This window comes from Cannabis sativa, chromosome X (assembly GCF_029168945.1).
Source record: "Cannabis sativa cultivar Pink pepper isolate KNU-18-1 chromosome X, ASM2916894v1, whole genome shotgun sequence".
Classification (NCBI taxonomy): Eukaryota; Viridiplantae; Streptophyta; class Magnoliopsida; order Rosales; family Cannabaceae; genus Cannabis; species Cannabis sativa.
In genome coordinates this window covers 13,850,978-13,922,020 of record NC_083610.1, presented here as the reverse complement: position 1 = coordinate 13,922,020, position 71,043 = coordinate 13,850,978, and the positions used below count along the sequence as shown (strand labels likewise).

At 34.4% G+C, this 71,043-nt stretch overlaps 8 protein-coding genes and 1 long non-coding RNA gene across 10 annotated transcripts in view; 5 read left to right on the top strand and 4 right to left on the bottom strand.

Annotated features, from left to right (window-relative positions):
- LOC133032716 (protein translocase subunit SECA1, chloroplastic-like) overlaps positions 1-817 on the bottom strand; it is a 7,002-nt gene extending 6,185 nt beyond the window's left edge. The window contains exons 1-2 of the mRNA XM_061106934.1: positions 133-817; positions 1-48 (exon numbers count right to left, since the gene is read on the bottom strand). The exon at positions 1-48 is cut by the window's left edge and continues 25 nt beyond it. Coding sequence (XP_060962917.1) covers positions 1-48; positions 133-549 — 465 coding nt within the window. The 5' untranslated portion in view covers positions 550-817. The remainder of the gene's footprint in view (positions 49-132) is intronic.
- A 273-nt stretch (positions 818-1,090) lies between these two features.
- Positions 1,091-5,429, bottom strand: LOC133032717 (protein transport protein SEC23 A-like). Its single transcript, XM_061106935.1, has 7 exons — positions 5,208-5,429; positions 5,050-5,126; positions 4,359-4,885; positions 2,417-4,237; positions 1,893-2,009; positions 1,727-1,798; positions 1,091-1,579 (listed from the first exon to the last, which is right to left on the bottom strand). The coding sequence occupies exons 3-7, from the start codon at positions 4,821-4,823 to the stop codon at positions 1,442-1,444; spliced, it is 2,613 nt and encodes an 870-aa protein (XP_060962918.1). The 5' UTR covers positions 4,824-4,885; positions 5,050-5,126; positions 5,208-5,429; the 3' UTR covers positions 1,091-1,441.
- An 800-nt stretch (positions 5,430-6,229) lies between these two features.
- On the top strand, positions 6,230-8,646 carry LOC133032718 (L-cysteine desulfhydrase-like). The gene is made up of 2 exons (XM_061106936.1): positions 6,230-7,627; positions 8,206-8,646. The coding sequence occupies exon 1, from the start codon at positions 6,308-6,310 to the stop codon at positions 7,601-7,603; it is 1,296 nt and encodes a 431-aa protein (XP_060962919.1). The 5' UTR covers positions 6,230-6,307; the 3' UTR covers positions 7,604-7,627; positions 8,206-8,646.
- Positions 8,647-12,657: 4,011 nt separating this feature from the next.
- On the top strand, positions 12,658-13,260 carry LOC133032044 (uncharacterized). Its single transcript, XM_061105864.1, has one exon. It carries the CDS (start codon positions 12,658-12,660, stop codon positions 13,258-13,260), a length of 603 nt encoding a protein of 200 aa, XP_060961847.1.
- Positions 13,261-14,670: 1,410 nt separating this feature from the next.
- On the top strand, positions 14,671-16,567 carry LOC133032658 (uncharacterized). The gene is made up of 3 exons (XR_009685250.1): positions 14,671-15,160; positions 15,265-15,337; positions 16,058-16,567. It is a non-coding gene; the product is annotated as an uncharacterized LOC133032658 (long non-coding RNA).
- Positions 16,568-29,207: 12,640 nt separating this feature from the next.
- Positions 29,208-31,543, top strand: LOC133032778 (uncharacterized). Its single transcript, XM_061107215.1, has 7 exons — positions 29,208-29,546; positions 29,635-29,709; positions 29,810-29,867; positions 29,971-30,026; positions 30,221-30,283; positions 30,907-30,975; positions 31,221-31,543. Exons 1-7 carry the CDS (start codon positions 29,490-29,492, stop codon positions 31,476-31,478), a joined length of 636 nt encoding a protein of 211 aa, XP_060963198.1. The 5' UTR covers positions 29,208-29,489; the 3' UTR covers positions 31,479-31,543.
- A 1,427-nt stretch (positions 31,544-32,970) lies between these two features.
- LOC115713475 (ABC transporter B family member 11) lies at positions 32,971-39,083 on the bottom strand. Of its 2 annotated transcripts, XM_030641972.2 has the most exons (13): positions 38,976-39,083; positions 38,047-38,416; positions 37,904-37,958; positions 37,614-37,789; positions 37,299-37,520; positions 36,975-37,213; positions 36,362-36,887; positions 35,813-36,086; positions 34,858-35,729; positions 34,498-34,764; positions 34,115-34,378; positions 33,727-34,020; positions 32,971-33,627 (listed from the first exon to the last, which is right to left on the bottom strand). In XM_030641972.2, the coding sequence occupies exons 2-13, from the start codon at positions 38,383-38,385 to the stop codon at positions 33,271-33,273; spliced, it is 3,885 nt and encodes a 1,294-aa protein (XP_030497832.1). In that variant the 5' UTR covers positions 38,386-38,416; positions 38,976-39,083; the 3' UTR covers positions 32,971-33,270. The 2 variants fall into 2 exon arrangements, with proteins under 2 accessions (XP_030497832.1, XP_060963197.1); XM_061107214.1 differs by lacking the exon at positions 38,976-39,083 and having other exon boundaries at positions 38,047-38,901.
- Positions 39,084-47,093: 8,010 nt separating this feature from the next.
- On the bottom strand, positions 47,094-49,058 carry LOC133032453 (acyl transferase 4-like). Its single transcript, XM_061106394.1, has 2 exons — positions 48,484-49,058; positions 47,094-48,199 (listed from the first exon to the last, which is right to left on the bottom strand). The coding sequence occupies exons 1-2, from the start codon at positions 48,913-48,915 to the stop codon at positions 47,291-47,293; spliced, it is 1,341 nt and encodes a 446-aa protein (XP_060962377.1). The 5' UTR covers positions 48,916-49,058; the 3' UTR covers positions 47,094-47,290.
- Positions 49,059-65,078: 16,020 nt separating this feature from the next.
- Positions 65,079-67,050, top strand: LOC133032507 (uncharacterized). The gene is made up of 4 exons (XM_061106479.1): positions 65,079-65,530; positions 65,628-65,804; positions 65,926-66,618; positions 66,713-67,050. Exons 1-4 carry the CDS (start codon positions 65,276-65,278, stop codon positions 66,914-66,916), a joined length of 1,329 nt encoding a protein of 442 aa, XP_060962462.1. The 5' UTR covers positions 65,079-65,275; the 3' UTR covers positions 66,917-67,050.
- The last annotated feature ends 3,993 nt before the right edge of the window (positions 67,051-71,043 follow it).

Genomic DNA, 71,043 nt, shown 5'->3' with positions numbered 1-71,043 from the left:
AAGGCCTAAAACTCGTTTGGAAGCCTCTCTTACAACAGCAAATGCTTCCTGCAATTCAACTCAAATTATAAAATAAAAGCATATTACCATGAGATTTGTAGTCATATCACTATTGAAAAAGGCTAAGCTTACAGGCAAAAGAGAATCCAAAGATTCGCCCCGCTGAGCTCGCTCTTTGAACGCCGAAGTCTTCTCCCTCAGCTCCGAATCAGACAGAGCAGACACCTCAGTTTCGAACCTGTTAGTTGCAGTGACAATAGAAGCGTACTGCTGCCTGGTGGACTCCCCAGTGTCAGTCCCTTTGAAAATCCCTCCTAAAAGTCCTCCCAACGAAGCAAATGCTCGCATTTGATGATGCCTTTTACCACTCCCGAGTTTCGACGTTTTGGGAGGAAAGAGGAAAACTTGACTAAATTTCGGAGCGAAAATGGACTGACCCATTTGAGGTTTACGACAGAAGTCGTTGAGAATATGAGAACAGTCGGTGCAGAGAGGTGAAACAGACGGGTACTGATTGGCCAGAGGCGGCTTATACAAGGGTGTCACCATTGTTGAGCTAAAAATAGAAGAGAAGAAGAATGAATTGTACAGCAGAAGTTTGAATGAGAAAGAAGTAAGGGGCGAAAGGTAGCGTTGTACTATGTGTTGTTTCTGGGTTTTGTGAAGAAAGCGAAGAACAGAGCAGTGTGTGTGGGGGAGATAAGGTGTGTGCGTGTAAGCCAATATGTGACTGACTCTGACTCTTTCTCTAGTTGAAACTTTAAAGTTAAAAACTTTCCAAGCTGGAAAAGATAAACAAAAACGGCTTCGGATGTAATCCAAACTTGAGTTTCTTTCCGATTTTCAAGGACCTTAAATAGAAAGCACTTTTAATTTTATAAAAGTATTATTATTTGGATAATTTATAAATTTATAAACATTAAGCCTCTGATCCGACGGTCACCATTGCATGTTTGCAACTTTTAATAATTCAATAGCAGCCATTTATTTACTTGTTATGCTCATGTTTTAATAATATCAAATTATCAATAGCTAACTTTGAAAGAGAAAAAATGAAACTGGAGTAAGCAAAATTCAAATGTATCCACTCTGTTCAAAAATGAAATTTGTAATTGATCAATAAATATTAAGATTACCATTTACCAACACTCCTCGAGTCTAGAAAAAGAGAGAAAAAAAATGTGGTCAAGTCACTATTCTCGGTTCCCTACTTCCCAATATTGTGTATAACTTGGCTACTCTTTCACTTAACATGACCAACTGGGGAACAGTTTCCCCCTTTTATATATAAAGGGAAAAAAAATAAAAAGCATTGGAAACACAAAGAAGGGTCTTAAGACTCCAGCAGTGATTGTAAGAAGCAACTGTGGAGACTCCCTCCTCATCAACTATCAAGCTCTGTTGTATCAAAAAAAGACCATCTTTTGAGGCATCTTGCTAGCTAGCTAGGCTCTGGCGGCACTACCTTCAGGCTGCGCAACCACTCGCACAAGCTGGGATCATCAAAATGAATAAAGCTGCTTTTCAGCTTTGTCCGCTGCTCTATTGTTAAGGATCGTAACTGCGGGAATCTTGCCTCCTGCAATGTATAACAACACTCATTTCAGTTGAATGTTTTTTTTTGAAAGAGATTTCAGTTGAATGTGTTAAAGGGAAAACCGTGCACTTTATTTAGGGGATCAAGACATAAGAATTAACACTATTTCCTTTCTCTCACTCTTCTCACCTGTTCATATGGAGGATCCCTGTGTGCCGGTATGAGACGAGAAACAAAATATCTGGCCTGAGAGCTTCCCTCCTGTACAACGTCCATAAAGAAGAGCTTATCTTAATTTCCATACACTAGTCTAGAACAATAACTAACAAACACTATTAAGGTTTAGAAGAAAAACCTTGAATGCAAGGATGCGAGGGGCAGGAAACCGCTGTTCAGTTAGTTCTTCGGCTAATGTCCTGCAAGCTGCCAAAGCAGCTGCACTTTTCCCTTCATCAGCTGCAAGTTCAGCACCCTGAATTTCACAAAAAATGTGGAACAATGTTGAAAAGGAGTTATAAGGGGCAAAAAAAGATGCAATGGAAAAATTAGTAAATAACAGTACTCTCTCCAATTGGTTATAATAAAAACAATTAACAAATAAGTGATATGGCATATGCCATCTAGTAGTCTCTCTTGTTTTTCCTTATCCCTAGATTTCTTATCACACTTATAACAAGGAAAATGGGGGCAGTCAAACCTAAACATTAAATACTTAGACTGCAAGTAAATTTCATTCAATCACTACTTAATTTATTTTATTTTTTTTTTCTTTCCATAACTCAGATCTTGTAAGTCCTAACAAACATAAGAAGAAAAAAGAGACAGGCAAGATAAATAGATCCATCACAGAGAAGAAAAAACATGAGCCAAGTTACATACCAACCAAATAAAGACATCTGTACCATGGTCAAGAACTACTGCTGCATCAGACTGCATAGCAAGGTCATAAGCTGGTAGTTCCTCAAAAGTTCCTCCTTCTCGGTGCATTAGACATCGAGGTGCAATCATACGAAGTGAAAGATCAAAGGATGCATTCAAAAATAAGTTGCGCAGTACAGACCTCTCATCTTCGTGCCCAACAATACTTCCTAAAAGGGGTCCTCGTCTAAGATGAAATAGGAGCTCTGGTAATAAAGAGATCTCCTTGGAGAAACGATAGAGTTTTGATTTTGGTACTTGAGACCCAAATTTCAGGGCAATGTCTTTAATTCTTTCATCTATTGTTTTTCGCATGTCAATTGCATCAGAATAGTTTTTTGCTCTAAGAAGGGTCCTCTTGGCAATAAGGACTGCCGCTACTTCATCTTGAACACTCTGGAGATATGCGGAAACACTTGTAACAACTGGCAATCTAACAGTAATTACTCTTGATATGTCAGCTTGATACACATTTGAATACTGAATTGCAAACTGAAAAAACACATAATCACTCTTAATATCTCCTTTGGTTTCCATAGAGAGTGAAAAGCTCTGTGTTTCTTCAACACTAAGCATTTGTATACAAAGAGAAGTATCATTCTTGAAGGTTTCATGAGTGTCAACATGTGCCTCTTCACCAGGACCCACAACCTGAGTTATAAGAATATCATCAGAACAGCGAATTTCCAGCAAACCATGAGAACCTGCAGCCCTGGTAGCCGCTCTTTGCAAATTAACACCAAAGGCCTCTCCAAAGTCATCATGAAGAACCAAAACACCTCCAGACGCTTTTGCTAGCGGCTGTAAAACAGGAATCCTAACAGGACACGTACCAGCACATAGAATGTCCACAACTGTATTGTGCCTATGAGCCTCTTGACCTAAATTTTCCATCCATTTCAAAGCCAACTTCTCCATATGAGGATAATTTGGGTGACTGAAGGAATGAGGAACAGATCCAGGGCCATATGTATTAGGTCCACCAGCACAGACAATAATCCTACTATTACCTCCAGACCTTTTTATTACCCCCCGAGATATTTCTGCAGATGGTCCCTGAATTATAGCAAGAGCAACCTCCACAGCTGTTCCCAGACAACGGTCTCTAGAGGCCTCAGGAACGTTCAGTTTATAAGGCCTAAGTGATGAGAATATAGCATGTGCAACAGGCAATGAAGCATGCATTGGTGATAAATAAATTCCTGTGCCATAAATCAACCCCTTCAATGATTCCTGGCTTGGTGATTTTTCACCAGGAAGCACATCAGCAGATGCAACTAATTCTTCTGAAAAGTCATAAACTGATACTGTTCGACCATACAACACTATCCCGATTCTTGTTGTTGGGGGAAGTGAATCAACAAACGCATGCAAAGAACTCTGTAGATGTTGTAGGTGTGGTTCATCTAAGCATTCATCTATGACAAGAACAATAGGTGCTGAGGTTCTTGAATCAGAAACCGGAACAAAACCAGGTCTTTTGTTCCCAGTTTGAACATAATCAACCATAGTAGAAGCCAATTCAGGAAAATTAAGTAGATCTTCTTTGCTAGGAGCTATGTATTCACCCTCACTTCCATTCAGTTTCCTGCATATTATACACTGCCACTGGCCTGAACCAAGTAGTACACTGCAATAGATATTTGCATAAGCTCCACAACTCTGGCAGCGATGTGGATCACGTTGTATTATTTGAGGACCAGGTGAAATCTCCTTTCCAGGAGATATCAATGCCCCAAAACCCAAACTTGGAACATTTGCTTGTTTCTTTTGTTTCAATACCTAAATAACAGATCAGCGGGAAAGGAATTTAACTAATTATAATTAATAAAGGGAAAGAAACATGTATAATTTCACATATAGATCATAGTCTTGGTTTTGCATCAAAGAAAGAAGTAAGTACCTTATGTGCTGAGAATAAGACAAATGGGGCTTCCCCAACATGAGCTGAGTCTTCTGGAACACCTTGGTGCTGGAAATCAACCAATCCATTTGAGAACTGGGGAGGAGAGGATGTTGGGATAGATGATCCGGAAGAGAAAGCAAGCGGCTGAGGAGTTACCGGCGATGCCCGAAAAGGCACAGCAGCAGGGCGTACAGGTGAAGTAAAAACAGGAGGTCCAGGAGGAGTGCTCAGGTGAGAAATTGGGCTGCCGGATTTCACCCCATTGGAAGAGGATAGTACATTTGGTGGTGATCTAATTGAAGGTGAAATAGCAGTTTGATCTTGTTGGAATGTAGGCGGAGGAAACTTGGGAGAAATTAAAGGAGGAGGAATGGGGGTTTTCTCAGACAGAGACGTCGATGACTCGGAGGAGTAAGAGGGGTTGTTAGAGTATCCAACATTAGGCTGTGGTGGATTAGCCATGGGAATTCGAATATTCGCTATAACAAAGAATTCTTCAAGAACCCAGAACCAAAAGTATCAAACTTTACAGAAAACAAAAGCAAATCTATATCAGATGAGTTTGAATTGGCAGGCAAAATCATTGAATTGTTGCACAGAACACATAGAAAAGTAAATTAACAAAATGAAAGAGAGAAAAAATAAAAAACAATGAAAACCCAGTTCAAGATAGGCAGAAAGATTGTACCTTGGAACTAAAACTCGAATGATGGAGGAAACCCAATGAGTTGTGTGGCCGCCATAAGTGAATCAGATTGAAGAAATCTACAATTAATTAGCAAAGGTTAGGATGACATGAAATTGAGTTTAAATGGATCAGATCGTGTAAGAAGAAAATTGAGAAACCTGATAGAAGGATATGATGATTCAGAAGATGGAATCAAAATGAAGAATTGACTCATTTCGTTCTCATTTCTTTCTCTTCAATTCAACACCGTTTCTTCTCCTTCTTCTTCTCTGGGTAACTTACCCAATATTCTTGTATTATATTCTGCGGCCCCAAAAACCCAAACATGAATCTTGTAACTTACCCAATATTTTTTCTTGCAAAAAAATAAATAAATAAACACCCAATATTTTCTTTTCTTTTTTTTTTACAAATGTAACTTACCCAATATTAATTCAGCAAATAAAAAAAAGGTATTTTTTATTTTTGTGTTCATCAAATCGCTCAAACCGTCCGCACCACACCGCACCACAAAAAAAAATGCGCTTTAAAATTCTTTGCGGTGCGGTTGCGGTTTGAATTTTTCTTAAATCGCGCGGTGCGGTGCAGTTTGCAGTTTTAAATTGTTAGTATGCGGTTCAAACCGCACCGCACCGCACATTATAAAAATATAAATTTTTATATTTATTTAGGTCCAATATGTGAATATCCAACCAAAACCTATTAATTATTGTATTGTTGAAACTTATTTTTTTTTCATTTTTATTTTCAAGCCTTATAGTATTATTGACAAGTGTTGCTCAAACTTTGTTGTATTTGTGATAGTTTAATTATTTGGTGATAGTGCAAACTGCAAAAACCGTACCACACCATTTTTTGCGGTGCGATTTTTGCTATTTTTTAGTTTTGCAGGGTGCGGTTTAAAAAATTGAAAAAATCACATGTGCATGTAGGTTGGTTTGAAAAAATAGTTAAAAATTGCACCACCCGAGCACCCCTAATTTTTAAACTTCTAAATATTTTTTTTTTTGTATTTTTACGAAATTCTATATAGAAAGGTGCTACAACCTAAATTGCAACAAAAAATATATAAAAATTCCTATTGTAACTAGTGCTTGCAACTATTTAAAAAAACTAAAACCGTAAATTTTTTTTTAAAAAAAACACAATATATAAAGTAATTCCACTTAAAAAAAAAAATTTAATTATGCCTAAGAAACATCAAGCATCCCTCCCCCCAAAATCAATAAACGGAAACTAGTAACCAACCACCGTTACCATGACCAATATGGATAAAGCTATGGACGAAGGAGAGGAAGACCATGACTATCTCAATGGCAATGGCCACTCCCATCATCACAACTCCAACACCGCTTCCCAAATCCAACAACACTTCTCCCACCATCTCCAAGGCATCGCCCGCATCAACAACGGCAGCTTTGGTTGTTGCCCTCACTCCGTCTTGGCTGCCCACCGCCAATGGCATCTTCGCTTCCTCTGCCAACCCGACAAGTTCTACTCCGACGTCCTCCCCGACGCCCTCCTCCACTCCCGCTCCCTCCTCAAGTCCCTCATCAACGCTGACCACCTCCATCAGGTTTCCCTCATCGACAACGCCACCACTGCTGCCGCTATCGTCCTCCGCCACATCTCCACCTCCCTCTCCCGCAATGACACCGTCGTCATGTTCAACTGCGCCTTCCAGGCTGTCAAGAAATCCATCCAAGCCTACGTCGCCACCGCCGGCGCCTCCGTCGTTGAGATCCCGCTTCCCTTTCCTGTTCGTTCCCCCCAAGAAATCGTTGCCCGGTTCAGGAAGGGTTTACAGAGAGGAAAAGCCAACGGTAGCAAGATTAGGTTAGCCATAATTGATCATATTACTTCCATGCCCTCTGTCCTTATTCCCGTTGGGGAATTAGTTCGCATATGCAGGGAGGAGGGTGTCGACCAGGTCTTTGTCGATGCAGCTCACGCCTTGGGTACTGTCCCCGTCGATGTAAAAGAGATTGGGGCCGATTTCTATGTGACAAACTTACATAAATGGTTCTTTTGTCCACCTTCTGTTGCCGTGTTTTATAGCCGGAATGAGTTGCCCATTGAGACTTCTTGGATTGGGACTCGGGACTATAGCTCACAGCTCCTTGTGCCTTCGGTTATGGAGTTTGTGAGCACCTTCGAAGGTGGGTTAGAGGGGATTATGAAGAGGAACCATGAGAGGGTTGTTCAAATGGGACAGATGTTGGTAGAGTCATGGGGCACCATTCTTGGCTCGCCGCCTCATATGTGTGCCAGTATGATTATGGTTGGCTTGCCTTCCCAATTGGGTATTTCCAGTGAGGACAATGGGTCGAAGTTGAGGTCGCATTTGCGGACCTGTTATGGTGTAGAAGTTCCTATTCATTACCAGGCTCCAGAAGATGATGCTGCAACTGAAACTAGGGATAATAAGAATGGGCTAATCAGTGGTTATGCTCGGATATCTCACCAAGTTTATAACACGGTTGAGGATTATCACAAGTTCAGAGACGCCATCAATCAACTTGTTCAGGACGGAAAAGTTTGCAAAATGCTATGATGGAAATGGAATAAAAAAGAAAAGGTATGGTTGTTAGCCTTTCGTTCAACTTTGATATTGCTTGTAGTTTGTGTTACTAAGCTTAAGCAGTACAACGAGTAGCATATCCGTATGTGTTAGTAATGTAGTTGCCAAATTACCGTATGTGTTAGTAATGTGTTAGTAATGTAGTTGCCAAATTACCAATTGAATGTTTTATCTATTTTTGGAAGTTGTGAAGGGTACACATGAATTGACTATGGAACTCTTAAGGCGGCCTTCTAATTTGATATGAGATACTAACATGGCTTTAACTGGTGAGGGAGAGTAGAACCAGTAGTCTAATAAGAATTTAATGGTTGAAAAGATTGTACTATGGCTCAAATATGAAGACTAACTTAGAAGAAGGGAAGCTTCTTTTTAAGGTTTTGATTTCACAATCAAGTGAACCACTTGAGGCTAGCTCAAGTGAAAAAAAAATCACAATCAAGTGTCCTTTTGGGGCAGCATGCTAAGTTTGGTGTTCGTTTTGACACTCTTAGGCTAATCAAGAGCTCTGAGCTCGCTCTGACTAAAGTAGAAACTCACTCTTAACTTCTTTTTTGTTTTTCTTTTCTTTACAGGCACAACCATTTGACAGAGTAGTTAAATGAAGGAAATCTACTTTGATTGATCATTGCATGGTCATACTCTGCTGAAACGCTAAAGAAACCGATTTGTTTTTAAATTAGTTAACATCTGGAGAGAGAAACGAGTCAAATCGAGACCTTGATGTGTTCTGCTGTAGTTGGTTATTTATACAATTTGTGTGAAGAGAATGAGTAGCTTATTACCATGGTCTCTAGTGGGAAATCCTTATGGGAAAAGAACGTGTCAACAAAAGTAGAGTAGGAGAGTAGGATAGGATGGTAGTAAGTTGATGTAATTGAAAGGCTTGATGGGCTGATAGTTGCTAGAAAAGCGTTGTTAAGTATAAATTTATTTGTATATAATTCACATTCTGTAAATGTAATCAAGTGCTCCAATGCCTGCTTACTTTTAGCAGCTTAGTCACTTAGCACAAACTAAACTTCATTTTTGATACTAATGTTCTTTTAAAAAGGCAATACTTTATGAGCAAACGCGGTAGTTTGCTACTACAAAATATGATATTCGAATTCAAGTCTCCTTGATAAGTTTGAGACAAAGAGCAATGTAATATGGATAATTGGACATATTAGAGTAGTATCAATATTTTTTTGATTCAAGCGTTTATATATTACACAATACATATAACCTGACTCGAACCCAGGACTTCTAACACACTCTCCTATGGCCGCTTGAGGCTAGGAGTATCAATATTTATATATGTTAAAAAATAATTTATATAATTAACAATTAATAAATAAAAATTAAATTGTATAATTTGTTTTATAAAACAAAACTAAAATTAATAAATTAAAACATTAATGTTTGTTTTAAAAGAAATTAAGCAGAAAGCTTATATATTATAAATAAAATTATTTTTTTTTATAAAGAAATATATAAAGTTAAGAAAAAAAAGGAAATTAATGTCTAATTTTATTATAAAAAATATTAATAGTAAAGGGTGACTACTGAATGGTTACATTTTTATTGTAACTATCATGTTTGTATTTTTTTCTTACCTATAATAGCAGTTTACTACTAAGTAAAATTTTATTTTTAAAATCAATTAATTATAATTAATTTTTTTAAAAAAATAATTAATTCAATATTTTGCAATACCTCTTTTAGCAATTAATAATTATAAATAATTTTTTATATAAATCCTTACTATAATTATTTTAACAGTTAAACCATTTAATTATAATATTTACAATGAAACTTTATTTATTTATTTTTTACAAAAATTAGATTTCTTTTTACACAAATTAAAATTCTCTTCTTGTATAATAAATTTTTAAATAATTAATTAGTTTTAAATAATATTAAATTATTTTTTTTATAACTAGAAGAACTAAGTATGAGTTTTTCTATTCGAGTTTGAGGTTGCTTCTTTTTCTTGGGGAGCTTGACTTTATTTTTTGACTCTGGTTTGATTTTTTGAGTAAATGTCTCCTTATAAAAAAGATAAAGGAGTTTAGCCATTTCTTTAGAAAATACATTCAACCTATTTCACTTTTTTACTTTTTAAATGTTTAAATAAAAAAAAAACTAAATAATTAAGTGTAATAATTTTAAATTAAAGTTATAATGGTGGAGAGAATTTCGGGTCAATCTGGTAGAGAGATAGCGAGATCAAAGGAAGCTAATGGGATTCCTATTTATGTGGAGGAAAAAATGCTAACAGATAAAAATCAAGATCTATTAAATAATAATATTAATAAAGAGGCTTGTTTGTTGGTGGTTGATTCGAAAAGAAGAATGACTGATTTGGAAGGTGATGATGGGCTCCACATTAGGGATGATGTGACAATGGGTAAAAAAAATTGGATTTGGTGGGTACTGGTATCCAGGCCCACCGTTCATTATGAAAATTTTATCTTGAAATTGCCACGGACTTGGGAACCCATGGACTTTACAATTCCTTAAGGATCTTGTGATCCAAAAGATACAGAGTATTGTGTTTCTCTGTGAGACTCTTTCTAGTCGTTCGCAGATGGAGAGAGTGCGGGTTATGTTGGGCTTTGAGGGAATGATGGCTGTGGATGTGGATGGTAGAAGTAGAGGTATTGCTTTGTTATGGAAAGCTAAAGAAGAGGTGTATTTGCTTGGTTTTTCAAATGCCTATATTGATGTGCGAGTTTCTATTGAAGGGATGAATGAGTGGCGGTTTATTGGTATGTATGGCGAACCGAACAAACGTTGTCGTTCTTCTACTTGGAATCTCTTGCGTACCCTGGCTGCTAACTCTACTTTGCCATGGTCTGTGATGGGTGATCTAAATAATGTTCTCTCACATGATGATAAAAAAGCGGGTAATAGATATCCTGAATTTTTAATTCAAGGTTTTCAGCAAGCTTTGGCGGATAGTGGTCTTCAAGATATGGAGTTATGTGGCTATCCTTTTACTTGGGAGCGAGGAAGGGGTATCAATCATTGGAATGAAGTCCGATTGGATAGGGGGTTAGCTAATCTAGCTTGGTTGAATATGTTCTCATTGTTGGGTTTTATGCCCTAAATAAAACTCATTTCAATATAATCAGATTTACTTATTAATATAGATCAGAAATAACATTTAATGTTGCATGGTTCACATGATTTATTTCATGATTATATGTACATAATGTATAAATTTATCTGAAACCCTTTTCACATACTTGATCCTGTTTATTGTGCCGTCAACACATTGGAAAGTAAACATGACCATGTGAATAAAGTTTTCCTAGATTTATCAGACATGGGGTTTTACTGATATGATAATCTACAACAGAGTTTACTTGCATTTGGAGAAGTGCTATGTTCTTTCCAGAGCATTGGTTAAAGTAAAGCTCAGGTTGGTTGCATGGAGTATGCATCGGAAGGGACCGATATTGAACTTTGACTTAGATTTAATTAAACTTACCGTAAAATCTATTCAAGTCAATATCGCCTAGTTGATCCTAGATCAAATGATCTTAATCCTGTTATGATTAGGCTCAATCTTGAAAGGCTATTCGTGTTCCTTGAATTGTTAGTTAAGCCTACTTTTAAGTCAGGGTGATACGTACTTTTTGGGAACACGGTAGTGCAATTGAGTGGGAGCGCTAGCATAAACATGGAATCTATAGCTTCTATCTGGCGAATAGTAAGCAAAGGATGATCACCTTCGAGCTTGACCAAACGAAAATAAATGGTGGAGATCTCATTTCACATAAGCTGAAATATCATTTATACGGGGTCAAGTGTTTTAAGGATAAAATACATAGTAGGGTGTTACGGTAATTTAATCCCTTTACTGTGTAGATCATTCATATAGAGGATAATTGATCAAATTAGGATTATAACAATGGATAACTAATGATGTGTCTATATGGTGGAACATATAGAGCATTCTATATACTGAGAGTGCAATTCTAAGTTCTATGCGTGGATTCAACGAAGAATTAATAAGTTAGTGAATTTTAGTGCTAAATTCTTGATCTACTTATTGGAAGCTCGGTTATATAGACCCATGGTCCCCCCACTAGTTGAGATAATATTGCTTGTAAGACTCATGTAATTGGTTTTGATTAATCAATTATAATTCTCAAATTAGACTATGTCTATTTGTGAAATTTTCACTAAGTAAGGGCGAAATTGTAAAGAAAGAGTTTATAGGGGCATATTTGTTAATTATGATACTTTGTATGGTTCAATTAATAAATATGATAAATGACAATATTATTTAATAATTATTTATAGTTATTAAATAGTTAGAATTGACATTTAAATGATTGAATTAAGAAATTGGCATTTTTGAGAAAATCAGATACAAAAGGTGTTAAAATTGCAAAATTGCAAAAAGCAAGGCCCAATCCATTAGTGTATGGCCAGCCACCTATTGTAGTATTTTAAGTTGTTTTTTTTCATTATTTTAATGCCATATAATTCAAATCTAACCCTAGTGGAATGCTATAAATAGATAGTGAAGGCTTCAGAAAAATTAGACTTTTTCCTGACACTTTCTGATTCAGAAAAACTGAGCCTCTCTCTCTCCCTATCTTTAGCTACCACTTCTTCTTTCTTCTTCCTTTGAATTTCGAAATCCTTAGTGATTAGAGTAGTGCCCACACACATCAAGCAATACCTCAATCATAGTGAGGAAGATCGTGAAGAAAGATCATCAGCAAAGGAGATTCATCATCAAGGATTCAGAGAAAGAGATCCAGGTTCCGATATTGATAATGCTCTGCTACAGAAAGGAATCAAGGGCTAGATATCTGAACGGAAGGAGTCATTATATTCCGCTGCACCCAATGTAAGGTTTCCTTAACTTTATATGTGTTTATTTCATCGTTTTAGAAAGTTCTTATTTAGGATGTTAATAAACATACTTGTGAGTAGATCTAAGATCCTGGTAAAATAATTTCCAACACTCATCTGCTAAACTTCACAATCTTGAAATATCTACTTCGGGTCATGCCCTGATTCTTATGGAGTTGGTTCCTATTGTTGGCTACCATTTTGCTAAACGGTATCGGTTTGAGAATGCGTGGTTAAGGGAGCCTCTTTGCTTTCAACTTATTAAGGACAGCTGGGAGCTTTGTGGGAATGATGAGGTTACGAATAAAGTGAGTTTTTGTGGACAACAGTTACGTGTGTGGGGAAAGGAGTTCACGAGCAACTTCAAAGATAGAATTAAAAAGTGTCGAGATGAGGTGCAAAGATGGAAGTTGGGTCGAGATGATGTCTCAGTTGCAAATTATAAACAAGCGAAGAAGAACTTATCCGAAGCTTATATTCAACGGGAGGTATTTTGGCGTCAAAGATCAAAGCAATTATGGTTGCAAGAAGGGGACAATAATAGCAAGTTTTTTAATGCTTCAGCTACTAATAGAAGACGGAATAATTTTGTTACAAAGCTTAAGGATCAATCTGGTGTTTGGGTGGATTGGAATAGTGGCCTAGATCTGCTTATGGTTAATTATTTCAATGACCTTTTTTCTTTTTCTCAAACCGATTCGAGAGAGGTTACTAGCAGTGTGAAAACCGTGTTTCTTTTGAACAAAATGATGAGATGTTGCTGCCAATTTTAGAGGAGGAAGTTCGCAAAGCATTGTTTCAAATGCATCCGGACAAATCTCCAAGACCCGATGGAATGACCCCGGGTTTTTTTTAGAAGAGTTGGCCGATTGTTAAAGGTGATATTATCCATATGGTAAGGCAGTTTTTTCACCATGGGTTATTTCCTTCAGATCTGAATAAAACTATTTTGGTTTTAATCCCTAAAAAGAAGCATCCTATGGATATGGGGGATTTGATAACCATTGTTTTATGCAATGTGTTATATAAGATTGTGTCCAAGGTGGTGGCTAATAGACTTAAGAACGTTATGCCAACTATCATATTGTTGTGATAAATCCAACACGCAAGTATACGTATCGTTTTAACAAGTAATACTCAGGTAAGTGAGATCGTTCCCACGAGGACTGTAGCTAAGTACCAATCAATTGAACTCTTATTTCTATTTGGCAGAATCAATAATAAGGTTGAATAATTAAATAACTAAAAATTAAAAAGCAGGATAATAATAATAAAAAATGTAATTAATTATGGATGAATATTTAGGGAAAAGAATCCTGTTGATTTAATTACCCAATTGTTAATGCTAATTACTATTTTCTTTCTCAATGTGAATGACAGATTATAAAAATTAACCTAACTCTTTGTAATAACTAAAATATTTGGTTATTATTTTTCTATTATGCTAGTCTAAAAATCTCGATGTGGAAATAGTGATTGCATAGAATAAGTTAGCTTCTTAAATAGAGAATTATTTTTATGTAAGATTTGTGTTAGTCTCCAAAATAATAAGATTATTATCATTATAATTATTATTATTATCTTATTTTTAAAATAAATATAGTTATATGTTGGTAAAATTAGACTATAGTGTTTTGAGTGTTTAAAATATATATTAGTAAGTGGCATAATGACCTAAGTCTTGGGCCATGTAGATTTGGCCAAGACTATATATATAAATGATAAATTTTATTTGATTAGAATAAATGAAATTAATAGAGATTATTAATATGTGTGACACTTTGTGAGGAGTAATGATCATAATGATAATAAAATATAAGAGGTATTAATTAAAAGTTGATTAGTGAAACAAGTGCATGAGAAGCTAGTGGGAGAATAATTCAAAATATGTAATATTGTTAGACCAGAATCATTTAGGTTGGTATTAGAAATGATTTTTTTTATTATGGTCATTAGTTAGTGTGTAGTAGCTTAAAAAGAATAAATAAAAGGAAGTTAAGGATAGTTACACGTGTGTGCATGCATGGTTTGGAGTGTTGAATTAGTCTTCACATGTGGTTTGGTTATGAGTAATGCATGGGATGTAGGCTTATGAAACAAAATAAGGTTACAATTCAAAATTTGAAGCTTTAAATAATAGTAACGTGGCAGCTATAGAGAGGCAATTTCTCATTTATCATCAATGGAATATTTTGAAATAGTCTTACTTGGTTATTATTGTTATTTTCAACCGTACGTATTGACCGAATTTGATGCTAGACTTAAGGAGTTATGATTTTGAATGGAATTTCAGCTTATTAGTCTATTATTCCCAAAGAGCTTAACTATGGTTGTGTGGTAATAACGTGACTTAGGTTAGCTAAGGGCCTATAAATAGAGAACTTTAGCTCACTTCTTCATTTCACTAGAAGCCAAATAGCTATCCATCATACTCTCTCTTGCCTCCCTTCTATTTATTTTTCTATACTAAATCTTTTATAGCTAATCACTTGTTTTCTCAACCATACACACCATCATAATAACTATAAGCTCTAAACATCGACATCCTCTCTTAACCATCACCATCATCCTTCCATAAATATATATATACATCTTCTTCATCATTTTGATATCACCATCATCATTTTCACATTCAAGATTTCTTGCTCTGCTAGTTTTTCTTTGGAAACTAAGGTAATTTTTATACTTTTAGATTTTTAAATTCAAAGTTAAGATTTCATATATATATATATTTTATACCCCTATAATATTTTCTAATTAATAAGTGTAAAATTTAGGTTTGACATAAGAAAATTATTATTTCTCAAGGATTACTCTTATTCCAATCAAGGCTAGGACTCCACATTCGAGGTAAGGAAATTAAGTAGAAAAAACATAAGTTTTCTGTATGTAATAACATTCATAGAAGGAGTGGGAATAGTAAAAGAGAAGTTAACTAAGGTCTTCTGCCTGACTCTTTATTGTTTGTTATTTAATGTACTGTATAATATATATTTAAATAATATGTTTATAAGATTCATGTTATTTATGTATGTTTACAGTATTAGAGCATGGCCATTGCTAAGGTATATATTTAAATAATATGTTTATAAGATTCATGTTATTTAAGTATGTATGTAAATAGTGTGTTTATAAGATTCACATTATTTTATTGTTATGTTATTTAAATAATGTATAGTAGTTTGGCATTATTTAAATTAGGTAGATTATAATTTATGTGACATGATTTGACCGAAAAGATAATGGTTAAATACTTGACTGTTGGGTCTATATGGTAGATAGGGGGCCATTTAGTAGTGGGTACGATTTTACTGAACCCAGCCCTCCGCCATTTAGTCCAATAGCTCGAGTTTTTTTGCCAAAATTGGACTCGGGCGTAATCATTATTATGTGATTTAGCTTAGGACCTAATTATTAGTGACTAGTGATATGATTAAGTTTATGTTTTGCTATCTGCCTAAATATTTGCATGTGCATTTTAATTAAGTTTTGTTTTTATTTATGTGACTACCTGACACACATTTCCTTACTGAGTTTAGTAGCTCACCCTTATCAAATTACCATGTGCAGACCAAGGTAACTGAAAGTTTAGAAAGCCGGTGGCGAGTGGAACTTTGGATGCTTGTGTGTGTGAACTCGCTGAGGGCCATATAACTGCGGGCGGTCTAGGGCGCTCTGTTTATTTATTTATGTTATTAAACTTATGTCGCAATTATTTTAGTTATTAATTATTATGTTTTTTTTTTACGAAAACTGGCCAGTTGTGAACATTTTCAAGTATTAAATAAAAATGCGACATTACGATTTTTCCGCGTTTAACGCTTGTAAATAAAATTAATATTTTTATAAAAGTACGGGCGTTACAGTTTGGTATCAGAGCTACAGTTATATCGGTCCAGAACGTTCTCACGAGTTACACACATCGGCTAAAAAGTCTTCGCTTGCTACCATGTAAGTCTCATATTATATGTTTGCATTATTATTTGTACTTGTGTAATTTTAAAATTGCATTTACTACAGAGACCTTAGTACCAATAACCAAATTTAAGTACTACCCATGCATATGAAATCAAATATTTTTTTTAATATGTATGTATAAATATATTTCTAGATATTTTATTTTTTTAAAAAAAAAAATATTACTAGAAAGCCTAGAAATTTTCTTTTCTTTAAGAAAAAAAATATTAAAAAAAATGTTTTATTATTTTATTTTATGTATTTATTTATTGTTATTTAGTTATTTATCTTAGAATAAATAGAAATTATTTTGTGAACTGTTATGCTAATATGGAGAATTTTCCTATTATAGAGAATAGTTATGCTAGTTTCTTAGAAATTTAATCTACTAAATATATATATATTATAGAGAAATAGTTAGGTCCGTTTCTTTATTGTAGAAGAATTAGAACTAAATATTATGAGATAGTGTTGCTTAGACGATCAAGTTAGCTAAATAGAAACAAACAAGAAGGAGGAGCTTCAACGCCTACAAGAAGTTTAAGAAGGAGACGAGCTACAAGGCTAATGAGTTGTACTATTATGGAAGAGGCACCCGTGTAAGCTGAGCTGAGAGGACACTTGTTTTTGCGAGTAGTTGGTGAAAGAGAATGTCAAGCTTAAGGAACGACTCCAAGCTCAGGATGAAAAGTTGCATTGCAATAAGCGGTAAAAGCACGAGGAATTCAATTCAATAGCCAACACACTGCTTTGAGCCACCATATGAAAGTATTAAAAAAAAACATTATTGACATTTGAAGGAGGCTCTAACCCATTGGAGGGGAAGGAACGACAAAGTATTGTAGATCCCATATTGGATATATGAAACTCAATAATAGACAACTGACAAATGACTTGATAGAGCTAGAAATGAAGGATCATGACATCGCACACGATATGGATTGGCTATCCATTCATCAATTGCTAAAAGTATTTGGTCGCTTTTGGCAACAAAGGCCAGAGACAAGTATACATTCATAGGAGTTAAGATAGCCTTATGAACTTCTTTAATCTCATCCTTAAAGACTACCCAGATAAGAAAGGCATGGTGTCAAGCATTGTTGGCCAATCTAATGAACCAAGTAGTGGAGACACGGTTAACAAACATCCACGCAGTCTGATAATCCCAAAGGTCTTTCTAAAAGATCTACCAGGGATACCCTCAGACAGTGATGTGGAGTTCATAATCAAGTTAGCTCTAAGAGTACTTAAATTTTGAAGGCTCCAGAGGAACATGAGGAACACTTGAGGATGACTCTAAACTGACTTAAGGAGAACCAACTATATGCCAAATTCAAGAAATGTGAATTTTGGTTAGAGAAGGTGGCGTTCCTAGGCCATATAGTTTCCAAAGATGGAGTCGAGGTGGATCCTACAAAGATCGAAGCGGTCAAGAGCTGGCCAACACCTAAGACTGCAAGTGAAGTAAGAAGCTTCTTGGGTTTAGTTGGTTACTATAGACGCTTCGTTGAAGGATTTTCCAAGATCACAACTCCTCTGACCAATTTGACTTGAAAGACCCAAAAGTTTGTCTGGTCAGAAAAGTGTGAGGGTAGCTTCTAAACACTTAAGGACAAACTAATAACAGTCCCTGTATTATGTGTTCCCAATGACAAGGATAAGTTTGTGCTGTACTATGATGCATCAAAACAAGGGTTGGGATGCGTGCTGATGCAAAATGACAAAGTAGTAGCCTATGCCTCAAGACAACTTAAGGAGTATGAATAGAGGTACCCAACACACGATCTGGAGTTGGCGGCAGTAGTTTTTGCGCTAAAAATATGGAGGCACTATCTCTACGAGGAGAAATGTGAAATTTTTATACCGACCACGAGAGCCTGAAATACTTCTTTATGCAAAAGAAACTCAACATGAGGCAGAGGCGATGGCTAGAGCTTGTTAAGGACTATGATTGTGAAATCCACTACCATCCGGGGAAGGCCAGCGTAGTAGCAGACGCGCTAAGTAGATGCAGTTATGCCAGCTTGGCAATACTAGCACAGATGGAAATGCCACTACAACAAGAACTCCGAAGAAGTCGTATAGAGATCATTACTCAAAAACTAGCTAACCTAACTATTGTCTCGACATTGCTACAAGAACTTAAAGATGCACATATTGTTGATGAGTTCTTGCAGAAGAAAAGAGCAGGCTTGCCAGAGAAGGAGGCAGAAGATTTCTCTGAAGGTACAGACAACATGTTGAGGTATAAGGGAAGAGTGTGTGTAGCCAACGACATAGAGCTTAGAAGAAAGATCATGATGGAAGCACACACTACACCCTACTCAATGCATCCAGGGTCAACCAAAATGTACAATGACTTAAAAACCTTGTATTGGTGGCCGGGGATGAAGAAGGATGTAGCTGAATTTGTAGCTAGATGTCTCACATGTCAACAAGTTAAGGCTGAACATCAGAGACCAGCAGGGATGTTGCAACCCTTGGAAATCCCGGAGTGGAAGTGGGAAGATATAGCCATGAATTTTGTGACAAGACTACCTCGAACAACCAAGCAACACGACTCAATTTGGGTAAGTATAGACAGACTCACAAAGTAAGCACACTTTGTTCCAGTAAAGTCTACTTACAGCACAGAGTAGTACGCTGACTTGTTCGTACAAGAGATATTGATGTTCCATGGAGTTCCAAAGACAATAGTCTCTGATAGAGGTTCAGTGTTCACCTCCAAGTTCTGGGAGAGTCTACATAAGGTAATGGGGACGCGATTGAAATTAAGTATTTCATACCCAAACAGATGGACAATCTGAACGCACCATCCAAATACTCGAGAATATGCTTCGAGCGTGTCCACTAGACTTCACTGGCTTGTGGAGTAAGTATTTACCTCTAATGGAGTTCTCCTACAAAAATAGTTATCAAGCCACAATCAAAATGGCACCATATGAGATTGTTGTATGGACGAAAATGTAGATCAATACTTCATTGGGATAAAGTTGGAGAAATATGATATTTAGGTCTAGAAGCAGTAAGAGAAGCTTCAGAAGCAGTTGAAAAGATATGGCAAAGGATGCTCACCGCCAAAGTAGACAGAAAAGTTATGCAGATCTGTAAAGACAGGAGGTTGAGTTTTTTTGTAGGGGACTTAATGTTCTTGAAGGTACCACCTATGAAGGGGATTATGCGTTTCGAAAAAAAAAAGGAAAGTTAAGCCCAAGATTTATAGGTACTTTAGAGATATTGGACAGAGTTGGTCAGGTAGCTTACCGTTTGGCTCTACCGCCAACATTAGCAGAAACGCATAATGTTTTCCACATTTTCATGTTACGTAAGTATGTACCTGATGTGACACATGTGCTTAAGTACGAGAACTTGAACTTGCAGCATGACATGAGCTTTATGGCACGCCCTGTGCGCGTGATAGAAAAAGGAATAAATGTCTTACGAAATAAGACTATACCCTTAGTTAAAATCCTGTGGAGTGATAGTTCTAATAGAGAAGCGACATGGGAGTTGGAGAAAGACATGCAGAATCAGTACCGCAAGTTATTTTCAAGTAAGTAAATTTCGAGGACGAAATTCCTTTAAGGAGGGTAGATTGTAATAACTAAAATATTTGGTTATTATTTTTCTATTATGCTAGTCTAAAAATCTCGATGTGGAAATAGTGATTGCATAGAATAAGTTAGCTTCTTAAATAGAGAATTATTTTTATGTAAGATTTGTGTTAGTCTCCAAAATAATAAGATTATTATCATTATAATTATTATTATTATCTTATTTTTAAAATAAATATAGTTATATGTTGGTAAAATTAGACTATAGTGTTTTGAGTGTTTAAAATATATATTAGTAAGTGGCATAATGACCTAAGTCTTGGGCCATGTAGATTTGGCCAAGACTATATATATAAATGATAAATTTTATTTGATTAGAATAAATGAAATTAATAGAGATTATTAATATGTGTGACACTTTGTGAGGAGTAATGATCATAATGATAATAAAATATAAGAGGTATTAATTAAAAGTTGATTAGTGAAACAAGTGCATGAGAAGCTAGTGGGAGAATAATTCAAAATATGTAATATTGTTAGACCAGAATCATTTAGGTTGGTATTAGAAATGATTTTTTTTATTATGGTCATTAGTTAGTGTGTAGTAGCTTAAAAAGAATAAATAAAAGGAAGTTAAGGATAGTTACACGTGTGTGCATGCATGGTTTGGAGTGTTGAATTAGTCTTCACATGTGGTTTGGTTATGAGTAATGCATGGGATGTAGGCTTATGAAACAAAATAAGGTTACAATTCAAAATTTGAAGCTTTAAATAATAGTAACGTGGCAGCTATAGAGAGGCAATTTCTCATTTATCATCAATGGAATATTTTGAAATAGTCTTACTTGGTTATTATTGTTATTTTCAACCGTACGTATTGACCGAATTTGATGCTAGACTTAAGGAGTTATGATTTTGAATGGAATTTCAGCTTATTAGTCTATTATTCCCAAAGAGCTTAACTATGGTTGTGTGGTAATAACGTGACTTAGGTTAGCTAAGGGCCTATAAATAGAGAACTTTAGCTCACTTCTTCATTTCACTAGAAGCCAAATAGCTATCCATCATACTCTCTCTTGCCTCCCTTCTATTTATTTTTCTATACTAAATCTTTTATAGCTAATCATTTGTTTTCTCAACCATACACACCATCATAATAACTATAAGCTCTAAACATCGACATCCTCTCTTAACCATCACCATCATCCTTCCATAAATATATATATACATCTTCTTCATCATTTTGATATCACCATCATCATTTTCACATTCAAGATTTCTTGCTCTGCTAGTTTTTCTTTGGAAACTAAGGTAATTTTTATACTTTTAGATTTTTAAATTCAAAGTTAAGATTTCATATATATATATATTTTATACCCCTATAATATTTTCTAATTAATAAGTGTAAAATTTAGGTTTGACATAAGAAAATTATTATTTCTCAAGGATTACTCTTATTCCAATCAAGGCTAGGACTCCACATTCGAGGTAAGGAAATTAAGTAGAAAAAACATAAGTTTTCTGTATGTAATAACATTCATAGAAGGAGTGGGAATAGTAAAAGAGAAGTTAACTAAGGTCTTCTCGCCCGACTCTTTATTGTTTGTTATTTAATGTATCGTATAATATATATTTAAATAATATGTTTATAAGATTCATGTTATTTATGTATGTTTACAGTATTAGAGCATGGCCATTGCTAAGGTATATATTTAAATAATATGTTTATAAGATTCATGTTATTTAAGTATGTATGTAAATAGTGTGTTTATAAGATTCACATTATTTTATTGTTATGTTATTTAAATAATGTATAGTAGTTTGGCATTATTTAAATTAGGTAGATTATAATTTATGTGACATGATTTGACCGAAAAGATAATGGTTAAATACTTGACTGTTGGGTCTATATGGTAGATAGGGGGCCATTTAGTAGTGGGTACGATTTTACTGAACCCAGCCCTCCGCCATTTAGTCCAATAGCTCGAGTTTTTTTGCCAAAATTGGACTCGGGCGTAATCATTATTATGTGATTTAGCTTAGGACCTAATTATTAGTGACTAGTGATATGATTAAGTTTATGTTTTGCTATCTGCCTAAATATTTGCATGTGCATTTTAATTAAGTTTTGTTTTTATTTATGTGACTACCTGACACACATTTCCTTACTGAGTTTAGTAGCTCACCCTTATCAAATTACCATGTGCAGACCAAGGTAACTGAAAGTTTAGAAAGCCGGTGGCGAGTGGAACTTTGGATGCTTGTGTGTGTGAACTCGCTGAGGGCCATATAACTGCGGGCGTCTAGTGGCGCCCGTTTATTTATTTATGTTATTAAACTTATGTCGCAATTATTTTAGTTATTAATTATTATGTTTTTTTTTACGAAAACTGGCCAGTTGTGAACATTTTCAAGTATTAAATAAAAATGCGACATTACGATTTTTCCGCGTTTAACGCTTGTAAATAAAATTAATATTTTTATAAAAGTACGGGCGTTACAGTTTGGTATCAGAGCTACAGTTATATCGGTCCAGAACGTTCTCACGAGTTACACACATCGGCTAAAAAGTCTTCGCTTGCTACCATGTAAGTCTCATATTATATGTTTGCATTATTATTTGTACTTGTGTAATTTTAAAATTGCATTTACTACAGAGACCTTAGTACCAATAACCAAATTTAAGTACTACCCATGCATATGAAATCAAATATTTTTTTTAATATGTATGTATAAATATATTTCTAGATATTTTATTTTTTTAAAAAAAAAAATATTACTAGAAAGCCTAGAAATTTTCTTTTCTTTAAGAAAAAAAATATTAAAAAAAATGTTTTATTATTTTATTTTATGTATTTATTTATTGTTATTTAGTTATTTATCTTAGAATAAATAGAAATTATTTTGTGAACTGTTATGCTAATATGGAGAATTTTCCTATTATAGAGAATAGTTATGCTAGTTTCTTAGAAATTTAATCTACTAAATATATATATATTATAGAGAAATAGTTAGGTCCGTTTCTTTATTGTAGAAGAATTAGAACTAAATATTATGAGATAGTGTTGCTTAGACGATCAAGTTAGCTAAATAGAAACAAACAAGAAGGAGGAGCTTCAACGCCTACAAGAAGTTTAAGAAGGAGACGAGCTACAAGGCTAATGAGTTGTACTATTATGGAAGAGGCACCCGTGTAAGCTGAGCTGAGAGGACACTTGTTTTTGCGAGTAGTTGGTGAAAGAGAATGTCAAGCTTAAGGAACGACTCCAAGCTCAGGATGAAAAGTTGCATTGCAATAAGCGGTAAAGCACGAGGAATTCAATTCAATAGCCAACACACTGCTTTGAGCCACCATATGAAAGTATTAAAAAAAAACATTATTGACATATAACTGCGGGCGGTCTAGGGCGCTCTGTTTATTTATTTATGTTATTAAACTTATGTCGCAATTATTTTAGTTATTAATTATTATGTTTTTTTTTTACGAAAACTGGCCAGTTGTGAACATTTTCAAGTATTAAATAAAAATGCGACATTACGATTTTTCCGCGTTTAACGCTTGTAAATAAAATTAATATTTTTATAAAAGTACGGGCGTTACACTCTTTTCAGATCTTTTAGGTCCTAAATCACATGTTATCTAATCATCTCTGGGATAGATTAACATATAATCAGCATTAAGCAATAATCTAAATGTCACAAAGGCTATGCAAATACTTTCGTTTCACATCAAAACCTAGTTTATCCAATTTTAGCATTCCCAATTCTCACTTTTCAGATTTTGAATTAGGATCATAGAACATGAAGAAGGTGATTAATCTTAAACATGTAATTAAACACAAATATGGATAAATTCACAATCAAGAAAGGAGAAATAGCAATTATCATTAACCAAAAGTAATTTCAATCAACATTCATCATCTCCCTAAATAGGAGTTTAGTTCATAAAATCCATAATAACATCCATAATCAAAACTAAAACAGAAATTAACATAGAAACTAAGAGTTTAAGAAAGAACTAGTTGGTGATTGCATTCCGGATCGCCACAATTGCTTCCTTTGCCTCCTTCTTCATCTCTAGGGTTTTATTTCTGCCTCCTTTCCTTCTAAAACACGAGCCCCTTAAATAGAAATTAGGGTTGCTACCTTTGAAAAAGTCAAAAACTGCCCAAAAATCTCGTTTTTCGCCCCTAGTCGCGACTACATAAAGTCTAGTCGCGACCATAGGCAAAATACGAAAAAAAAAAACTCGCTGTTTGGCTCCTAGTCGCGACCATGGTCGCGACCATGAAAAAGGGTCGCGACCATGGAAAGTGGTGGTCGCGACTACTGGAGCAAAATTTGACAGCTTCAGCATCTTTCAGTAAAATGTGCATAACTTTCACATACAAACTCCAAATGAGTTGATTCAAGATGCGTTGGAAAGAAGAAAAAGAAATCTAAAACTTTTATGTTTTGACTTTTTCCAAAATCTGATAAGAAAATAGTCGAATTTAAGCTTAAAGTTTCAGCTTTATTTTTTTGCAGAATTTTCTCTATTCCATAGCTTGTTATTTTCCGAAATTTGATCAATTAATATATTCCAAATGTGAAACCTGAAATCAAAGAAAACAAGCGTAATTCTATTCCAAAAAGAATAACAAAGAAGGAAAACAACTATAAAAAGTGACACAAAATGTAGACTAAAAATAGCCTAACAAATTCCCCCAAACTAGATTCTTACTCGCCCTCGAGTAAGACTAAGACTAACACTAAAAACTCGATTAACTAAGCTATCAGATAATTATATTACTGCTGGCTCATGTGAAATTTCCTTCCATTAACTAAACTAGATTTTCAATTCCAAAAACTCTAACAATTAATTAGGATGCTCTTCTTATCACACAATGTAGAGATACAAACTAACTTCAATATTAAAATAATGTCATAATTGTTTCACTCCATCAAATCAATCCACAAACTAATAGCCAATATGCTTGCATGATTACCTCTCTCCACTAATGTTGACAACATTCTTTTCGGAATCAAAAGGACTTTTTAAGGTTAGAATTTATGGCTTAGATATTTGGAAATGAAAGACAATTTTGGCTAAAGGTATCATAAGCACAAAAGAACCCACAAGCTTCTCATAATTTTAAAACTTCCCGAAGTGTTCCCACAACTAACCATGATTGAGATTTTTCTATTTTTTTTCAATCACCAGACATCACTGAAATTTTCTTCTATTTCTGATTTTTTTTAATTCTTTTTTTTTCAAGTGATGTCGAGTTACAGTTCTTTTTTTTTCACATGTTTCTCAATCACGCAAAATTTTTTCTTTTCTTCAATACTTCCACACACTAAATATTTCACTCCTCCAAACTTATTGTAAGGCTTATGATACCATTCAAAATGTAATGAGGACAAAAACAACAGTGTGGATACATCTTTTAGTTCAATGGGTGAAGAAACGAAATAAGTTAAGGCTCAAAAGGGTTCACAAAGGATATTCATTTTATGGTAGGCTTGAAAGGCTCAAACTATCCAAACAAACTGCCTAAATCATGTTCCTATTAAATGTTGTCAAGGATTTCGCCTCAAGAGAATAAGACATGCAAGTTCTAAGCTATTCAATCAATCTTACCACAAACCACAGTAAAACAATTATAACATATTTCACAGATCGTCAAATTGCATTCATACACAGGCTTTACAAACATCCAAACTAATCCAAAGAGTTAAAAGAATTAAGCACACAGTTTCAAAATTTCAAGACATTTCACAAATAACAACAACAACAAAATTGATCTTGGCTTAATTAACAACAAACTAAACAACGACAACTAAAAAAAACTAACTAAACAACTAAACAATCAAACAAATAAAAAAAAAATTAAAATTAAGCCCCTCCCCCAAACTAATTTTTCACATTGTTCCCAATGTGAAAATAAAACTTAAAGAGAAGAAAGCTTACCTTAGGTCCATGCCACATCAACAAGCGGTTGACGCCCATAATAAGCGTCATGCAAGACAACTTGAAAGTTATTTTTAAAGATGCCCTCAAGCTTGGCATGTAATGAGTTTGAACCAAAATCTGCACCAACAACAAAAGACCTTGGATGATGAGCTTGGGGAGAAGCCTTTGGTAACTCGAAGAGAATACAATATGGAGAATGCGGTATTAGTGGAAAATAGGGGTCCATTGGTGGTTCATAATATAGTGGTGTTGACAACCTCAAATCAACAACTACAAGTGATTCTTCTGCCACCAATGGCACCTCTTTCTTGCTTTTCTCAAATAACCTCTCAATTGGTTGTTCAATTTCCTCATGACCATCCGCATCCTTGACTGTGATTTGATCTTCAATAATTTCATCATTGAGGATGGATGTTTCTTCATTCACCAAATTGAGATCATCATTTGTTGAGCAAACATCCAATGTATCCAAATTTTCAACCACTTCAAAGGATTCTTTCTCTTCAATTCTAGGCTCAGTCTCTTCTATGTATTCATCTGATGGTGCTTCTACTATATTCAAACAACTCTTATAACTTTCGTTATTTGAGTTATTATCCTTAAAACTCTCTGAATCATGCGCCATTAAATTAGCACATAGAGCTTTTACCATGTCCGCCAAGCGATTAATCTCTTTTGGAAGTGATAGTAGATCCTCCTCTTCTTCAATTGGTTGGGGTGAGTTTGGACAATAAGGAGGGTATTGGTGACTCCAACCTTGAAGTGATGGATTCCGATGCCAATCGTAATCAAAATCTGCCATATCATTCAACCGATTTATTGCTTCATGACCTCTGCTTAACAAAGGCCCTCCAGTAACCTCTGCTCCATAATCCACCTAACTTTTTGTTTCATCATCAAGTCCATTATAAAAGAGCCACGTAAAACATCCACTTGAGAAAGTGGGATAGCATCTCTTTCCAAGCTCTTTAAATCTCCTCCAAGCAGAATAAAATGATTCATTGTGTTGTTGGGCAAAATCCTCAAGATATAGCATCTGGATTTACCTTGCAGGTCAAACTCATCAATAAAACATTTATAAACTTAAATAAAAAGAAACCAAATTAGAATAGAATTCAACTATATTGATATTAACTAAAACAGTCCCCGGCAACGGCGCCAAAAACTTGTTGTGATAAATCCAACACGCAAGTATACGTATCGTTTTAACAAGTAATACTCAGGTAAGTGAGATCGTTCCCACGAGGACTGTAGCTAAGTACCAATCAATTGAACTCTTATTTCTATTTGGCAGAATCAATAATAAGGTTGAATAATTAAATAACTAAAAATTAAAAAGCAGGATAATAATAATAAAAAATGTAATTAATTATGGATGAATATTTAGGGAAAAGAATCCTATTGATTTAATTACCCAATTGTTAATGCTAATTACTATTCTCTTTCTCAATGTGAATGACAGATTATAAAAATTAACCTAACTCTTTTCAGATCTTTTAGGTCCTAAATCACATGTTATCTAATCATCTCTGGGATAGATTAACATATAATCAGCATTAAGCAATAATCTAAATGTCACAAAGGCTATGCAAATACTTTCGTTTCACATCAAAACCTAGTTTATCCAATTTTAGCATTCCCAATTCTCACTTTTCAGATTTTGAATTAGGATCATAGAACATGAAGAAGGTGATCAATCTTAAACATGTAATTAAACACAAATATGGATAAATTCACAATCAAGAAAGGAGAAATAGCAATTATCATTAACCAAAAGTAATTTCAATCAACATTCATCATCTCCCTAAATAGGAGTTTAGTTCATAAAATCCATAATAACATCCATAATCAAAACTAAAATAGAAATTAACATAGAAACTAAGAGTTTAAGAAAGAACTAGTTGGTGATTGCATTCCGAATCGCCACAATTGCTTCCTTTGCCTCCTTCTTCATCTCTAGGGTTTTATTTCTGCCTCCTTTCCTTCTAAAACACGAGCCCCTTAAATAGAAATTAGGGTTGCTACCTTTGAAAAAGTCAAAAACTGCCCAAAAATCTCGTTTTTCGCCCCTAGTCGCGACTACATAAAGTCTAGTCGCGACCATAGGCAAAATACGAAAAAAAAACTCGCTGTTTGGCTCCTAGTCGCGACCATGAAAAAGGGTCGCGACCATGGAAAGTGGTGGTCGCGACTACTGGAGCAAAATTTGACAGCTTCAGCATCTTTCAGTAAAATGTGCATAACTTTCACATACGAACTCCAAATGAGTTGATTCAAGATGCGTTGGAAAGAAGAAAAAGAAATCTAAAACTTTTATGTTTTGACTTTTTCCAAAATCTGATAAGAAAATAGTCGAATTTAAGCTTGAAGTTTCAGCTTTATTTTCTTGCAGAATTTTCTCTATTCCATAGCTTGTTATTTTCCGAAATTTGATCAATTAATATATTCCAAGTGTGAAACCTGAAATCAAAGAAAACAAGCGTAATTGTATTCCAAAAAGAATAACAAAGAAGGAAAACAACTATAAAAAGTAACCCAAAATGTAGACTAAAAATAGCCTAACACATATCCGACACTCAAAGTGTGTTCTTACAAGGTCGTTTAATTTCGGATAATATTATAATTGCTTATGAGATTATGCATCATTTGAAAAGAAAACGAAGAGGGGGGATGGTTATATGGCTCTCAAGGTTAACGTCAGCAAAGCCTATGATAAACTTGAGTGGGGTTATCTCCATGCCATGATGGGCTTTGATGGGCGATGGATAAACTTGGTTATGCAATGTGTTTGTTCAGTCTCGTATACTATCTTGCATGGAGGGAAGGAGTTGGGACCTATTGCTGCTCAACGAGGTTTGCGTCAAGATGATCCGTTATCGCCTTACCTTTTTATTTTATGTACTGAAGGCTTCTCTAGTTTGCTGCGAAGTTATGAGTAAAGTGGTTTGCTCACGGGTTGTAAGATTGCTCGAGGTGCGCCAGTCATTTTTCATATGCTTTTTGCGGATGATAGTTATATATATTATAAGGCTACTGAGGAAGAAGCGTACAATGTAAAGGAGTTGTTGCACACTTATGAGGCGACTACAGGTCAAAGAATTAATTTTGCTAAGTCTTTTGTGTTTTTTAGCAACAATACAAATTGTGCTCTACATGATGCTATTTGTGCTTCGTTGGAAATCTATGAAGCTGATGAAAATGGGTACTATCTAGGCCTTCTATGTCCAGTTGGGAAGAATAAGTATACTATTCTCGGATTTGTTAAGGACAAGCTTCGTAAGAGGATACAAATAAAAAAAAAACCCATTTTAAAACTCCACATACGAAAAGAAAGTTGAAAATGTCATGTTTTTTTTTTTTTGTAAATAGCCTTAAACTCCACATATAATTTGAAAACGGGTCGACCCGAAAAAGAAAGAGAAAAGATCGTAAAAGGGTCAGCTCAGGATTTAATGCCCCAGTTTAGTTACAGGTTCAGAGTGTTGGAGAAAAGGAGAACAGCCGGAGGACTAAGGAGTTAGTGTTAAAGTTCAAAATGGCGGACGAATCTACTCCCCCCATTAGGCTTATGAATTTCATATCGGAGGACCAGGTTTGCTAATTTAAACAGTTACTACTGATAGTTTCTTAAATTTCAAACCCTAAATCAAATTCTGGGATTGGGACGATGATTTCAACAGTTGGATGAAACCAAGAAAGCTAGGGGCGAACGCGTGGAGGATGGCACTGCCCAGAGGGATAGACCCCTTTACGAGGTAAGCTTTTAACTATTGCATTTCTTTTGTTTGTAATTATATATGTATGCATATGAAAATGAAAATATATCCTATATCTAAGTCATTCGTGATGCTACAGATTTTAAAGGAAAATAAAGACAAAAAGGATGCTGAATTCAACGAACGCTTTAAGCACAGTGAGTACTTTTATTTTTCTTTTAGTTTTGTGACAATTGATTTACCAAAGATTGTTACTTGGGCATTTTTGTGTCACCCAAATCCTTGCTTTTTGCATTGCAGGACCTCCTAAAGCTTTGGATGATGATGAGACCGAGTTCCTTGATAAATTAGAGCTGGTAAAAGCTTTAAATGTGTTTTTACTGATTATTAGTGCGTGCTCTCTAGTTAAGATAGCTCATAACTTCAAATGTCATACTTTAGCATGTCCTCATTTGATCAGTCAACTGCTTTATCAAAGTCATAATACTTGTTTCTTGAATTATATTTTCTTCTTACACTACTTCTATGACATCTTGTTTTGCTTTTTCAGTCTAAGAGGGAATATGAACAGCAAGTGGCCAATGAAGAAGCCCAACAACTCCGGAATTTCCAGGTACATTTAGTAATTCTTAATTTTTTTAGAATTTTATTTCCAAATTTTGTAGCTGTAGTGTACACTTGGCGTACTCTTACCCTGTGCATAATAATAATAATAACAAGAAAAATCCCTTTTAAAGATATAGAAAGTGATGTTGATAAGAATAAAGATCTCAGCCAGGGAATTTAGTGAAATTTAGTGATCAATAATAACATCACAAAGTTTTTTATAGGAAAAAAAGGCTGTAACTTTGTATTTTTTGAATTTCCTTGTAGTGAACTGAATTGTGTTACTGCTAAATATTTGTTGGTTTTGATTGAAACCTAGATAGGCAATACTTACATACATTATTTAGGCTGATGAATGTGAAGCTTGGCATTAGTATCTTCAGATTAGAGATGTTGGTCATGCTAGTTGAGAATCATAGAGTTTGTCATAATTACTCTTGTGTAGGCATGCTTTTATGGGTTATTCATGCTTCAGAAATATGCGATGAAGTTTTGTCAGTCTGTTGGCGGTTGTCTTTCTTAGCTATTTGTTGTCTAGTACATTGTTCCAAACAACATAGTAAATGGGCACTATTGATTGGAAATCAAATTAAAGCTTCAACTTTATTAGTGCTGTGCTTTTTGGTACAGGCAGCAGTGGCAGCCCAATCTATGATCGTCCAAGATTTTGAGGAAACACCACCTGTTCCTGTAGTCCAGGTTACTTTCTTGATCATATATACATATTCTTTTATCTCTGTGATTCAGCATCAGCATTTGGTTTAGGAATTTATGGTTACAGAGCTATTTGTATGTGTATATAGTTTGTAATTAAGAAATTTTGCCAGAAAGAGAAGAAGTAACTGTCTGTTTTAATGTGTTAGAAACTTAGAAGAGAGCTATTTTCCACTTGGTCACAGTGTCTGTAATGGTTTATGTTGAATGAAGATACATCTGTTCTGCAGGAACAGAAGGCAGCGAGAAAGAAAAACCCTCATCCGCGTCCATTAGGTGTGATAATAAAAGTGAAACCTCAAGCAAAAAAAGCTAAGTTGGATCAGGGAGATGTTATAGAGCTGCCCTCAAATGAAACAAACATTTGTGATGTTGATACAGAAAAAAGATCTCAGCCAGCAAATTTACCTAGTCGTGATAATGATAAAACTAATGCTGTTGTGAGAACTTCTTTAGTTTCATATAGTGATGAAAGTGAAGATGATTAGGCAGTTTCATGATTGATATCTTTGAGGAAACAGATTTAGCTATTTCAATGAATCCCTTTTCGTCCCTTTAGTCTTAACATTAATGGGCAAGAAGAAATCAGGTATCGGATTTGTGTTAACATGATTTTCATTTGGAAGATTGAACCAAAGAAAACTTGTGGAAACTGGAAATGGAGATGAAAAAAAAAAAGGGATAATTGCGGCAAAAGTCCCCAAAAAATTAAGGTTGATGGAGATTAGTCCCTAACCTCAAAAATTGGCGGTAATAGTCCCCAAATCACATTTTTTGTGAGTCCGTTGGTCCCTCTTTTTAATTGCTCCGTTAAACCCAAAGAAATGACACATATCAATTTTTTATTGGTCTAAATAATAATTTTAATTAAAAAAATTTAAAATAATATAAAAAACAAAAAAAAAATATTTTAAATTCATAAAATAACTGTTGCTTTTTCTTTTTCCTCTTCGTCTTCTTCACACACCCCAACCATGACCCTCACCACACCCCATCCCCAGCCAAGTCGACCCTCACCAGCGCCATTCCCAGCTACAGTCGTCGACGTCAAAGACAAGCAGAAAACAAAACACCAACACTGTATCAAAACCCTAAATTATTTAAAACTATTTAAAATTTTTAAAACTATATATATATGAAATAAATTATGTATTTTATTTGATGATAGCTAAATAATAAAATTGAATCAAATTTTAACATTATTAATTTTTCAAATAACTTTTTTTTGAAAATATGAGAAGTTAGATATAAAATAGGCCAATTTGAGCTAATGATTAAAATCTAGGTCTTATATGTCTAATATTTAAGATAATAACAGAGTCTGTCGTGTTCATGCCTCCTAGACTCATGTCGTGTCAAAAAATTCAATTCATATTTTATGTAAAAATAAAAATACAAATAATAAAATTGGGCGACTTTATAAATTTTTAGAATGCAAATAATACTCCATTTTATTTACTTGTTTTTCTTATTTTTACAGCACTAGCACCATATAATTTTCTTATATTTTATGTAAAAATATAAATATAAATAATAAAATAGAGCGACTATATAAATTTTTAGGATGAAAATAATACTCCATTTTTTTTTCAAACTAAGCATGCATTTTTTCACTAAGTCACAACATTACTAAGTTTGCCGCTAGTACCAATCTTGTTCTTCACACTCTAGGTAGATACCTCAAAAAATAACAAAATAAAAATAAAGATCTAAATCAGTGTAGTTCTACATGCCTAAATGAGCAAGCAACTCGTGTTGTGTGTTGCCTTATCAAAGAGAAAAAAAGAAACTCGTGTTGTGTTTGGTAGGGCAGCATGGTGCACTATGGCAGCGCAATCTAGGCACAAGCAAGGTAAGATTCCAATACACACCAAGCTTTGACTTTTGCTATCTTCAATTTCATTCATTCATTGCATGTGCCTGCCTTTAAAAATCACATTATGAAAAGCACAATCAATCTACTTAAGACTTTGGACACACTTGATCGTCATTGCTGACGTTGAATTTTCATTTAATTTAAAATTAGTAATCAATATATTACCATTCTTGAAAAAAAAAATACTATTCTCTTACACTATGAAAGGAGATGACAATAGTGACTTGTGTTGTGATCCAAAATATAACACCACCTTCTTAAATTGATCAAACAATAAGATTACATTTATAAACAACCCAACTACTTGTGAAGATTTCACTTTTTCTTTTGGTACTATATATCGTTGAAAATTAATTTGTATTTATATGAAATATATTAAACACGAAAAAAAGAAACGAATGATTTTAAACAGTCTTGGCGCTCATATGAAGTGCAACTAAGGAAGCATAAACACCATCATGGATGTTAATGAGAGTGTCATGCTTCCCTTTTTCCACTATCACTCCGTTCTTGACGACAGCAATAACATCGGCGTTTTTGATGGTGGATAGCCTATGAGCCACCACCACCGTCGTTCTGTTAACCATCACTCTATCAAGCGCGTCTTGCACCACCTTCTCTGACTCTGCATCGAGCGCGCTTGTTGCCTCATCCAATAGCAATATCTTTGGACTCTTTGCTATTGCTCTTGCTATTGCCACCCTTTGTTTTTGTCCTCCAGACAGTTGCACTCCTCTTTCTCCCACAATTGTATCATAACCCTGTTCATCGAATTTCATTTAATCAACTGTAAATAACTAACTAATATTATGTAAAACATAAACATACAATGGTACAAGCACAATGTCTCAGACTCTCACCTGATGTAAGCTACTAATGAACTTGTGGGCATTTGCCAGTTCTGAGGCTGCTAAAATCTCAGCTTCACTCGCTTCGCCTTCCTTCCCATAAGCTATGTTAGCGCGAATGGTGTCATTGAACAAAACAGGCTCTTGGCTCACTAATCCCATCTGTTGCCTCAACCATTTCAGTTTTAATTTCTGAAGTTCAACTCCATCCAATGTTATGTGTCCCGAGTCAGGATCATAAAACCTCTGCAACAAAGCTATAACTGTTGATTTCCCGCTCCCGCTTTCTCCAACCAAGGCGACCGTCTGAACCAAATAAAACCAAACATATTAGTTAACTAGAAACAGCTCAACTTCTACTAGTAGTAATGTCAAATGAGAAATGATTATTGTTTATTACCTTGCCAGAATGAATAGTTAAACTGAGGTCCTTGAAGATTTGAATATCTGGTCTTAATGGATACTTGAAGCTCACATGACGCAGATGAATTTCTCCCTTCACATCATTTAAGGTCTCCCCAGACTCATCACTTGGGTCTATCTGTGATTTGCGGTCTATTATGGAGAATATAGAAGCTGCAGCAACCTTAGCTTTACTTGAATCAGGAGCAAAGGAACTTGATTGAGATATTCCCACTGCAGCCATTGTCAAAGCAAAGAAAACCTGCCAAAAATCACCAATACCTTACTATTAATTCTTCTCTTTCTCTCACTATTTATATAAATATAAATTTGTGTGTGCGAGTATTAACAATGGTTTATATTGTCAAGTCTGATTATTACCTTGAAAACGTCTGAAAATGTAATTTGTCCAGACTCAACAAGTCTGGCTCCGGCATAGAAACTCGTTGCATAGACACAAAAGAGTAGAAGAAAGGACACCCCAAATCCTAAACCACTGATCACACCTTGCCTTATCCCTGTCATCATAGGTCCCTCACATTTCTTTTTGTACAAATCCATTACTTTCTCTTCGGCGCAGAAAGAAGCAACAGTTCTTATGCTCCCCACTGCATCATTAGCTACTTGACTTGCTTCTTCATACATCACCTGCAACCATATAAATATTCTTCTATTATTTAAAAATTTAAGCAATATTATGATCAGTTCCAACATGACTAATTTCTATTTAGCAACTAATACCTTTGCATCAGCACTGAATCCTTTCATGAACTTTGCTTGAATGTATCCATTAACTCCTATTAATGGAAGTAGGACTAGAATTATAAGTGCCAACTCCCAACTTGCCAGAAAAGCAATTAGCAAACCAGCAACAGCAGATGCAAGGTTCTGAACCAGTAGCCCGAGTGCATCCCCAACTAAGGCACGCACCATTGATGCATCAGCAGACAGCCTAGCCCCAACTGCACCACTTGAGTGCTCTGGCTCATCGAACCATCCTACTTCCATGTTAACCACTTTCTCAAAACACATCACTCTTATGCGTTGAATTAACTTGCTCCCTGCTACAGCAAAGAAGTAACCACGTGCTGGAATTGCGACTAACGATACGATACCAAGAACCAAAAACATCAGTGCCCAAAACTCAGAATCCTTCTTCTGCTTGTGAGATTTTTCATAGAATACCTTTATCATACTAGAAATAAGCACCCCAAAAAGTGGAAGCAAAACACCATTAATGATGGCAGCTATAGCTCCTATGAGAATAACGGGTATCTCTGGCTTGTTAAGAGCAGCAAGGCGGATGAGTGAGACACTTGGAGGTGATTCTGATACTTGTTCAGGGGACTCTGTATCTTTCATTGTAGTGTCATGGATTCCAGTAGGTAAACCAAATGAGACTGAAAATGAATGGCGACTGCTATTTCCTATTGATGATCCTCGGCTCAGAGATCGAATGATTGACCCTCTTTGACTTGACTGTCTAAACGATTCTGTACTAATTTCAGTTTTGTTTTGATCACCTGTTTGTTCTGATTCCTTGTTCACTTCTTGTAAGCGTATAAGTTGACTATAAGCTCCTTCCGGGTCTTTGACTAACTCATCATGTGAGCCTGAGTATCATCAGTTTCCAAAATGTTAAGTGACATAAATATCTTTACATTAGCTAAATTAATCATAATAAAAGTTCAAGTACCTTTCTCAACCATCTTTCCTCTATGAATGACAGCAATGGAATCAGCGTTCCTCACGGTGCTCAAACGATGAGCAACCACCACAGTGGTTCGATTAACCATAATTCTGTCCAATGCTTCTTGCACTACCCTTTCAGATTCTGCATCAAGTGCACTTGTTGCTTCATCCAAAAGTAGAATTCGAGGGTCTTTCAATATGGCCCTCGCAATTGCAACCCTTTGTTTTTGACCACCGGAGAGTTGAGTCCCATGTTCACCAACCATCGTGTCAAGGCCCTGAAAATAGTTTTACATTCCTATCCCATGTAAGACTTACAATGTTTTTAAGAGGGGTTTCACAAAATAGACCTTTTCTTATTGCCACTCTGAAAAATAACTCTGTGATAATTCTTTGCAAAGTAACCTTGCTGACATATTAACATCCTATCAAATATATTTGATCTCTTGTAGGGAAAGTTACTTAGCAAAAAATTGTCCAAAAGTTTACATTCACCAATTACTCCATGTTTTAATGAATAAGTGTTTGTAAATTTGAGGAAAATAGAACGAACCTGAGGCAACTTATCAATGAACTTAGCTGCATTTGCAAGTTCAGTCGCAGCTTTTATGTCTTCAGTAGTTGCATCTTCCTTTCCATAGGCAATATTTTCCCTGATGCTAGCAGCAAATAGAACAGGTTCTTGACTGACAAGACCAATCTTTTGACGAATCCATTTAAGCTGAAACTCCTTCAAGTTGGTGCCATCAATCAAAACTTCACCCGAGTGAGGATCATAGAATCTCTCAATAAGACTTATCACAGTGGATTTCCCACTTCCACTTTGGCCGACCAAAGCTGTTGTGGTGCCACTAGGAATCTCAAGTGAGAAACCATTGAAGATTTGCTCATCTGGTCTAGCTGGATAGCTAAAGTAAACGTCTCTCAACTCTATGTCTCCGCGAACATCATCCAAAACTTTTCCGTTTGTGTCATATGAATCAATCTCTGGCTTCCTACTAATAGTCTCAAACATCTTAAACGCTGCAGCTTGCCCAGCTGCAAATGCACTCATGCAAGGAGATGCCTGCCCGAGAGACCTGAGGATAAAACACGCTCTTATCTATCCATCTTTCTATCTGTGAGTAGTATATGGATATGTAAAATGAAAAAAAATCACAACTCACATGGATCCAGTCAAAACAGCAATGATGACATTCAAAACATCACCACCATTGTATCCTTTTTCCCTTATCATCTTCACTCCAAACCATACTGCTAGAGCATAGCTTCCAAAGATGACAAACATGACCAAACCAAGGCCAAGTCCAGCGGCTGTGCCTTCAAAAACACTTGATTTATAAGCACTGACGAGAAACTTGTTGTAGTTTATTATTGCTTGTTTCTCTCCAGTGAATGATGCAACCTAGACAAACAACAAAACCAATAAACGTGCTAACATGGTAACTGAAAAACACTGTTGAGTTTAGTACTTGATAATGATGACTTACAGTTCTAATAGAGCCAATGGTCTGTTCAACTACATTAGCTGCTTTTGCATAGGCAGTTTGTCCCTTAGACGCCATCTTGCTTATAATCAAAGCCATAGCTGCACCGGCCATAACCATAAGAGGAATAGAGGTCATCATAACAAGGGTGAGAAGCCAGCCTTTGAAGAAAGCTATTACAAAGCCTCCAATGAATGTGGATATCAGTTGAATAAATTTTCCAACCTACAAAATAAATAAGATTCTTCATCAAAACATGAAGACTACTACATATAGTCTTTCTTTCCTTCTTTCTATTTGTATTACGAGATTTGGTACCTTCTCTCCCATGGCGTCTTGTATGACAACAGTGTCACCGGACATTCTGCCAACCACTTCTCCTGTGTTAGTTTCTTTATCAAAGAAAGCAACATCTTGTCTAAGTATGGTTTTCAAATACAAATTTCTAATTCTTGCAGCTTGTCTTTCTCCTGTGACCATCCAGCATGCCACCTCTGCCAGACCAAATCAAACAAACATGAGAGAGAGAGAGAGAGAGAGAGAGAGAGAGAGAGAGAGAGAGAGAGAGAGAGAGAGAGAGAGAGTACTACTACTACTTTACTACTTACGGAGAAATGCTGCCACAAGAGTCGCCACACCCAAGTACACAAATTTTAGACAGACCTGATATTTTGGGCAGAACCAAGGTGTTATAAACAGACATACACAGATGAATGAAAGTGAATACATGAATCAAAATCATTTTTCTTACCTTAGAAACAATATCAACAACATCTTTGCTGGTTTGGTTGTTCCCAAAAGAATTGATCATCTCTCCGAATAGAATGGTCATAACTGGCAGACCCAATCCATTACCAATGGCACCCAAAGTACCAGCAATCATCAAAAAGATATCAGTGGTATCTGCAAAGGAGAAGAGCTTGTGAAAGGGAATTTTCTCATCTGGTACTTTGCTCTTCTCTGACTCTTGTTCCTTTTCTTCATTATTATTATTATTTTTATTACTCTTGGTAGAGTTCAAAGCTGTGTCTTCTTCTATCTGGGTTTTGGAGGAGCTGGCCTCACCCTCTTGGCCATTCTCTACTGCCATGGCTCAAAACACTCTTAGCCCCAATATCCCACTGCACAAACAAGTAGCAAAGGAGAACACAGATTATTAATGACCAAAAAGTCTTTTAATTGAGCACGAATGGAAATGGGGTGTGTTTATATTTCAAATCAAATGGTTAAAGAATCCGACATCATAATATAATCTAGAAGCAGGCCTGTAAGTACTAAAGTTAAAAGGTAAAAAACACAGAGCCAAATTTTTTCTTTTTTTTTTTGCTGAAAAGAGAAAAAAAAAAGGTTGACTTGGTTTTGCAGGCATATGTATATCTTTAGGCTCAACACAACACCCTTGTTTTGTTTTAATATCTCATTTCAGACAAGACAACACATGCGTTCAAGTACAATAAGGCTAAGCATAGTTATTGAACAAGTAGTTCCACAGCCAAAAATACAAAACATCTGAGCTTTAAGCCAAGATACACACAGAAAGTACAAAAGAATGAAACTTTGTTTGTATTTGGTAAGAATTGAAAGAATCAGTACACTAAAATTCAAAAGAAGAAAGAAAAAGAAAAAGATTTCTTTTCTTTTATTTTTGAAGTTTGAAGATGTAAAAGGCCAAAAGGGTACCCAGCAACTGTGGAAGTGGCTCACAACTGCGGCTGGCGACTCCTTCAACTTTTTTGCACAGAGAGAGAGAGAGAGAGAGAGAGAGAGAGAGGTGATATGTCATATATCAAATATGGTATATAGAAATATATATATATATATTTATATATAAGTTACGAGAGAGAGAGTAAATGATTCGTTGTTGCTTAATGGGCAAGCATCTTCATATATAAAGTATTCGATATAATAATACAAAGGAGGGAATAGCTGTTCCCATCTAAACCTTGTTGTTATTATTATTTGGTCAAAACTGCGAAGTTTCGCTTCACAAAATTCTACATTGATATATATATTATACTTGTATTAAATCATATATTATATATTATCACATCATTCATTTCTATTGAATAAAAGTTGTTGGTTTAACAATTTTATTATTTTTCTATTCACTTAAAATTAACTATTAATTAGTTAAAAAATACTGTCAAATTAAATAATTAATTAATTTATTGTTATTTTAAAAATTTTATTATTATTTTACTTAAATATTTAAATTTAATTATTTAAAAATACCAATTAAATAAAATAAATATTTTTATATAAATTTAAATTTAAATTTGAATTAAAGGTTAAATTAATTAATTATTTTTTTTATAAATCTATTAATTATTTTACTTAAAATATTTAAATTTAATTCTTTATTTTATTATTTATTAAAATATAACATAATTATTTAAAAATATTAATAAAATTATAGGTAAATATTTTTGTATATAAGTTTAATTTTGAATTTGAATTAAATTTTATATTTAAAAAATATTATAAAATTGAAGTAAATCTATTTTTAATATTATTATTTAAATTAATAATTAGATAATAATAAGATATACAGAAGCTAGAAAAGAAACATATAAAGAGTCAGAGATATACTTATTAGTTCTTCCATTAATTCCATGCACGCTGTCTGCACAACTTTCTTTATATTCCATTTTTGTAACTATATATTTATATAATGGATCGTATCTTATTTTATTTATTGCTATTATTTTCTTGAAACAAATGACAAGCCAAAAGTGATAGTTTAGAGAAAATGTATTTAGAATCTCTACTTTGCTAACTAAGCAAGTAGCAACATAATTAAGTTCTTTCTTTTTGTAAACAATTTTGGCAGTTTGCAATGACAAAGTCAAGGACCTTTATATATATATAAAATAAATAAAATAAAAACCAAAGAATACTAATTTAGCTTATGAATTGAATATGTTTCTCAAATTCTAGATGAAGTTTGATATTTTATTAGTGTTTATTATTATTTATTCAGTAATAAATTGTTAAATATAAAATAGTGGGACAGCTAGGTGAGATATTATATGAGTTGGACTGTTTACTTAAATGTACGTGACGACCAAGTACTAATATAGGAATATGATATTATTATTAGCCTATTAGGATATCTGTAGATATTTGAATATGTATATATAGTAAATAATAATAATTCTCAATCTCATAAAATTTCAGAAACAGATATTGGTATGTTCAAACATTTATTACATAATCAGATTTGTTTCTTTTAAGTATGAGTTATGGCATGACCAGTTGTGGGTTGGGATGTGGGAGCTTTTTGTGAAGATTAGGTTAGGTGTGGCTTTGCTTAATGAGCAACAAAAGAGCTATAAGTGTGTGTCTAAGTCAGTACCAAAATCATTCTGTATTCATTAATTTGATGATGAATTAATGAATGAGTGAGTAAAAATAGACAAGTTTGAGTATTATCTTATCGAAATCTATATATGTATCCAGATATAAGTATATGATAAATTCAAAAGGGGGTGCTTAAAGTCATCAATGAAATAATTTAATAATATTAATAATAATGAAAAAGGCATATAATTGAATACTGATTATAATATGTATTTATATACTTGTGTGTATCTACCTAACCTGGTGGGTTCAGCATTGCACAATCATTCTAAGGTTGAGATGAAAACCTGAAATCTTTGGATATTTGACAGGTGGTGGTGGTGGGTGAGTTGAATTTACTTTATATGTATCTCAACATGTATAGAAAATAGTAAATTTTATATGTTTTGATATTAAAAAAAAAATTAATCTTTTTTTCTTATGATAATAGCATATGTTATAATTATTTTAAATAATTTATTAATTTTTTAGAAATTTTTTAATAATTTATAGTAAGTAAAGTCCTTAGTTAATATATTTGGTAAAAATAATAAAATTAATTATGTGTAATATTTTTAAAATAAAACTGAGACATTTGTTTTGGTGTATTTTTTTTTTTTTTTAAAATTAGTTAATTCTTTTATGATAATAAATAAATTAATTTTTCTATATAAGTATATATAATATCTTGATATTATATTTATAGAAATTTTATTTATTAAGTTTGAATTTTTTGGTCTCATTTTTTTTTTCAAAAACTTTGTATATCATTTGCATATACTCCAAGAGATTGACAAGCTATTTGATTGTTTCCTTGCTTGTAAAACACGAACCCAGAGATTTATTATTTTAGTATATGTTCTTACTCAGGTTGTGGTTTTATATGGAAAGAATAAAATGATTTATTATAAAATAAATACTATATATCTTTATATAGTATTTCATTGTAATTAGTATATTTTATTTTATTTCTTTTATGATCTGCATTAATCTCACCAACTGAGATTCGTGATGTCCAATGAGAATTCGCGGGATGTATTTGGCTTTAATGGAGTATAGATTGACAATGCTGACTAGGTAGATCAGGATTATGTTTGCATAGATCTGGGTTTCGGTTGTATATTTTTCATATCTGTTCAAACAGAATTTTGTCATTTTAATGAATTTTTGTAAGGAAACTAATCAATGATTCTCTATGTATTTAGACCTTTGAGCTTGGTTTCTCTATGTATTTAGACCTTTGAGCTTGGTTTTGGGTGTCATTTATCCCTATAAATATCACCTAAACTAGTAGCAAAAGGCCAAACTCTTCTACTCCTTAATTTCTTATATATGTAGAAGAAAATGTTTCTTTTGTAAAGAATAGTTGTTCTGTTATTTCTTGGTGAGTTTGTGTGTCTTTGTGATTACTTTTATGTGAAGTATGTTATCTCAAATTTTGTCTACTTAACCTGGCATGTCCACACAGTCAAGATTGAGGACACGTGTGATACAACTTATTAATAACAGGACAAAGTCTCCTTACACAACATGTTTGCCATCAAGGTTCTAAAGCAATCAAGCAATAAGAGAAATGAGTTAAGCAGACCGTCAAGACCTTGAACAACCATGTCTGGTCGGCTAAGGGAAGTGTGTGAGCTGACCAAAGGAAGCTTATAGGTCGGCCAGAGTTTGAGCACAAGCTGGCCAGCCCAAAATGTGTCTGACTGACCGAGAAAGGCCTTTTTCACTAAGGAGGTCTGACCTTTGCAAGGAAAGCTGTAAAAAGAAGATAGGAAGGCTGGCAGGCACATACAAAGGCTGGCAGGCACATACCAAGGCTAGCAGGCACATACCAAGACTTTCACGCACATAGAACGGCTGACAAACACATAGAAAGCTGGCAGGCACATACCGAGGCTATTGGAACAATACCTGGTAAGCCATGGGAGAGCATAGGCCGGCGAGGCCCAACAAAATAAGTTTGGCCGACCAAATTTTGTAGACGATTCTGAATAGCTAAGAAAAATTGTGAGACAGGCCCAACAACCCACGAAAATAAGGGTTTTCTCTCGAGATATTTGTCCGATTTTCTAGGAATTTAGTTATCCTTTTTTTTGTAACTTAATTAATAGATAAAAGATGTTAATATCCCTATTTTAAGTGGAGATCTTTACCTATTTGAATTAGGATCTTTTGTAAGCCCTACCTATATAAAGGGTATTAGTTCATTCTCAAAACCAAAGCCATTCCACAAGCAATAAAGGGTCTCTACAAGTCCTCCCTTATGCTCCCTAAAGCTTCCTACACGTGAAGCTCTCTCTCTCTCTCTCTCTCTCTCTCTCTCTCTCTCTCTCTCTCTCTCTCTCTCTCTCTCTCTCTCTCTCTCTCTCTCAAACCTCATATTCCATCTACGCCTCCTAGACACTAAGTCAAGTTCTCTCTATAAGTCCTTCATAAGAACTTATTAGTTCTTGGTTTGTAACACATTATTCTCACAATTGTAATACTGAAGAGAGACATAGCTAGAAATCACAAGGTTCTAACCTGTGATCTACATGGTATTATCTCAAGAGTGAATACAACTAAAAGGGGAGTAGGTCATTACCCGCTAAACAAGGGGGCCAAATATTGGGTTGGTCCATTTGACATGACATGTCCACATAGTCAAGACTGAGGACACGTGAGATACAACTTGTCAATAACAGGATATAGTCTCCTTACACAACATGTCATCCGTCAAGGGTTCTAAAGCAATCAAGCAAAACTATTAAGCAATAAGCAAAAGGAGTTAAGCATGCCATCAAGACCTTGACCAACAATGTCTTGCCAACCAAGGGAAGTGTGTAGGCTGGCCAAAAAAATCTTGTAGGCAGCCAAGTTTTAAGCACAAGTTGGCCGGCACAAGAAGTGACTAATAGATCGAGAAAGGCCTCTTTGACCAAAGAGGCCTGACCTTTGCAAGGAAAGTTTTACAAAAAAGCTAGGAAGGCTAGCAGGCACATAGAAAGGCTGGCAGGCACATAGAAAGGCTGGCAGACACATAGAAAGCTGGCAGGCACAAATTGAGGTTGCAGGAACAATACCTGACCCGCAATAGGAGAGCATAGGTCAGCCAGGCCCTATAAAATAGGATGGGCTGGCCCTGTAGACGATTCCAAATAGATGAGAAAAATTGCAAGATAGGCCTATCAACCTAATTGGGCGTGCTCTGGCGAGAGGGGCTTTACTTCTACCGTGACTATTTCTAGCCCACCTTGAAGAATCTTCTTAGGAATCGTGTTTCGTGTGAACACCATAGTAGTGGAAATGGTTTACACCTTTCTTTACCTCTCAATAAAAGTACAAAAAAGTTTACCAAGATTTTTGAAAACTAAATATTTAAGAGCTAAAGAAATAAAGTCTTACAAAAATAAAGAGATGAAGATTTTTTACGTGGTTCAGGTGTTAATAAATCTTAGTCCATGAGTCAGATTATTAGCCTCTTAGGGCGAGTTTGATGTGTATACAATATTTTAGCAGGAAATCCCAACTCTATACCCTAAGTGTCTTTTAAAGAAGAAGAAGACCTAGAGTAATATTGGTAGAGTTTTAGCTACATAAATTGTGATCCTCCTTTCATATGAGAATTGAGGGGTATTGATAGACTAAGTGGCAGGTATGAATAGGCCCATGACACGCCTAAGGTTTCTGCCAAAATTTCATTGTTGGGGTAATTTACATGCGATATTAGAGCTGATTGAATGATCCTATGGAAAACTTTAAGCTCGTGCGTAAAATAGTTGGATAATAGGAACATTTTGTACCATATGGACACGTGGCATGCAAAGGTTCAACTTTTAAAAGTAGAGGCCACATGTCACCTAAAGCTTGCTCCTTTATGAGTAAAGGTCTATAATACCCATTTGGGAAAAATGTCGTAGAAATATGCGCACTACCATGCTTGGGCATAGGAGACAAGATCTGATCTTCGTCAGCAAAAACATAACCATCACATTGATGACTTAGCATGCATAAAAGTTCGACATCCATGACATTCCATAATGGTCGATGTCTGCGTTAGACCCTTCAAATACCTTTCTGGGTATCGTCTGTGTGAGCTTCCCTTTTTAGACCCCTCCAACTCTGGGAGAAGAAATTCGCCTTCTGCATCCACGAAGCTAAGTCAAGCTTAAGTAGGCTTCTGTGTGTTCTTCCATCTCGAGTTGTTCTCGGCTTCAGGAGGCTTCTCTGTGATAGAATTGTATCAAAGGGCTTTGATTAGGGAAGGATTAAATTAATCTTCCTCATAAAATGCCACTTGTCATGCTTAGAAACGCAGATAACAATTTGAAATAACTAAAATAATAACATTATTAAGTGATAAAATAGAACAAAATATCATGAAAATAGATACACAAAACAACTAAGTATTACAAATTCAACACAAAAAAATCCACTACAAATATAATTAATACATATATATATAATTTTTTAATATTTTTGATTGTTAGGTTGTTTTTAGTATTATTTTTAAGTTAATTTTTAGTGTGTTTTTAATTTAATTCTACTCTTGTTTGGAGCAATTTTATGCTTTTTATCTTTTATTTTTTGCAGATTTAAAATAGAATAAGATTAGAAAATATCAAAGGAATAAGATGGAAAAAAAGATAAAAGATCTTTCAAAAAGATGAACTACAAAATAGAGAAAATTGTGCAAAAAAAAAATAATAATAATAAAGCTGAAACTTCAAGTTTCAATTCAACTATGATCTGATCAGATTTCAGAGAAAGTCAAAACATAAAAGTTTTAGATCTCTCTTTTATCTTTTCAGAACATCTTGAATCGTCCTATTCCGAGTAATATCGAGAGAGTAATGGCCAAAATACTATTAGTCGATGCAGCAGAAAAATTACCGTCCCTTCTAATCCTAAGCAGAATAGGATTTCCAGCGTTTCTTATTTTTTTTAATCATTTTTTTTTTGCTATAAAAGAAGTGGCCTTCAATAGTTTTGAAGAGGCAATTCAGTAGGAAATCAAAGCAGTCAACTGGGTATGAATTTCGAAGATCGAAGCCAATACTGGAGGCATTTTTTGAGGGTTTTTAGCATTCTCTTCTCTGTTTTCTTCTCTTTTCTAAGATTAATGTGCGAATTTGCTACAATGAACATGAGTAGCTAAACAATTAATTAGGGTCTAGATGGAGATTGTTTGACATTGATTCATGGCTCTAATATGATTTAATTTTCTCTCAATTTCTATGTATTTATTTTATTCGTACTTAATTACTTTTAATTGCCTGACCATCAATTAAAGGTTTTATGATTTCGATGTGAGATCTGAGAAGTGAGTGTAGATTATGCTATAGAGAAATAGAACTGAATTTCGATATAGGATGAGAGTACCTATATATGGTTTAGATAGCTTATAGGGTTCTTGTATTTAATGCCTGTTTCATATTTAGTTTATCATGAGAGTAGAAAATTTGCATGTAATTGAGATTTATATATCTAAGAAGACTATAAATTACCTTAGTAAACCTCCTATTGCATAGAAATTAGTAATAGGTAGATAATCATATTAGGCCGTAGTCAAAAGGTACAATTGAAATCGAAAGCCTTAACTTTTATTCATTGTTAATTTACCTATTAATTTACTTGCTTCCTGAGTTTTATTATTCTTATTGTTTTCTTCATTGTCAGAGGGCCACCACGTCATCTTGTATACTTGGTCTCTGGGGTGACTCTTCGAATGCTATTCTGGTTGTATCACAGATGCTCATTCGGATGGTCTCAGTAGTTGACTCTTATTCGGGTAGGATGCCCTTCCGGATCAAGAGAGTTCCAGTCACAAAAATAAACGTCTTGGCACTACAAGAAATGTCACTTTTACCAGCACAGTTTGCTACTGCGCTGGTAAAATTAAGTAACTTTTACTAGCGCATTTTGCAAACTGCGCTGGCAAAAAGGTCAAAGTTTTACTAGTGCACATTTGCAGTGGCTAAAATCTAACTTTTACCAGCGCATTTACGCGCTGGGAAAATTCATTTTTGCCCGTGCTTTTCATTTTGTGCTGGCACAAGTTCTAATACGAACGTTGATTTGCCAATTCCTTTTGCCAACACATCAGAAGTAAATTCTATTTTACCAGCGCAATACCAAACTTTTGTCAGCATAAAAATATGCTGGTAAAAGTGACATTTCTTGTAGTGTGGACCTTGGATAGGTGCGAGGCTCATCCTTACTTATAGGTTGGGCCTAGTATCTTGTTAGAGCTTTTGATAGGTCTTCTATAATTAGTTTTGAATTGGGAATGCCAAGTGTCTCTCTTCTCAAAATATAGATAACAAGATGCATGTAAAGGGATTTATATAGTAATGCTTGCTTAGTAGCTTTCATTATTTTTTCTATTTTAGTTCTTTGTTATTTTTCAAACTATACAACATTTTAAACATTTGAATGTAATTTTTCCAAATTCCAAATAAGTGGTTTTTCAAAAAATAAAAAATAAAAATTCCAATCAAATGGTATTAAATAATCATGTATCATATTCATACCCGTATGATGATATTATGATCGATCACATGGATAGATAATACACTTTAACCTTTGCATGAGAATATATATATAGAGAGAGAGAGAGGGAGAGAAATAAGTGAGCTATAGTGGGACTAGAGTGGTAGTGGGTGGTAGTACTATTAAATTGTAAAGAGCCTCATGATGTGAGAAAGGAAGAGGTGGCGATGGGGCTCCTCCACGCACCAACTCATCAATCGGATACCCCTTTTAGGAGCAGGCTGCCACCCCACGATCCCAGCCGGTATGATTGCGGACCCTTGGATGGGCACTATGTGCAGCGGTTGTCCCCACCCCATGTCCACTTGGTTGAATCCTAGTCTTCCCCACTCTGATACAAACAACGTGTTGTAACTCAAAGGCTGCATAAACGGGTCCTCCCTCTCCTCTTCCATTCCATCATTTTCATTCCTACTCTTTCTGTAATTGTCAAACTCTTCACCTAATTTAGCCTTCCCTTGTTGGATCATTTTCACCACCTCAACAACCGAAGCATTAGCCACAAATTTCTTGGAAGCTTTTATAGTCACAGGAAAGAAGCAATTTCCGTAGAACCCTTCTGGCAACGGAGGCTGCATGAGTTGACGACAGTTGGCGAAGAACACAAGCCTAACCATTTCCTCCTCAACATCATCATTACTATTGTAATTTGTTATTGTTATTGCTTTGGTTCGACAGCTCCAAAAACTGGCTGCAACTATCTCGAAGGTGGAGCATTTGTGAGCCCCGCCTGTTGATTGTTGGAAATGTTGCTTCAGCTTTTCGATCTGTTCCATGGAAATGTCTACATGGGCTTCCTTCAGTTTGTAGTTTACGAATGGCATGATGGTGGGCAATGGTTGTGGTGTAGAGGTGGTGGTATTATTAGTGAGAAAGAAGTCTCTGCACCAGACGGGGTCAACGGTGAGGCGGTCAAATCCTCGGGCGAACTCTCCCACGGCGTTGAGAAACTGCGCAGCGCCTAAGCCGTCGCATATGATGTGACTGAATACGAGCCCCATCACGAATCCATCGCATGCAAACCGTGTTACCTTGTAACAATGGTAGCATTATTAGACTCTCATTAATTTCCAACATTTTATTTAAATAAGTCCTAATCCTATTATTTATGTTATATACATGAGAAATGCTAAACAGTATGTGTCTAACACCCTCCTATGTGTCAATATCGCTACTAGTTCAATTAAGTATCGGGTCCCATATAATTCAATATAATAGTTTTTAGGGAGCTAACCAATCGCAACGCGACATATGTCGAGAAGGTGCTAGGCACCACTTGTGGCTAATAGAAATGCTCTATATACATTTGACTTACCTGTATTTGCACTAGTGGCTGATCACCTAAAAGACTTCCATGGATGTGGTTGGGTAGAAGATGATCGTGTGATGATGAGACGGAGTAGTTAGAAGCATCAATAAGGTCATCGAAATAATTGAAATGTTCAAGCTTGGAGTCAGAAGATGCGTCCACAAACCAGACCCCTTCTCCACAGCAGTCGACTTGGAGACCTATGGAGTACTCCTTAAGGCGTCCAGCAAGAGGGTAGTAGGGAACAAGTGCTCTTGAAAGTGCTTCTCTAATGGCGGAGGCAGCACCCTTGCCACCCTTTTTGTAAACGTGGAGTGTGCGAGCGTTGCATCTTAGGACGGGGACTTTGTCCATGGCTGATAACTCCAGTGTGGTGCATGGAGTCTTTTCCAGTGGTTTTACCAGGCTCTCACTTGATCTTACTACGGACAAACTCATGATGATGATGATCAAGATTTACTTTTAATATACTTACTGATTGATGATATATTTTTTCTTCTTGAGCAGAAGATTATTATGGTGTATTATATATATAGAAACAAAGTGAATGCCAATGCCATACATATTTTATTCATGGATAAACTTTGCTTGAAAGTCTGAACTGTGTTTTGTTTATATATATGCGCAAATACATTAATATATAGAAATGATAACTTTTTGCTCACTATATATAAATGGCCCCCAACGCTTATATATTAATATCAATCAATCTTTTATATGTGCAAGTGCAAATATTTATATATATATATATATATATATTTATATAACTTGGTGTGCAGGGATATATATTTATAAAATATATATATGTAGGGTGTGATCATGCTTTGTGAAACAGATAAATGTTGCTTTCAATTTACTCCCATTTTCTGATAGGGAAATAAATCTACTACACTATACACAATCAGAAAACTAGAAAAAAGAAACATTTTCTCATTCCTTAGTGGTGATCTTTATATATTATAAAGCTTAAAGGTAGCGGTAGTTATCTATTTTATATAAAGTGTGGCTATATAACTGAATTCTTGGTTTATGAGAATTCAGTTATCTATTTTTTATTTATATTTAATAAAATAATAAAATATTATTTATATATAATAAAAATAATAAAATAAAAATAAAACAAATCTCATTAATATTTGAACTGATATTTGATGATAATATTTATCTGTTTTTATTTTTTAAAAAATACTTGAGCTTACCAAAATCTATAAGAACAAAACCAATGAAAAAAATTTTAACAAAAAAAATGAACGAAGAAAAAAAGTGTCATAAACATCATTCTGATATTTGATGCTAATATTTATCTATTTTTATTTTTTAAAAAATACTTGAGCTTACCAAAATCTATAAGAACAAAACCAATGAAGAAAATTTTAACAAAAAAAATGAACGAAGAAAAAAAAATGTCATAAACATTATTGAATAATGACAATTGCCAACACAAGAATTTCAGCACAAAAAATTATACTTGACCCCTAGACAAGATTATCATCTTCCAATCCTAATAATATAAATAATGAACAACACCTCATTAGTTATTCTAGGAGAATGATGCATGGTAATGTCAAAAAAATCATTAGATGATAATAATATTTCTCTAACAATGATACCCTAAGTAAGAACTAAGAAGTATTGTAGCGTTTTATTTTTAAGAGCATGAATATTAATATTAAGACAATTAGATTCCACAATCAAGCTCTTATTCTCCTATTAAAAATAACACATTAATATACAGGTAAATGATTCTTAGTTTTACAATAATAAATTCACAATTTCATAAAATTATAAAGTAGTAATTTCAATTAATTTTTAAAAATAATTTATAATTTTTTTCAAAGTATTGGTTATAATTATTATTTCTAAATTTATGAAAAATAAATATAATTTTTTTTAAAAAAATAATTATTAGAAACTTGCCATAAAAGGTTATTAGATTGTTACCTTATTAATTTTTTTTAGTGCCCATCAATGGTTATTACTCATTTAGAAGTGTTCCATATATATATAAAGTATTTTAACTAAAACATTTCACATTATAATTTGTGAAAAAGAGATTTTTTATCTACAACTTTTTTAGATAGATGTTATCTTCAATTATCAATAATTTAGAGATTGATTTTTAATTTTCTTTTTTATTTCACACACATTTAAGTTGTGTTTTCTTTAGTATTTGAACATGAATTTTTAGTTTATTTTTGGATTATCTTAAGAACATATTACACTTAAATTATCAAGTTTTCTTAAACATTATAATATATTACATTCAGTATTTACTTTTAATTGTCAAAATTATAAATTACATTATTTAGATATACATAATAATAATCTCACCTAATAAGTAATAATATTTTTTCTTAATTGCTATTATATCTTTTAAATAAAGTAAAAAATACCTAACATAAAATTAGTATACGTGCTTCGCACGTAATTTTTTACTAGTATATATAATATATATATGTAATGTATATTATATTTTTTTTTTCTTTTGGAGTATTTCCAAGATAATAAAACGTTTATGCTAGATCATCCCATTTGTTCAAAATAGATTATACCATGTGGTCAGAGTAAAGTATATAGAAAAAATCAATGCAAGAAGTGTTATAGATAGTGAGTATTGGAAAGTAAACTCAGCTAAATTTAGTATGAGTTCCTTTTCAACACCAAGCACTACTACAACATTGAACTTTAAAAGTTATTTTTTCAGCTGAATAATAAAAAAAAGGCAGCTAAAGTATGTTTTACTAGTTTTGGATTCCGAAAATTTTGGTAAGACAGTTATTTTATAAAATTCGTAACTATAAAATACCCCAATTTCTATGGCAATTGTTTTTTTTTTTTGAGTAATTTGCGGCATAAATACCTAAGTTTTATGCCGAGTAGCAGATAAATACCTAAGTCTTATTTTTGGCGGTAAAAATACCTTCTGTTAGAGTCCTAGAACTTCCGTAGGTACCTGGACGTTAAGTGCCAGGTCAGGATCCACGTGTCACTCGTTAATTGGTCCATGTCATTAATTTTTTTATTTATTATTTAAATAATTATTTAAATGTTTAAAAATTATAAAAATTAATAAAAAAACTAAATATAATTCATTTTTATTTTTTAACATTTATTTCTTTTCCATTTCTTTTCTTTTGAATTAAAAAATAAACTCAAATGAGAAATTGAAACACGGAAAAGAAAAAAACCCTGAACCTCAAATAGTCTTCTCCATTGTGTTCTTCATCTCCCTCACCATTGTCTTCAACCAAAAATCTCAAAAAAAATTCTCACCCAAAACCATTCACCCAATTAAAGCTCAAAAACATTCTCACTAAAAGAAAACTGATCTAACAAATCCAACAAACAAAACTCTACTCAAATATCCTAAAACTGAAAAAAAAAACCAATAAATTTCTCCCACAAATCCTCATCTATCATATCTTGAAAAAGAAAATAAAAAAGGTAAAAAAAAATACCTAAAAGCCTTGTGCGATCGAGAAAGAGATGGACTGAGAGAGTGGAGAGAACTCAAGCAATTGCGTATTGAATCAAGCGATGTCGTCCTCCTGTGCGATTGCTCCGTCCTGGTCAAACTAATGTACTGAATCAAGCGTCTCCGTCCTCAACGGACCAACGAGGAACCTTGTTCCAAGTAGACAGAGACGACGACGACGACCTCCTCGTTCGCACCCTTGGTTCGCAGGTCGACGACGATGACCTCCTGGTTCGCACCCTTGGTTCGCAAGTCGACGACGATGACCTACTGGTTTGAAGACGATGAGGAACCCCTGGCCTGAATCGCAGAAGAGAAGGAGGAACAGGATTTTCTCAGATTTTCTAGGTTTGTATTTTTTTTTTGTTTTTGGTGAATTCTAAGTTTGTATTTAATTTATGTTTATGTTTATGCAAAATGGGGAAAATAAATTAGGGCTTTTGATAGAGAAATGAGATAGAGATGTAAAGATTACACTGGTTTTATGCGTCAGTTTTAGACAAGAAGAAGAATGGCAGGAAGAAGAAGAGGACGATGAAAGGGATGACCCTTCAATTTTGTTTTGGGTTTATGTGTTAGTTTTAGGTTTTGGGTTTTAATTAATAATTTATTTTATTTTAATTTAATTAAAATATGAATATTAAATATTTATTATTTTATTTTAATTTTAAATTATTTTTGTTTACTTTTTAATTTTTAAATTAATTTTTTAAATAAAATATATAAATTAAATGAGGTGGACTAATCACTGAATAACACGTGGACACTAACCAGGCACATAACGGCCAGGTACCTACAGAAGTTCCACACTAGTGACGGAAGGTATTTTTACCGCCAAAAATAGGACTTAGGTATTTATCTGCTACTCGGTATAAAACTTAGGTATTTATGCCGCAAATTACTCTTTTTTTTTGTTGGGCTTTAATTTAGAATTACTGGTAGAGCACTTATGCGGCCAGTTATTTGTTAATAACTGATGTCATAAGGTCACACGATAGATGACACATATCTCTTATGGCGTAAACCCTCAATCGATCAGCACTTTCATCTTCCTTATTTTTTCATCACAAAGAGCAAAACCACGAAAAATGCTTGCTGTTTAACACCCTAACAATCCCATTTCCTCATTTTCCCACCATTTTTACTCATTTTTTTTTTAAATCTTTCATTTTTCATACCTAAAAATAAAACTCATGTGTTTGATCGTACTTTTTTTCAGTTTTTTTTTAGTGTAAATCGAGTTTAGAGGTGGTGGTTGTAGCTCTGGTCGCCAATTTTGGTGTAGAAATCATCGAATCTTAACGTCTATCAAAGTATAAATCTAATCTCTAATAATTTTACTAAGGTACATTATTGCTTTATTTTTCATTTTTCAAATTTTTAGAGTTTTTTAGCTTGTTAAGATTTTGTTCTTGGAGTTGTGTAGTGGTGGTCCTGAAATTTTCTTGTCTTTCATGAATGATAAGGAGAAAAAAAATTAAATCAAAAGCAAATGTCATTTTGAAGTTTTATCAACAATTTGCTTGTGTAGGCGAAAATATGGTATTTTCTGAATCCTTAATAAATTAAAAATCTAAATTTAATAGTTTTGTTATATTTTTTTTATAGGAATAATTTGTTACAATTTTTTTATTTAATATTAATATGATAAATATTGTATATGTTAAATATTAAGATGAAAAGAGAAATTGAGAATGAGATAGGAGAGATTTTAAACAAAAATTTAGAAATTAGGCTCTAAAAATTAAATTTTTTAGTGAGATATAATTTGTTATATATCATGTATATGTATAGAAAAAAAATAATTTTTTTTATATTGTTATATTTTGATTGTGTGATCATGAAAATTAAGTTGGACTAATTTGTTAGTGAGACATAGGACGTAGGTTTAACTTGTGGCTAAGTGTACGGGTGCCTGAGCTATAAAACAAATTATATGATTATATGTTTTATGGTTTTCTTATGGGTCTGTCAACTCAGATATATGGTTTCATGTTAAGGCTCAGCAAATGAGTTTGGAGCTCGTTGGTAATTTTATATATCGAGATGGTAGGCCTGAAGAGTTTGATTCTTTGGGACAACTTAAGCTTGTATTTTGTAGTTGTTGTGCGACACTTTTTGTTTATAAAGTATTTTGAAATAATTAAAAAGTTTAAATACAAGATCCCAAAATTTATAATGATGTATTTATTTAATTATAAAAGTTTAAATTAATCAAGTTTTTTCATTAAACTCTTTGATTAACAAATATTGGTAACATTAATGTAAAAACGAACTGTAGCACACTTAATCAAGTATGGTGTTACAATTGGATTGGTTGTAAGATGAAACGTCTGATCCAATGAATAACTAATAGAACTGATCCAATTATCATTCAATTATTATATATATTTTTAAATTTGTTATAAATATTAATAATTATGTGGATGTCCAAATCTTTTATTTATTACCATGAATTGTAATCAACATTCCTCTTTTCCTTAGTTTCCCTTTTTCTTAGTTTCTTAATATCTCACTCTTGTATTTGTATAAATATGGGTTCACCCCATTGGAATAAACAACTCAGAAATTCTCATTCACTTTCTCTTTCTCTCTTCATCTTCTTCTTCTTTCTTCTCATCTACTTTATATTATTTTATATTATTTTATAACACGTTATCAGCACGAGTCTCTGCCCAAGCTTCAAGCATGAGTCTCTGCCTAAGATCCAATGTAAGTATCTTGTTAAAGTTCTTGAATTGTTTCAAAGTCACGATACACTAAATATATATTTATATATATATACTTATCTGACTGAAACAATTTCAAGAATCCCTTTTCTTTTTATCTCTATATCTATATATTATATATGTATGTATATGTTTTTATATATTTACTATTGATTTCATATATATGTATATATACATATTATATTCTTATCATTCATAATATTAACAATATATGTTTGCCTATGATATTATAGAGAAAATCTATATAAATTATACATATATCCTGAAGATTATGTATCCTCGATAAAATATTGCATATATCTTAAAGATTATGCATCATCGATAAAATATTGCATATATCCTGAAGATTATGCATCCTCGATAAAATATTGCATATATCCTGATCATTATGCGTCCTCAATAAAATCTTGCATATATCCTGAAAATTATGCAAACGTAATATTCGTTATATAGTTGATGGATATATAATGAAAGAGATGAATACATATTTATATATATGTTCTTGTATTCTTTGAGGACAATGAAAAGTAATCTAATATCGATATAGCTTTTGACAAACATTTCCTGAAGTAAATGTTTTATATTTGTCAAAAAAAAAAAGATTATATTTATGTGAATACATCTAAAGAATCATTAAAAATGATTATTATTGATGCAATCTTTAGTGGGTTTAGAATACCTAAAAAGAATGTTAAGAAAATTGCATTGAAACATCAAAGTATAAGAATAAAAGTGAGCATCACTAATGTTATTTAAATACATGAGACATGTATTTATTGTTCATCATTCCCTGCAGAGAATGATACGAATTGAATTCAACTACTTTTAAAGATTGTTTGTATTAGTCATGTTACTATACATTGTTATTACTTGCAATGTTGGAAATTATTGCATGTGACATATATTAAAGATCAAATTTTACATACATCTTGGAGATTATGCAAAAATTGTATTCATATATTCTTTGAAATATTGTTAAAGAAATTGTTGAGTAATTTCTTTTTATATATGAACAAGTAATAAATTTTTAAGAAATTTATAATAATATTCTACTTGTTCAACGTCATTCCTCGAAGTGAATGTAATGATTTTAAACAATCGATGGCATTATTTACTCAAATATTTTCCAGAAGAAAGTGGAAACAACCAAAAGATGAGATACCACACACAATCAAAGTGTATAAAATCTATATATCATGTGTGGAATTGAATAATAGTAGTCGTGTACCTGTAGTACGGACACACTTATAATCAAGATAAAAGTATATTTGATTATTAAATAGAATGTGAATTGTACAAATTTATTGTACATTTAGAATATTTAAATATCATTCCCTGAAGAGAATGAATAACATGAAATTCTATTTCAAAGGATATAGATTTCACATATATTGGCAATGCCAGAAGTAAATTAATATATACATATTTTATTATTTGTTGAAATCAATAGTTTCAAACTATTGTTGGTACAGGATATGTATATATATAGTTACTATATAATTTAGTTTGCATATTCCCAGAAGTGAATATATAACTTACTAATATTTGTTAGTGATCCAATATAATCAAAGTGATAAAGAATCACAAAATAATTATTTGAAAAGCTTCCTGAAGAAGTCTTACATACAATTGCTACTTTGAGTAGTAAAATATCTTTGTATGTACCTAGATGTATAACTTTTATCTAGTTATGAAAGTGATAAGAAATAACTTATTATATGTACTTATTGTACATTTAAATATATAATATATCAAGTCATGATAATTAGACTGATGAATAGTCTATTAATAAATTAGACGACTTGTTAAAAAGATACCAGGAAAAATGAATGATATATTACAGTTATATCTATTTGACAATTACAATAACATGATGAAGTTGTCATGTATTTTTTAAATTATACACATCATTGAATTGATGATAGTGATTCCTGAAGAAATATAAAGTTTGATAAACATAATAGTGACTCCTGAAGAGTGTATATGTTTTGGAGAATAATATAATTACATTAGTCGTGTATATAAAAATGAAACTTGTAATGATTATGTTGTAATGAATTTACATTACCTTTTGAAAGTTTCATTGAAATACAAATTATAGTGAACCTGAAGTTCATGAATTAAATTTTTTGACATGATCAATCATATGCAATAAATTGTCAAAGAATTTGACTAAATTTTGTTGAAGAACCAGAAGATTCTTCTCATTGTTAATTTATAAGGCTCAAAAGAAGAATGTGCATATATTTGCACATAGAAAATATTTGAATTATATTTCTTTAACAGTCTTGAGCCATTATTAGATTTTTATTGCATAGTTTCTTATCGATGTGGTAAGATTATATAATCATGCATTTACAAAATGTGTAAATTTATGTATTTCTAATTATACACGTACGACTCATTCTTAGAAATGAATTAAGTTCATAAGGATTGAACTTGAAACTGAAGTTTATTGAACCTGAAGTTCAATGTCATATAGTATATATGAGTTTAAACAAATATTGATTCATTGTGATATACTGAAATCCCTACAGGTATATTAATATTATTAGATATCACAATTTTTAAAAATTATCTCGATCAGGGGGAGAGAAGCAGTTGGGATCCATGATAATTTTTGAAAAATGATCCTTGCACAAAGTATATAAGAACAATATAGTTCAAAATGATATATACCAACTGCAAATCAATATTATTCAAAGTTGAGATAGAATGAGTTGAAAAGGCCTGAAGCGTAAATGAACAATGTAGAAATTATTAATAAATGTTCATTTGATTTGCCCTGAAGTTGTTAAATCTAGAGGTACTCATGGAGATACCTTAATGTTATAAAGTATTAAAATGATAACCGTGATGAAAACGATACTCAAAGAGACTCCCAAGAGAAGTTAGACATAACACATTTGATCATAATTGAATCCCTGAAGTGATTCTATATAGGTACCTATAAATGATAAACATATTTGAAAAATATGTAATTTAAAGAGATCTCTATAAGTTATGTCAATATGGGAGGAAATTATCATATAATGAAATTTTTGTCGACAATAGATGTTGAATGTTTGCATATGCAATAAACTAACATGAGATAGCAAGGATCATGGTATTAGATTTGTCGAGAATTATCGACATACATTTTGATTTTTGGCCAAAATATTATGACGTAGTCCAGGCAAATTTACTCACATAAAGTGAAGTAAGACCTGTAGGGTGTGTAAATAAATATTTCTAATGAGAAATTTGCATATATGTATTTGTACACAATGAATTGTTGTACAAAGTTTGCATAGACATGAGATTGATTGAAGTAAGGCTTAAATATTGAGAAAATATAATCATGATTTGATTATAGCCTGGAATATATTCTATGAGGATTTATAAGCGTCACATAAATGTTGCAACAAAAGGTTATTTATCTGGAGCTCCTAATATAGTGAGAATTTGAAATAAGCCTTATCTAAAAATTCTAGAAGAATTTAATACATGTCTTAAGTGATATAAATTCAAAGTCGCGCGCACTATATGACAAAGATCTTTGTATGAAATAAAGACATGTAAGTAAATTATTATTTGAAAAATACCTATGGTTGTCTATGCAATATAAATTTGTAAATTATACGTTGTGATAGACTCTTGGAGAGTTTTTGATTAATTGAAGAACAAATTTTTATTTCTTTTGTATTTCGAGAAATATTAATGTATAAAGTTTGTTCATTAGTATTGAAGTCCTGAAGTATTTCATATGTATTAAGAATTATAGATATATGATCATTTGATATGGAAATTAAGATCATACAACAAGATGGAACAAATATATGGTCTTGGAGTACCATCATTGTTACAAACGAAAATTTATATTATTATTAATGTGTTATGTTCATATCTACTTGAAATGTTAAATTTTAGTATGAACAAGATTGTATATACACATGAATGATACAATTAGTTGGATAACGATTAATGTTCCACGAACTCCTCATCTATAATTTAGAAGTCCATACATACTCTGGAAGAGTTATATGATCAAAGATTATATATGGTGATATTTTAAAAGTGATAACAATAATCTTATGAGATTTATTATCACCAAAAGAATTATGGATCATATGTGCATGAGGGGGAGACATATTCATGTTGCACTCTTTTTCCCTTAGCTCAGGTTTTGTCCCACTGGGTTTTCCTGGCAAGGTTTTTAACGAGGCAACTTGCAAATAATTATGAATATGAAATATATATTGTACTCTTTTCCCTAGCTCAGATTTTGTCCCACTGGGTTTTTCTGGCAAGGTTTTTAACGAGGCAACTATAAATCATGTTAACATACTTGCATTTTATGAAGCAAGTAGAGAATGTGTGTGAGTGAGATCATTGACATAGCATATTCGGGAAACATATGGATTGCACTCAATAAAGAAGTATCAACCCAAACAATTCTCTATGGATAATACTGCTTGCAACGTTCAACTAAAAGGATGTACATTGAAGGAGATAGAGTTAGAACACATTTCACGAAATTCTTCTTTATACGCTTCAAGAAAATGCTTATTGGTGTTCAACATATTTAATCGAGTGTCAATCTTACAAACTTATTCACAAAGTTATTACCAACATCAACATTTGAGAAGACAACAGACAAGATCGAAATTCGTCGATTAGAAGATCTCCACAAATGCCTAAATGAGGAGGAGTTAGTTTACACTATACTCTTTTTCTTTTGATCAAGTTTTCAGCAAGATTTTTAATAAGACAGTTATTATGGACATCCAAGGGGGAGTGTTATAAATATTAATAATTATGTGGATTTCCAAATCTTTTATTTATTACCATGAATTGTAATCAACATTTCTCTTTTCTTTAGTTTCCCTTTTTCTTAGTTTCTTAATATCTCACTCTTGTATTTGTATAAATATGAATTCACCCCATTGGAATAAACAACTCAGAAATTCTCATTCACTTTCTCTTTCTCTCTTCATCTTCTTCTTCTTTCTTCTCATCTACTTTATATTATTTTATAACAAAATTATATTTATTTTATTTTTTATTATATATGTGTATAAATAAATGTATCTCTCTAATTATAAATGTATATATATGCTAAGACGTATGTAGATTATGATAGCATTATCATGTAGATTAGATTAAATTTGTATTATATTGTTATATTTTGATTATGTGATCATGAAAATTAAGTTGGACTAATATTTATTATATATATTTGTTGGATTTGTGTTTTATCACAATGAAAAATAAGTTTTAATAAATTGAGCTTATTTTATCTTTTTTTTTTCAATGAATTTAACCTAAATAGTGGATTAAAAAAATTGAATGGATTCGATCCAATTTAATAGATTACCAGTTAATGCATCTAATGGTTTGAGCTGATCCAATCAAATGCATCCATTTGATTGGATCGAATCAATTGAGTCAATTCGATTGGATTTGATTAATTGAAAAATCTAACATCTAATAAATAATTGGATTGAATCAATTGACAAAATCTAATATCTAATAAATAATTAGATTGGATCGGTTGGGTTGGGTCCAAATTCATTAGATGTGATCCAATAAACACCATCAAAACTTAGAACTATTCTAATGAGCAACATAAAGTGCTATGGTGGAGCATTCTTTCCAATACGCTTCCAATTCGATCCATCCTTAGAGAACCGATGCACATTGAAGACTCTTCTTGCCCAATTTGTGGGAGAGAGGAAGAAATTATGGTACACCTTTTCTTCATTGTAACATGGCTTCTCATGTGTGGAGAGCTTCACCTTAGGGTTTCATTCCTGTTTAGGAATCGGGGACTAGATTATAGGATTGAGTCAAATTCATTTAGAGTTTGTAGTTGAGAAACGTGAATGTTAACGATGTGTTTTTATATATATTTATCGTAGTTGACACTATCTCGAGATCGAGAAATGACAAGGTACGTAATAACTATTTATATATAACATACATTATTATATTGATTCTATTGCTCATTATTATATAGAGTATGGTCACTCTCTTTTGTTTGTTTCACAACCTTTTCCTACTGTCTCCGAGTAGACTCTTCCGCCCGTGAACTGGATTAAACTTAATTGCGATGTGGCGGTTAGAGAGGGGGCAATGATATTAATAGTGGTGGCTCGATATCATCTAGGAAAGGTGCTCTGGGTCGGTACCAAGTAGTTGTGTTTTCCTATTGCTCCTAGTGGGGAGGTCGCATTTTGTCTATTGGAGTTGGAACTTGCTGCAGAAAAAAGCTTGCAATTTGTTATTGTAGAGGGTAATTTTGACATAATTATTAAAGTTGTCAAGATATTAAATTTGAGATGGAAAATTGAAAATTATATTGCTCATTGTAAGAGCCTTGTGAACTCTTTTATGGGGTGTAATTTTTCTTAGGGAAATTTGATTTTCTATACTTAGAAAATCTTAAAAAATTTTCCCTAAATACATACGTAATAATATTGGTCATATATGACCACATTCCTAATATCCCACAAATACCCCTCCCATTTGAAAAAAATCAAAAACTCAAATCATCCATCCATGGCTGCCTCATCCCGAACCTCTCTCTCCTTCTCGCTGACCACGACTTCAGCGCCCGACCACCACGCCCGACCACCGACGACTACCCACCACCCCGACTACGCACGACCACCGTCCGAACCACGCACGACCCAGCCCCTTCTCTCGGACCCAGCCCCTCTCTCTCTTCCTCTCTCTCAAATTGAAAAAAAAAAAAAAACCAGAATCGGACCCCATCGGACCATGTAGTGTCTCTTTGTTTTCCTCAAACTGAAAAAAAAAACCATGTAAAATTTGATATCCATGTAATTTAAGAACTTTTCTAAACAAATTAATGCTACATTAAATACAATTTGAAAAAGTTAATTCGATAAAAATTTCATAAAAGATCAATACAGAATCCAAAAACAATAAAATCTTATCACCAAAAATAGCACCAAATTCAATATTTGAAGCTAAGAAATCGTAGCCATCTGTACCTATGAGTAAGACCTAATAGCAAGCATTTAATATGAAAATTGAAGTCCTAAACCTATAATAAAGATTAAAGATAAAAATTAATATTTTATATTCTAACCCACCTAATAGTAAGCATTCAATATGAAAATGTAGTCTCTTCCCCACCTTTAGCAAGAGCGAATTTCCCCAAAACAAATAAACAAAAACAAACATATGTATTCCTTCACCAAAAAAAAAAATAAACAAAAACAAACTGAATCAAAGCATTCGACTGGCTACCTCTGGTTTTTTTTTTCTTTCAGTTTGAGGAAAACAAAGAGACACTGGTCCGATGGTCGGACCACATGGTCCGACCATCGGACCTCTGGTTTTTTTTTTCCAGTTTGAGAGAGAGGAAGAGAGAGAGGGGCTGAGTCCGAGAGAAGGGGCTGGGTCGTGCGTGATTCGGACGGTGGTCGTGCGTAGTCGGGGTGGTGGGTAGTCGACGGTGGCCGGGCGTGGTGGTCGGGCGCTGAAGCCGTGGTCAGCGAGAGGGAGAGAGAGGTTCGGGATGAGGCAGCCATGGATAATTTGAGTTTTTAATTTTTTTCAAATGGGATGGGTATTTGTGGAATATTAGGAATGTAGTCATATATGACCAATATTATTAAGTATGTATTTAGGGAAAAAAATTTAAAATTTTCTAAGCATAGAAAATCAAATTTCCCTTTTCTTATTTGCAAATTGCAATGGCGTTATAGCCTAACTTGCTTCATCTATATTAATTTCCTTCTTTAAGGAAAAAAAAAAAAAGCTATTAGTAGCCTTGGAAGGGCCCCCAATAGAATAGATCAAAGTTTTGATGATGTTTATTTTGGACCAACCCAAACCATCCAATCAAATTATTTATGATACTAGCATTTCAGATTATGAAGCCCAACCCATTTTTGTAAGTCCAATATTGGAATACAATGATACATTATCATGTGTATAATATAAGTAATGGAAAAGGGTTATCGTATCATATACTATAATAATAAGCTACTGCTGCATATTATAATATGTAGAAATTATAGCATTTGCATTTAAGATGAGAAAATAATGGGAGGCTCGAAGTTATAATTGAAGTTGCATATAAAGTGGGAAAGCAATATGCCCATCTTTTTATTTACGTCAACTCAAAGAATATGATTGATGCAATCAAACTAGATCCCAAAATCCAATTATTAAGAAAGCAAAATAAAATAAGAAAGACCTTAATTATTCCACCTTAGTACTATAATTATTATTAATAATGAATAAGAAGAGAGAGTGATGACGTCTCATACCACGCTTTTTCCTTTGTTTTTTTTGATTACATACAGTAAGTACACAGTGTCAGTAGCAGTGGTGGTGGACATATATAAATATATAATACAATAATTAACTGCTTCATTATTAGTATTTGATTATTAGACTTTAGGACCTCTTCTCCCTTCTTCAAATTTATATAAAATATTTTTATTTTCAAATCCAAAGAAAAGTAAGCTGTCATGTTTCGCCACAAACATAACAAATGTTTGCCCTTTTCATTATACTATGTTTGGTAGGGAGCAAAAATACAATTGTTTGCTTAACCAGGGAAGACACAATGTATTAGAAAACAATATGATTTTATTATTCTCAGCTGATTTTTTTTTTTTTTTTTTTTATGAATTTTGTGTACTATTTTGAGTTGAATTGATTTTTACAATCAAAGGCAATCCTTTATATGATATATGAGGAAAAAGTCAAAAAGGAAAATAAAAAGGGGAAATTTCATTATTTGCCCTTAATAATATAACCTATATCAAAATTTATACCTTTTTATAATTTGTACAAATTTATTCCTCTAATTCTAAAAGATTCCTAAAATACCCCCTAAATTAAACTTTCCCTCTCTCAGACGTTCCCTCTCTCTTTCTGACGCTCCCTCTCTCTCTCTCTCTTCACGATCACGAACCCACATTTTCCTCTCTCAGACGTTCCCTCTCTCTCTCTCTCTCTCTCTGTTCTCCTCATGAGCACGAACCCACAACCCACAACCCCTCACGAACCCACAACCCGCTCCCAGACTCACGAACCCACAAACCAGACGTTCCCTCTCTCTCTCTCTCTCTCTCTCTCTCTCTCTGTTCTCCTCACGAGCACGAACCCACAACCCCTCACGAACCACGACGACGACGATCCAGGACCACGACGACGACGAAGCACTGAACTGAACTGAACTGAACCACTGAACCACGAAAATGTAAGTTTTTTCTGTTTAAATTTTAGAAATTTCAATGCGAATTTGTGTATGTGCTTCAGATTTTGTGTGTTTTAGATTGTATATGCGAATCTAGATGTCAATACTTGCATGTTGTATATGTTGGATATGTTTCAATGGTGTTTTGTGTGTTTTTACATAGTTATCGATGAAATGTCGATAGGATGTCGATAGGATGTCGATATGTTTTGTGTGTTTGAACATTGTTGTCGACAGGTTGTCGACGTAATGTCGACAACTTGTTGATGGTTTACCTTTGTTTGATGTTATGTAGTTTTGCCCTAGAATGTCGACAATTTGTCGACTGTATGTCGATAGTTTGTCGATAATAAGTTGCAGTTCATTCTTTTGGTAGTTCACTGTTAGAATGTCGACAATTTGTCGACTGTATGTCGATAGTTTGTCGATTATAAATCCCAGTTGATTCTTTTGGTAGTTTACTGTTAGAATGTCGACAATTTGTCGACTGTATGTCGATTGTTTGTCGATTATAAATTCCAGTTGATTCCTTTGGTAGTTTCTGTTAGAATGTCGACAATTTGTCGACTGTATGTCGATAAGTTGTCGATGTTGATCGTTTGTCACTGCTTTTATGATAATGTCGATAGCATGTCGATTGTATGTCGACAATTTGTCGACCAGTGTTGAATGTTTGACAAAATGTCGACATGATGTCGATGTTATGTCGACATTTCTTAATTTTTTTGACATTTAAATTTTTTCGGTCTTTGATTTTTCAGATGGCTCCCAGACTCATTATTCCAGCACCCGAGCATTTTACTGGCCGCGTCACATATAGGGGCACTGGAATTTTTGCAAAAATCAAAGCTCGGTTTGAGGAGTTCAACCTTAATAACACGGCGAAGGAAAGCCGTTTCGGGAGCTTCTGGAATGCCGTACCATTGACATTCTCCTCGGTGTTATTTCACCAGCTGATGCTCCACAAAATGAAAGTGGATGCTCAGGAGGAGTTGAGGATGAGGTTTTATGTTGGTCGGAAGGAGGTCCGATTCGGGGTGCTGGAGTTTGCACTCATTACGGGTTTGGACTTCTCCTCGGGGCCAACAGAAGAGGAGAAGGCTGCGCAGGTCACACGCTCGGGGTCAGACCGATTGATCAACAGATATTTCAACCGGTCTGATAGTGTGAAGACAGAAGCACTCCAACTTCAGTTCACAAACTGCCAGAACCCGGAAGACTTGTACAAGCTCGGCTTGTGCTTGTTTTGTGGAGTCAGTGCTTCTGGGCCGCGAGGCAAACGCGCCGATTACGCCTCACATACTTAGATATGTGGAAGACCTCGAGTTCTTCTTCCGGATTCCTTGGGGGAAGCACTCATTCGCCAGACTCATGCACTCGCTTCAGAAAGACATGTTGAAACAGAAGGCCAACTACGAGAAGAAGCTGAGTTCGGATGTTCAGCACGAGTGCAAATACACAGCATATGGCTTCGCACCTGCAGTACAATATTGGGCGTATGAGGCCATTTTGGAGGTTGGGAAGAGGTATGGCACGAACCACGGGATTCGGTTCCCCAGGATGCTTAGCTGGACGAGCAAAGGCGATATTGGGAAGAAAGACGTCAGCGCATTATTTTCTAGACGGGTATGATTTTCACTTATGTTCAGAATAATTATTTAACATAAATGCTTGTAATAAATGCTAAATGGTTTTATTTTGATATTTTTTGAACCATACACAGAATCTTGAAGTGGTCAAGGGGCTACTTCCACGGACAGAGGAGGAGGCATTTGTGAGGACCATATCTTACGATGGTGTGGAGAACCTGGTTGATGATGTTGTGGATGACACAGAGGCTGAGGCAGGTAGTCAGGTACCAGAGACTCAGGTCCCAGACACTCAGGAAACAGACACTCAGGTACCAATTTTTGGAACTTTTTTTTTATGTCTTTATTTTTTATTGTTTTTGTTTTGTGATATTTGTTACATTGTGAAATTATCGTATGCTTACCGTATTTTTTTGATATATATTTTTTCAGGCCACTGGTTCAGAACCTCAGCCCAGTGCACCATCTTCATCAGGCGTTCGGGGTGCCGAGTACACTGATTTAGTGGCTCGGTTGGATAGGATCGAGGCTGACACTCAGGGTCTGTATGCTGCTCATGTCGAGCTGAAGAAGGCATACGAGACCAGCCATGTAGAGCTGAAGGGTGGTCAGAACGTAATTATGGAGCAGCTCAGACACATATTGGCCATGTTGAATCGTCCGCCAACGACAGCTTCAGCACCGGAGGCCCCAGCAGATCCATCTACCCCACCACCAGCTGCTTCACCCCCAGTAGAAGAGGATGAGGTCTTCCCCGACGATTACGATCCTTATGAGGGAGCTCCAGCGACTCCGATCGAGGCACAACCTCTTATCCATGTACATGACACCGAGTCGCAGGGTGAGATTCTGTCCATAGAGGCACAACCTGCAGTGGTTAAGAGTCGGAAGAGGAAGAGAAAGCCTCCTGTATGGTTCGGTGACTATACGGAGATGAAGAGGAGACATAGGCCATCTTCGACTTTTGATCCCCTAGAGCCACCGGATGAGAAATTGTTAACCACTTTCCGAAAGTGGTGTGTTGGACTCATTCCGAATCACCGACTTCGGGATTTGAGAAGTGGTGATTACGGTCCAGGATTCTTTTGGATAATGCTCACACCAAAGGAATGGCTTACAGATGACGTAAGTAAAGTATTTTATAATATTACTTCACTTTACAACTTTATGTGCAATTAATATATTTTTTTGTCTAACTAACATTTCCCTTTATATGCAGCATATAGATGCAGCAATGCATATGCTGAGGAGGCGACGCACCGACTATCCACTGACATTTCCTCAGAAGGGTATCATTCTCTCCACATTCGTGACCGCCATGATGAGCAGTGCATGGACGAGCCACAAGGGTCCGAGGAAAAACTTTAAATGGGAGGATTATATCCTGGACTACTGCAGAGGGGCTCATAAGGTATTGTTTTAGTAAGATTTTAAATGTTAATTGTTTGGGAAGATTATTATGGTTTGTTAATTGTTTCGTTGTTCTCTGTAATTACAGTCCCAAGTCTTTGAGAGATGGAGGGGTAACGAGTTTATTTACTTCATTCTGCACCTTCCCGAGGCAAGGCACTGGGTCACAGTTGAAGTCGACATAGAGCTGTGGAAAATTAATGTCTACGACTGTGATTCCAGCGTCTGTCATTGAGCCACCTTGGAACCCATCCTGAAGGTTTGGGCAGAACTGTTGCCCTCGCTAATCCTTGCAACCGGGGAATTTCCACATAACAACCAGATCATGGCGTTAGCTAACTGTGACATCACGGTGCTTCCAAAAATGCACGCGACTCGAGCCACTCACGACTTAGTTCCGAAGTCAGCAACCAGGTACATAACGATAAAAAAGTACTATAGTATTAAAATATGTTTTACGTTAGACTGACTTTACATTTTATTTTGCATTTAGTGGTGATTGTGGCGTCTATTGCATTGAGTATGTGGAGCATCTCATGATGCAGCGTGGATTGACCGATGTGACGCCAGACCGGATAGCTATGTTTCGTCAACGGTGGTGTGTTGATTTATTTTACCAAAATGTCGGCTGATTATATGTGTAATTATTGGGACATTGTATATTTTGTGTAATAGACATTACAGTTATGTATATATAGATTTTCTTTTCGTTCAAATTTTGATAATTATTCGTGGTTTCAAATATAAAATATCAATATTATTCAACAAAAATAACTATTAAACCTAAAAATAATTAAAATATTTGAAAAATATTCAACCTCAACAAAAATAACTATGACAAAATATGCATCATTACAATATATCAAATTTCCCAACGAATACGTACAAGACGCCTCAGATGCGGGCTTTGCATGTTGCTCTGTTGTGGCCTGAACTGCCACAGCGGCTGCAGTTTCGTGGTACAGAACCTTTTTTATCACCAGACGGGAAACGGTTCTCCCGTCTTCTTCCAGCGTTGCTTTTTCTTGGACGACCTACAAGCTTCTTTTCCACAGGTACCCCAACTTTCATATTCTTGATGTGTTCTGGGAGAACCCAATCATCCTCGTCACCAGCAGATTGATGGTATCATCGTAAATCTTCCTCCACGTTTCTTTTGAATAATAAGGTGAGCAAAGCGTGTACACACTTGTGTTCGTTTTCAATGCCGCGGCACATGCATGAAGGCAAGGGAGTTTCAATAACGTGAACACGCCGCAGGTGCATGTTCTTTCAACTAGATTCACATCACCACCTCTTTCACCGTTAGGTCCCCTACCAACGTTATACAAATTGGCTCCATTTTGTTGGACGCGCCTGTACCTTGCATTTTCATGAATTTTTGCCAAGTTTTTTTCGAAGAGCGTGGCCAAAGGGGTGGCACATTTGTCAGCATTTTCGAGGCGATCAGCGAACCACGATTGGAGTGTGAACCTGATAAATTCAACCAAAGTAGTTATTGGATATTTCCTGAACTCTTCTGTGACACTATTGAAGCTTTCAGCAGCGTTGCTCGTCATGATGTTGTATCTATCGCCCAAACAATAAGGGTGAGCCCACTTCTCAAACCCTATACTCTCCACATATGCAGCAATGGCCGGATTCATCTTTCTAAGCTTCTCGAACTCTCTATCGCATTCAGTCTTCGACCATGCGTAAGCAACATTATATATTTGGTTGTGAAAAGCATCAGTCTTGAATTTGGCGTTCACGTTCATAACAATGTGGTGATAGCATGCACAGTGGACTTCTTCGGGAAAAACGAGTTCAACAGTATGATCAATGCTTTGATGCCTATCTGACACAAACACTAAGTTCTCAACCACGCCAATTGCTACCCTCAACTTCTGTAAGAAATACGTCCAGGAGTCGTTATTCTCACTGTCAACGATACCATAAGCAACCGACAACAATTGGTTGTTCGCATCGTATGCCACAGCAACTAACATTATACCGCTGTACTTCGTCTTCAAGAAGGTGCCATCGATACTCAAAACAAGACGACAAAAAGAAAAGCCCCTTCTACATGCACTGAGTGATATAAAACAGTACTTGAACCGCTCATCCTCTAAGTACAAGTCAGTAATGGTACCTGGATTCTTCTGTTCCAGCATGTACAAGTACCCAGGAAGCTTCATGTATGAAAACTCAGGCGTACCCCTAGCATACGTAAGTCCCATCTCCCTGCACCTCCACGCCTTCACATAACTCATACTGATACCGTAGTTGTCAAACATGTGCCTCTGTATGTCTTTAGCCTTGTACTTAGTTCCGTCTTGGGTGTACTTCCCCTTAATAAGGTGGCCAACTACCCATGGTGCTGCTTGACGGTGATCTGAACGTCTCGCATTCAAGTTACATGTGTGTTCATTGTGAAATACAGTGACCTCAAAGTTTTCAGAATGCATCTTCTTCCTCCCCCTCAAACTCCATTTACAATCTGGAGCCTTGCATGTAACGTACAACACATCAGGGGATGACTTCTTCACCATCCACTCGAAATTGTTATTAAGTGCAAACCTACCCACTACTTGTCTCAGTTCTTCCTTGTTTTCATAAAAATTACCAAGCTCTATCACCCCTGCTTCCTTACTTTGTAAACAAGTAGTTAGCTCATGATTTTCCATTATATCTTCCTTTGTCCACATGGGAGCTTTGAACTTGGTACAAACTTCAAAAGAGGAGAACGTTGAGAACGTTGCATGACGAGCATGTTCTTCAGTTCTGCCTGGTCGACTACTGCTAGTTCCAGGTGTAGTGCAATTTTCACTACGAGGTTGTCGTTCTCGCTGTGTACCTTGGTTACTCGGTACACACTCTAACCTCAACAATGGTCCCGCTACGGGTTCATCGACTGCTAAATCATGTTCATCGTCCATATTCAAATCTACAATAGGATCGTTATTGTAGAAGGGTGTATCGAACTCTTCAAACTGATTAAATCCTGCCGCTTCTTGTTCTTGCCCTACATTGGTCGGAACCTCTAAATTGGTCGGAACCTCTAAATTGGCCGGAACCTCTTCATTCACACCAATCCCAACATCTATTTCGGGAATGCAAGACCCTACCACACTCCGAGGGAGAGGATTAGTAGGCGGCGTAGGCTCCGAATTCCCAACTTTTCTCACCTTGGTCACGAATAATGGCATAAACTCTGTATTTGACATTGTTGCCCTCATCTCTAAAAACGTTCTCAGTTGGCGTTCTCTCTTAATAACCTCTGACGCAACCATTTTTCCCTTCATGTACAAGGAACAAATCTCCAACTTTAAATCATACGCTACCGGATCAACTTCCAACTCTTCATATAAAATTTGTCGCAGTTCTTGTAGGGTTGTCTCGGTTGTAACTGTCAACGTCAAGCTGCTATTTGCTTGGTAGATCCAATTATAATTCTCACATAACCAAACACCATCGTACGATACAACAAGGAACACTTTGTCTCCTGCAATTGCAAACCAAAAAAACAAGGTAAGTAAAGGAAAAAACACCAAAAAAAAAATAAAAATCGACATCCCATCGATATCAATAGACATAATGTCGATAATCACAACAGCAGAAATAAGGGCACTAATTGTCGACATTGTGTCGACATACTATCGACATACAGTCGACAACCACACCAAGCATGCTCGCCATCGACATAATATCGACATACCATCGACATTCAATCGACAATTAACAACGGTTGCACATTTAATGTTAATAAATTTTACCTACGTTCCCAACAACCCTTCCCAACTGACACGTTGCATGTCAGACACGTGTCCTATCGACAACATGTCGACATGACGTCGACATGGCATCGACAAATGTGTTAGCAGTGACACTAAATTGGCATGTTGTCGACATGATGTCGACATAGTATCGACATTCAGTCGACAAATACACCATTTCATGCGTTTTACCTGTACAATTACGCATTTAATGACCATTAAATTTTCATACATTCCCAACATGTTTACTGCTCTATAAAAGCAAATCCCTTTCTTATTCATAAGTGCTCTTGTCTTCTACTTCTCTCTTACTCTTAAAAATTTCTCTTATTCTTAAGTTCTAAATATGGCCCCAAGAAAGAACGGCAAATTCCCCATCTTAACT

What these genes read in the sequence shown, in the direction of transcription:
- LOC133032717 (XM_061106935.1), bottom strand. Translation starts at nt 4,823, where the DNA reads ATGGCTAATCCACCACAGCCTAATGTTGGATACTCTAACAACCCCTCT. An exon ending in CAGATGTCTTTATTTGGTTG is followed by an intron (nt 2,010 to 2,416) that starts GTATGTAACTTG and finishes TGTGAAATTCAG; the next exon opens with GGTGCTGAACTTGCAGCTGA. An exon ending in GGGATCCTCCATATGAACAG is followed by an intron (nt 1,580 to 1,726) that starts GTGAGAAGAGTG and finishes TATACATTGCAG; the next exon opens with GAGGCAAGATTCCCGCAGTT.
- LOC115713475 (XM_030641972.2), bottom strand. Translation starts at nt 38,385, where the DNA reads ATGGCAGTAGAGAATGGCCAAGAGGGTGAGGCCAGCTCCTCCAAAACC. An exon ending in TCATTGATAAGTTGCCTCAG is followed by an intron (nt 36,087 to 36,361) that starts GTTCGTTCTATT and finishes AACTATTTTCAG; the next exon opens with GGCCTTGACACGATGGTTGG. An exon ending in AGGAAAGATGGTTGAGAAAG is followed by an intron (nt 35,730 to 35,812) that starts GTACTTGAACTT and finishes GATGATACTCAG; the next exon opens with GCTCACATGATGAGTTAGTC.
- LOC133032778 (XM_061107215.1), top strand. Translation starts at nt 29,490, where the DNA reads ATGGCGGACGAATCTACTCCCCCCATTAGGCTTATGAATTTCATATCG. An exon ending in GGGATAGACCCCTTTACGAG is followed by an intron (nt 29,710 to 29,809) that starts GTAAGCTTTTAA and finishes GTGATGCTACAG; the next exon opens with ATTTTAAAGGAAAATAAAGA. An exon ending in CACCTGTTCCTGTAGTCCAG is followed by an intron (nt 30,976 to 31,220) that starts GTTACTTTCTTG and finishes TCTGTTCTGCAG; the next exon opens with GAACAGAAGGCAGCGAGAAA.
- LOC133032718 (XM_061106936.1), top strand. Translation starts at nt 6,308, where the DNA reads ATGACCAATATGGATAAAGCTATGGACGAAGGAGAGGAAGACCATGAC.
- LOC133032507 (XM_061106479.1), top strand. Translation starts at nt 65,276, where the DNA reads ATGCACTCGCTTCAGAAAGACATGTTGAAACAGAAGGCCAACTACGAG. An exon ending in GCGCATTATTTTCTAGACGG is followed by an intron (nt 65,531 to 65,627) that starts GTATGATTTTCA and finishes AACCATACACAG; the next exon opens with AATCTTGAAGTGGTCAAGGG. An exon ending in AGGAATGGCTTACAGATGAC is followed by an intron (nt 66,619 to 66,712) that starts GTAAGTAAAGTA and finishes CTTTATATGCAG; the next exon opens with CATATAGATGCAGCAATGCA.
- LOC133032044 (XM_061105864.1), top strand. Translation starts at nt 12,658, where the DNA reads ATGGAGTTGGTTCCTATTGTTGGCTACCATTTTGCTAAACGGTATCGG.
- LOC133032453 (XM_061106394.1), bottom strand. Translation starts at nt 48,915, where the DNA reads ATGAGTTTGTCCGTAGTAAGATCAAGTGAGAGCCTGGTAAAACCACTG. An exon ending in AGCCACTAGTGCAAATACAG is followed by an intron (nt 48,200 to 48,483) that starts GTAAGTCAAATG and finishes CATTGTTACAAG; the next exon opens with GTAACACGGTTTGCATGCGA.